The following is a 62,823-nucleotide window of genomic DNA, read 5'->3' on the forward strand; positions in this document are numbered from 1 at the left end:
GCGCGGTGCGGGAGCCGGGCCGCGGCGGGGACGCGGTGAGATCGGCGAAGGGAGCAGCCGAAGGATGCGCGGGCAGCCGCTGGGTCCTCGATGTCCTTTTGCTGTTACGAGCACGAACTCGCAGACGGCCGCGTGTCGGGAGCAAAAGCTCAATCGCACATCTTTGCCGAATTTTCTGTCATACAGCTCTTGTGCCGGTAGGAGGGGCTCGAGTCAGGGCAAGCGCTCCCGTCGAGCTGCAGAGCCGCGGGCGGTGCGAGCGGAGCGCCGCCGACCCCATCGAACCGCCTGCAGGCTCTCCGCTCTGCTCCGGCTCCTGCCTGGGCAGCGCCTCCCAGAGCCGTGCCTGCCCGCGTCCTCCGGCCACGTCCTGCGGGATGCTGAGCCTGGGCGGCCCTCCCGCAACCCCTGGCACCCGTCAGAGCCCTCCGGCGCAGGCCGAGATGGGCTTCGATTGACTTCAGCCCTGCAGTCGGGGTTTGGAAAGAGTGCACGTGTGCCCATTCCCTTGGGGTTACTGTTACTGCCGCTCTTTTCTGCTTTGCCTCGTCCTTTTGATACTCCGGGGGATTTGATGGAGGTGGCTTAAAGAATACTGCTGGGAACCCTTAAAACAGCCCTCGAAAGTCAAGTGTAAGGGCACTCTGTTCTTAACAGCTTCACGAATGTGAGTTTTTTATTTGTTTTGCTCTCACACAATATATTTATGACAATTAGGATTCCAGCACCCTTGTAGATTTGTTATGAGAAATACTTACATGTCTTGCTGCTATAAAACATTTTATTCAGTTATGTACCTATACTATGTGCTTTCACTACTATGCAAAGCCAACTTGTATGAACCAAAATCAAATTTCTGAGTTTCCTAAAAAACACTGGAATTAGAATACTTGTTTCACTTAAGTTCCTTGCTTGCGATTGGATGGGAGCTTTCTGAAACCAGAATGTCTCAGATTGCTGTGACCAACAGGATGGAGATATGCCCAGTGCAGATCTGATGACTCGAAACTTTGTCCCTTGGAACCCACAGCACAGGTTTTGGCTGTATCTGGACATTTGGGAAGCAGTTACTTCTGTAGATTTTTCTTCAGTCTTTCCTGCTGCCGATAAGCACCAACTCAACCAAAAAGTTAAGTTTTATGTCTTACAAAGTGTCCTGTTTCAGAATTAATGTTTGCCTCTACTGGAAGTGTGGTTTAATTTACCAGTCCCAGTGCTGCAGACAGCAGCGCAACTACATTTTATTGTCACAGAAGAAGCTGTATGGCGGTCAGAGAAGAAGTGAGAAGTTCAGCTTGATCCAAGCACCCGCTTCGTACAGGGCCATTTATTTAAAATCCAAATAAATGTGTGTAGAGTCCATTGGTTATTTGGAATGTTTCACAAGAAAGCCCTATCTGTGCATGCAGATACTGGGATCGTGTGTAAGCACTGAGGAAGGGTTGAGGTGTCCCTTGTTTTTTAAGAGCTGGGAAAATGAGCACTTGGCGAACAACACTTTGTGTACATGGGAGAGAGTCTAAAACATTTAATGCCAGCAAACACGTCTTTAATCCTTACTGCCTGATCTCTGCTAAAATCCACTACGACTTTGACCAGAAAGCTTACTGTATTCGATACTGCTGAAGTATGTTAGAGATCTGTTCCTATATATGTATTTATTTCTATGAAATCTCTGTATAAATGAAAAGAAAGCACATGTTGGTATGGACAACTAGGGAGTTGAATTATTTTTCCCCCCTGAGGATTTGCAGTAATCCTTATGTTTGTATTGCGGACAGTGAACGTGGTGTGGTTGTTCTCAATATCTTTAGTTACGTAACGTAAGCACCCAGCTGTGTAATAAGTCAGGCAGAGGACAGAGCCCTGTGACTGCCATCCCTGCTGCAGTCTGCAACGACAGGTGATGATTGGGGAGCTGGTCTCGGTGCGAGGACTCTCGCTGTTTTTAATGAGCTCTGGATGTGGCCCAGTCTTGAGCTGCAGTGGCTTGACTTTATTGGAATGCCACCAGAATCATGTTGAGTCATGCGTACGCAGATACATACACATCCGATGAAAGTCGAACATAGTTTTCAAAAGCCATGCCAACGCCACAAGCATAGATGCCATTTGAATTTCATTAGTTTCTTCTAAATTAATTCAATAAGATCATGAGACTTTATTACTTTGTCGTTGGTTTTAGTGGAAATACAGTCCTCTCCCCCATCGTTCCCTCAGATAAGCTTCAAGAAGGCTGCCTATTCTTCAGCCCGTTAAAGCTCAGTCTATTGCTTAAGCATAAAGCTATGTGCATTTCTCTCCATCAGGAGGGGCTTATCTCCATATCTTTGGTTGACAGCTTGTATGTGCAATGGAAGGAGTGCTGCAGGTCAGAACTTGAAACCACCTCTTTGGCAAGCAGCAGATGCTAAGATTTGCAGCTGATGGTGTTAACAAGGATCATTTCAACTTATATTCCTCCCTCATTGTTGCCAACTACTGCAGTTTCCCCATAATCTCATGCGATCTCTTCAGGTCATAGCTCACACAGAGAAACGGTCATGCAAGGCGCTAAATCTTCTGACCAACTAACAAAGCAAAGCCAGGCAAAAAAGCCCAAATGCACAGCCCCAAAGCTTGAAACAGGACCTGCAGAAACTGAACATGAAGGGAGTGCCAAATGTTATTTCCAAAATATCCACTTGTTGCATAGTTTTGCTGACTCAGACGTGTTGAATTTGGGGTGACCGCACTTCTCAAAGCACTTAAGACTGTAGGAAGTAATGAGGATCTGATTTCACAGCTTCTCTGTAAATTGTTCCTTAAAAGTCTGTAGGGTAAAACAGAGGTTAGTGCTCGTGACTTTACTTGTGCTTTGCTTAGAAGTTGAGCTAACCTCAGCCAAATGGTACGCCAAGGAGTTACACAGCTTCTCATGCTTTCACTGCTGTGCTCTGGATCATCACCTGCTGTTCCAGCCCTTTCCTCTTCCTGCCGAACAAGCAGCTCTTTAATTCCACTGACATTTGCTGACACAAAGAGACTATTACCATTAAATACAAAAATCTGTTAAATAGAACTGCTATAATTGGTCAGAAAACGTTGCAGTAGTTTGCAGTTGACCTTGTCTTAGGCTGTCTCCCAGTTTACACTTGGTAAGGCCATTTTTGTATTCCATGGGGTTGTGTGGGAGGGGTACCACACAATGGGGCAGGCTGCTACGCATTGGCTGAATCTTTGCTCTTTTGAGAGCCAATGCTCTTTTTAAAAATAATCATTCATAATCATTTCTAGCTTAAGATCTGGGGACACTTCCTCACCCTAGCCCACAGTACAAGGCAAAGCAGCATTGTTCCCAGGCTCGTTGCTGACTCGCTGCACATGACTGCAGCCAGGTAACAGGGACTTAAGGCTCTTCTTCACATCTCAGGATAAATCTTGTCTCTGTGACTCAGAAAACCATTCCTATTTTCCGGTGTACTGGTAGTGATGGGCAGGGGAAGGCTTAGAAAAGACGCATTCTCTCAACCTGTTTTCTGTCAAAGTGGTGCCAGGATTTCTGAGCTCTGAATTTACCTTCTGTTTTCTGTGATAGATTTCACTGCTCAGTTGGGAGAAGCGAAAGGGTGAGGGAGAGAAAGCAGGGCAGCCTGGCTGTGTGGTTTATGTGGTATTTGAGAAATGGGCCAAGAGCTTCTCTATAAATTTAAACTGCAGTCCCATATATACAGTATATTTATCCAGGAATATGCTACAAGCTGGGAATATGTATTAGCATGCTTCCTTGACTTTGTTGCTGTTTCAAGCTATGCGTTTCATTTAAGTCTGCCAGGAAATGGTTTAGCACCTCACAGTCAGCTCATGAGTTTATATAGCTGACTCTTTAAATCTTGGTTAAAAAAAAGGAGATAGGAAGATGATGTTATTGAGAATGGGGCATAGAAAACCTCCCGTGCACTGGGAAAGTAAAGTCACCTGGAGATGCTATTTCAGAACTGCTGTGTGGAAGTTCTTTTCAGAATTCTTTGTTCTTTCTTTGCAGATATATGAGGAAAGATCATATTTACAGGTGTGCAAAGCTGTACAGTTTTAAAGTTGTCAGTCCTTTGGGAGAGACATAGATTGCAGCCGTTCCCCTTCAGACTGTGTTTCAAAACCACAGTGTGGTGGATTTGCTTACTCTTAAGAGTTCAGGAGCAGTAATGATAGAGTGAGCAGAAGCACAGTAAACAGCCTACACGTATAATGTTAACTACCAACACTACCAACATGGAGTTCTTTAAGCACTGATTTTTTAAAGTCCTTTTCTTTTGGGGGGATGTAGCCTTTGTGCAATGCATTATTGCTCTGTTGCCACAGTGATGTCTGAAGAGAAGATTTGATGAGTGTTAAACTCCTAATGCTGTGATATTTTATTGTGGAAGAAAATATATTAAAATGTTAAGGTTCTTAAAATAAATCAGCTTAAAGCAAGAAATCAGAGTCAAGGAAAGGCTATCATTTATCACTGAAGTTCTTAAGTTAGTTGATTTGTTGAGCTCATAGACTATGCTAAGGGTTTTATGTTGTGGTTTTAATGAGAAGCAGTGTAAAATTGTGTTAAATGGAAAAAGGGGAGCAAAGCAGCACCCAATGAGTGGTGAAAGTCTCTTTCCCTGGCGAAGGGGATTTTGCATGCATAGCGTATGTGGGACTCTCCAGAGATGATGTATTTGCTGGTTTTGTAGCAGCCTCTGAGCAGAGGGAAAGCTTCATCATGTCAACGGTTTTACTGATGACTAGTAGTCACTCTGCAGTGCTCAGTGATACTCCCTTGGGATTTATTATTATTATTATTTTACTAATATCTCATTATAGTTAGCAATTACATATGAATTTATGATGAAAAAACTTTATGCAACCTAGGAGAAATATCCAGAGTCTCAGCAGTGTTCGTACTTGGTTACAGTTGCCTTAGTGAAAGAGTAAAACTTATCCACTTTGAGAAAATAATGTGGTATTGGTGTTTTGCAATCAAGAAAGCAACTCAAATCCATCCTGTAACTTCTCTTAGCAACCTTTCATTGCTTTTAAAGACAATCTAGTCAGTAATTCACACCATATATAAATATTCCTTAATAAATGGAGATCTTGCTTAGCATTTGTGTCCAAAGGTAGCTGAGCGCAGAGCAGGCACGACTTGTCCTTAGGCTGCACACTGGCTTATCTCCAGGCAGTGCCTCAGTTTGTCCCACTGCAGGCAGTGTTGTGCATTAGCCTCTGTGCTGTACTCAGAGGGGCTGTTTCATGGCCTGATCTGTGTTTGCCTTCTCACGTGGGTGCTGCCAAAACTAATAGAAGAGATGGGTGACTTTTCAGCTCACGGCACAGGTTGACAAGTGCTCCTTGTCCCATTGGGATTTGCAGTGTTGGCTGGTATTTCACTGGATGGAAGCTACCAAGATGGAAGCAAGAAGTCAGTACCCAAAGCCAACGCCGTCGGATCTCAAGTGTGTTGTGTCTGGGCCAGCAAGATGGACCAGAGTGGTGGGGCTGGGTTGTGGCATTTGTCCTGGGAGAGCTGTACAAATCTCCTAAACCACTTCGTAGAGCAGGAGGACAATGGACTTCAATTTGTCATGACTCTCAAGTAGCTTTTTCAGATACTGCTGGTCCTGTGGCAGTAGGTGGACCCATCAGCTCAGCACTTGTTTAAGCTCTGTAGTTGTACCCTTTGAAATGGGATGGACCAAGCTGAGATCCAGTTTGAGCATGTGTTTAAGTGACTTGGTGACTCAGAACTGTAATTTATTCAACAGTTTTAGGTAAAATTCTTCTGCAATTAGCGTATTTCCTGCTTGTAGATATGTAATCATTAGATATTCTTCCCTTCCCATTATGATGGGAGCAGTGCCAGCATATGTAAGAGACAGTTGGGAACAAACTGGATATTTAAAGATTCCCAGAACTTGAATCTGATATATATGTGAGGCTGCTGGGTCAGGACTCTGCTGGGGTATGGAACTGTGCTGGCACAATTGGCTCAGTATGGGGTATGTTTTATTATGTGATGATTTTAAAACTCTGGGTAGGCTGGGCCAAGTTGTGAGGTGGAGTCACTGATTTCTAGTTTAACTCAGCCTTTTGATGCCAGTGATTCTGTAGGAGTTCCCACAGCTGAAGCCTAGCTAGTGAACTTAGTTATCTTAGATATTTATAGGGTGCCTATTCTTGTAGGGTCTTTCGTTATGGAGAGAGGGAGGATGGGAAAAGACTCTAAAACACAGTTCCAAGCACCAGGAGCTTTGGGTTCAGTCTCGGTTTGTGGTTTCTGGAAGAGTCACTGGATTACTCTGCCTCAGTTCCCCATCTGTATCCGCAGCATAGAGTAAGACTGCATTCTGTGCAGAGGGATGCAGGTCTGGCTTGTGATTAATCTTGCAGATACCAGGTGGTGGGAGTAAATTTATTATTACTCAGTGCATTCTACTTATTTTGCAGTTTGTGAAATGAAACAGATACTGTATGCCTGCCTTAAAGCAGAGGAAAGCTAACAAAGGAAAAGAGACGTTACCATTGCCTACTAATTTGAGTTAAATGTCAGCAGTATGCAGTTCTAACTCGTATTTTTTTGTTCATTTCCCTTTGGAGCAATAAAGCCCGCAGGCAGGACGTTCTGGAACTTCACTGCCCTTCTCTGAAAGTTAATGGTCACTTTATCTTTAGCCTTGTGTTTGCAGGCACTGGAGTCAGCCAGTCTTTTCCTCAGAGCTGTGCTTCTGTGATTTCCTGTATTACTTCAGCCCGTGAGATGGTATCTGAGATGACCTTCGCTTTTGAATTTTTATTTCAGTGGCAGCAGAAATTCAGGATGCTGACAGCCTTCAGAACATTTTTCCAGATGTGCAAGTCCCTAATTATACCTGTGCAAACAAATCAGGAGTAATTCTTTCAAAGAGGTGGGCCTTCATTAGCGCGAAGCCAATATACATGGGAAGTCATTAAACTTGATTGCTTATTCACAGCACAGGCGTTACTGGCAGTGTAGGTCTGATCCAAGAGTGCACGGTGTGTTGCAAGAGCATTGACTGGATCTATCCCTAGAGGGGAATTTGGGAAGAATGGGGTGCAGAGAACTCCAATCATTATTCAAGGCGTCTTGGGATATTTGTTTAGACTCAGTAGCTGTTACCTCTGATGTTTGACATGTAGACTAGGCAGTGATCCATGTGCCTGGAGCCACGTACCGTGTTCTCACATTTCTTTCCAGATGGTCTTGCATATTGGTGCCTGCCTGGACTCCAAGGAGGAAAAGTCGTGTTGTTGGAACGTAATGTTTTTTAACACAGTATTTTCCTAAGTCAGAACGTGTAGAAATAGAGCTCCTTTGTTCAGCTTCCATACTACCCAAACTTAGACAAAAGAACCACAGTTTTCCAGTATAGAAAATGTTGACCATGCTGGTATTTTCACAGGAAATACCAAGCTCTTCCTCTGTGTCAAAAAATAAAAATAACAAAAATCTGCTTTTCATTCGAACTCATTATAATGTTAAATTTTAGATTTATGGTCTTGGATGGAAAAAAAGCAGAGACGAGAGGCAGCACTTCCTGCTACATTGTCTATGTACACAGGGGCCTCCTTAATTTCTCTATAAATAATGCATTTTTACATGCAAATCAATTGCAAATTAGTAAAATGCAGTAAAACACTCCTCCCTCCATCTGTATTGTTTGTTTGGCAATTGATAATTTCTGACACTGAAGTCTGAGGATATGTCTGTGATCCTGCTGCAAATCTAGGGGAAATTACCTTTTAAATGACACATGGTCCAACCTTCATCTCTAGATAATCCAGGAAGAGATTGTGTTTGACTGTGCGGACACAAAAGAGGCACAGCCTAGGGAAGACAGATGTAGTGTACTGGTATCTTTTTTGCCGTATTTTAAATTCAGTAACACACTGGATATACCATACTGAGGTTAATCTTTGCTCCTTGCTCAGAATTGAAGATAGGATGTTAGTGAGAAACTGTGAAGCAATTCATAATTGGAACTGCCAAACACTAGAATCAGAGACTCTATGTATTGCTGCAGTCTTTGCAATACTCTTTTCATTGAAGGATCTTGCAGCCAGTCCTCCAGCAGGAAATAACAACCACTGAAATCCCCCAAATCCCAGACACTGCACACGAAGTGTAAAAACAGACATAATGAGATCAACATACAGTAATCAGACTCCAAAGCAAGTATCGTGGCAAATTCTTCAGGCTCAGATGCGTTAATAAGAAGCTGATATAATGCACAGTTAGAGGCTCCTGGCTGTACTCTACTTTCAGAGATAGGCTTTGACCCTCATTTTCCTCCTAATATTAATCACAGATGGATGTATAAACTCTGAAAGGCAGAAATCCTCTTATCTTCACTTCTTTGTTTTCTGCAGAATACTGTGGGTGATTCCAACCCAGTTGCTTAAAGCTCTGATAGTGCAGCTTTTAACAGTGATGTTTGGACAGTTGTTTCTTGAGTATTGCAGCATTTTCGCTGAAAATTCCCAAGCCGGGCCCATTTGCCAGCCCAAGAATCTCACTTGTAAGAAAAATGAACATGTTTCTGCATTGGAAAAGTGTTCCTCAGGGTCACATTTATGCTAGCACGTGGTTAAATGATCCATGTGCCAAATGCAAAGAGCACCGTGGTGTGGGGAGAGCAACTTGCAGTATTGCAGTTAGATTTCGGTGCAGGATTTGTTGCAGTTATTATGGAAAGAGGGCTCAACGTGTGCTTCACACGTTGGAATGGCACAGTTTTCTAAGTACTGAGGCAAGATCAAGTGCAGCATAAAAACTAGTCTGAAACCTCTCAATCTCCAGTTGGATTCTGGGAAAAAATTCTTCTCTGAAAGAGTGGTCATGCACTGGAATGGGCTTCCTGGGGAGGTGGTGGGGTCATCATCTCTGGAGGTGTTCAAGAAATGTGTAAATGTGGTACTAAGGAACGTGGTTTAGCAGGGAAATATTGGTGGTAGGTGGATGGTTGGACTGGATGATCTTGGAGGTCTTTTCCAACCTTTATTGTTTTCTGGCTCTATGGTTCTTTTCTATGAACCTATGTTTCAGGGCTTGATGATAGCAGCTGGAGAGCTGGGAGCTAGACGCTGGCCCGTGGATTTGCCCCACCCTCCTTGTTTCATGTCCAGACATTGACTGTGTTACTTTTTCACTGAATTCTCACTAGACAGGTACTGTGCTTTTCACAGCAGCAAAGCCTACTGGAGCAACACAGCCAAAGCATGACCTCGTTAGGGACTGGGAGAGAGGGAAGTAGGCTGCGTTTTGGGAGGGGCTGAGAGCTAGAAGTGAGAGACCAACGTGTGCCTTGTGAATAGGAAGTCAAGGCAGAGACACCATACACGGGGAATTTGCTATGGTCTACCAGTTTACCGTAGGATTTCTCTTCCTACCCTTACACTTGCACGCTGAAAAATTAACCAAAAACTTTTGTCTCCTGAAAATTGGTTGAGAAGTGGTCTAACAGCCATGTTTAAACACAGTTGGTGAATAGTGAGGTGTCAGAACTCCGTCACATCTGGTCTTTCCTGCTGTGTTGCACCATGCACGTGTCCTGATGCTGCTCAAGCCAGCTTTGAGTGGGCTTTTTGAGAAGCATGAAGTGTTTGCTGTCTCAGAGCCCAGAAGGTAAGGACATGGTTAGCCCTTGGAGATTTAGCCGCAAGAGGCTGCGAGAAAAGCAGTAGATCTGTTGGACATGAAACATATTTTGCATTGCTTGTTGTGCGTGTAGCTCCTAACACCTCTGCTGTTGGGCTGCTGGTGTGTACCCTGTGTACGTGTGTGTGTGTAGGAAGTGGCTGTGGAAACGGGCCAGTGTTTTCAGCTTATTTTAAGTTTCCCGTATTGGATTACCAGTTGCTGTTGATTACTTACTTTGAAGAGGTCTTTCTTGTTGAAATTGCCCATGAAACAGCTAAGTCTCTGATTTTGTGAATTGTATCTTAGTGCAGCCTTTCTCGATGATTGAGTTGCTGGCCTTGCCCAGACTTGCCTTCCTCCTTCCCTTTGGAGAAATTAAGAAACTTGGGAATCTTCACAGGCACTGCCGCTACCTCTGCATCACCCCGAGGAAGGGCACCTTGCCATCTGGAGCGCTCGTTCCACCTGCAGACAGACAGAGAGGATGAAGGCAGATTAGGATGTGCAGTGATCGCAGGGAGTAGTAAGGTTATTGGGCTGTGGTGGGGAGCAATGGCAGTGAGTTGGGAGAAGTCAAGGGGAATGCTTGTTTCAAACAGAAATGGGCTAGAATGTTTTTTTTTTTTTCAGTCAGGCCAAGCCACAGACTTTAGAGGAAATTCAGATCTGATTCAGCTTCCAGGTGTCTAAACTTGCTCTCTTCCCTATCTTTAAAGAACAATCTTTAGTTTGCCAAAGTCTGTACTCTGTGGTTATTTGGTGTTCATCTACTTACCAAGCTGAAAACAGCTTTTATTAATTAACTGGCAGCAGAGCAGCCCACTCATTTAGCACTTGACAAGGAACGAGCTAATGTCAGCTTGGCTCCTGTTTGACTGCATGACCTGTATAAGCATACATGACTGCTTACTTGCACTGTGGACTTGGAGCCATGATATTTATCAACATCACAGGTTTTGGATCTTTACCCAGAAAGCTCAATGTGTAGCTATTTGGAGCTGTGCTAGAGTTGAAGAATCAGAGCCATGAATAAGAAATGCTGCCATGAAGTGGCTTGGAGACTGATATGGAGATAGAGAATAAAAAGGAGTAAATCCTGAGGTGGGGTAATTATTTTTAATGACTGTTTACCAGTCTGTGCTTCTTGGAAAGTAAAAGGTCTTTCTAAGTGGTGCAATGTGTGTGGGTAAATTTGCCAGTTCCTGGGAGCAAGACTACATTTGACTTAAGTAAGCACCAACAGATGAAGATTTGCACATTCAGGTAACTTCAAGACAAAAACCAAGCGCATGAAAGACAAAAGAACAATGACAGGAAACATTCTGAAGGCAAACCATCTCAGGTGGTTAGGAGACAGGGAATCTGCTTTGTGTTGATAAAAAAATATGATTTTTTGAATCTTGAGGGCCTCTGTGCTAGTTAAAACTACAAAATTCTTCCAAAGCCATCAGGATTACGCCCTTCCACTGCCTTTAGGATTGAGCCTTCCCACTAGAAAGCCGTTTGATCTTTCTTGCTTTAAAATACAAATGTGAACTTCTGATGAGGTTGCCTTCATTTCTTGCTAGAAATGTTTCTTTTGGCAGCGTTTTCTGAACCAAATGCTGGGCAGATTTCAAATGCAGCCCCGTGTCCGAGGTTTTGTACGCTCACCCAGTGAGAATGTTTCCCCAGTAATCTCCCTGAATTCCTTCTCAGTGGTTGATAAACTACAACCAAAGTCTCGGATTGACTTTTTTCTGTGGGCTTCTCAATGGGTGGAGGCTAAGGCTCGTAGCTGGCTCGTAATTAGGATGAAGAGTTTGGACTGGAATCATTGTGTCAAACACAGTAATTCAGGACAGCAGTAGAACTAATATCAACTTGTGCTAGTGCGTTTTTGCATCTTTTGCAAATAGAAAGCACATCTTTTTCAGGTCAGGTTGGATTTGCAGTTTTTCTGTGGATGGCATTGTGAAAGTTTTTTCTCTTTTGCTGGAAAGCTAGATGAGAATATGATTTGGTTTGTTAGTGATAGCTCTTGCACTTGACATCATTTATCATTTGTGTCACAGCTTTCCTTTATGTATGGGATTGTATAGAAAATAAATGGTGTTCAAAGGTTCATAATTCATAGGTTACACAGTTCTGCACTGTTATGAAGCTGCTGCAACGGTCAGTTCTGGGACCGTGCACCAGGGGGACATTTCTCAAACTTCGTGTCTCTCTTGCAGGAAAGGTGTTAAAATATTTCTCTTAATATTCTAGAAGAAATGGTTCACATTAGACACTGGTATCCATCGATGGTGCGTTTCAGCAGTGGTGACAGTGACAGTGAGGCATCTCTACTGGTGCAGGTTTTGACAAGCACAGCATCTAGGCTCTTGTTCATCACTGGCAAAAACGCAGAACCAGTAGTGGTGACTTTATGAAAAACAGTGTTTTGTAGCTGAGAATTTGCTCTATGAAATGGTGTGATTGTGCTCTTTGTAACAGTTGTAGTTTCCATGGAAATAAATAGGGGGGCATTACTTTCGGAGCGACCTTTGTGTATGTGGCCAAGGCAGTTTGTGTTCACTCAGTGCCGCCCAGGCGAACCAAAATGTTGGGCACCTGTGCTGCATGCATTTAATGCAGTGTAATGCTGATGTGTGGGCACCCTGCTGACCCTGGACTTGGGTCACTGTCTGAACAGAGCTGCTGTGGGCTGTGGGCATGTTCCCAGCATTAAACCATAGCTGTTCTCCTTCTTCTGCACCCACGAGGGTCTCCTAGTGGCAGTGAGGCACAGCTGCTGTGTGTGTCATCAGTGGGCATTGCCAGGCAGGGTTTTTCTACAGACATGGTGGCTGTTTGAAATTCCAGAGCTTCTCGCCTGGCCCTGCGGTACTGCAGGGACGTAGTTTTTGCTGTTAATGTGTGGAGCAGCACATTAGAATTGCTTGTGATTTACAGTGAGTTGGGCTGACGCCTGTGCTGGAAGGTCCTGTGCACCCTTTGTGTGCTGGAGAGTGGCTGCAGGTTTGTGTGCTGATAGTGTGAGTATTTTCCGTAGCCCGTTTAAAAAATAACAAAAATGATGTAATCTCTTCGGGGCTTCTTTATATCCTAATTACAGTCAATCTCCTCATTAGTCCCGCAGGGAGACAGAACCAAATGCCATATGGTATTTGACACTTAGGATGCCGTGCTCACCAAGAGCTGGAAGGAGGCAGGGAAAGGGGGAGTTAACAATTCATAACCATGTATGGAGCAGGCACAGCCCTCCTTGGACCCGGTTCAGCAGAGTCTGAGGGCCTCAGATCAGGAACTTTATCTGGCAAGTAATTGCATCGGCACGCTGCCTTTCTTGTGTGTGCGTGTGGGCACTCGGTGAGCAGGGCACAGAGCTGCTGAGTCTTTGTGCTAGCATCCGTGCATAAGGATGAATTAAATGCCTGCGAAGGACCATGGCTGGATTCTACAGTTGCCTGAGAAGTGAGAAGTAAGTGCCGTGCGGAGCCCTCCCCTGCACCACGGTGGGTACGCTCACGCTCTGCTTCTCTGGTACTGAGCAGCACTGCACGGTGTGCTCCTGCCCTGGGACCAAAGTGCCCTTCTGAGCACCAACGTGCAAAAAGTCAATATGGAAAAAGTCATGACTGAAATGCCAATTTGATGAGAATTAGTTGTTTCTTTTTCCTTCACAGATATACGTGTCCAGCAGCAAACACTGAAAGGGGAATGAATCTTTTGCAGTCCAGTTGTAGTGATGGGAAAGTGTCCTCTTCTTTATTAATTAGCTGCACTGTTCATGTATTAACAAATAACAAGAAATGCAGAAATGCACGTTGGCTTTAAAAAATACTCAACTAGAAATCTGATATTAAATGTTTTTGTATATCTAACCTGAAGTTTGTTCTGTAATTCCACCCTGCTGAGAGATTTGATTTGCAAGAAATTCTTTCGATTGCAGAGCGGGCTGCAGAGGGAGAAGTGGATGGGACAATGCACATTAGTGTTGGTGCTTTAAATCACCATGAAGACAGCTTTTCTCTTTCCTCTGACATTCTCCCTGCTAAGGAGTGGAAGAAAATTTTCTGCTGCAAAAACTGAGGGTGGGTTTTGATGATTATTTGCATCAGCAGACTGTAGAGGGCTCTACTTTTGCATACAACGTAGGATTACAGGAAGTGAATATTAACAGTGAAAAGCAAGCAAAATTGTATCTTGAGGCTTAAGATATGAATGATGATAGTTAAAGGCAAGGATGAAGGCTTGGATAGCAGGTCAAAAGTAAAGCTTGCAGCTTCCTCCTCCTCTTCGTACGTCTCCTAAAGGCTGCATCCCTTATGCCAGGTGTCTCACTTTACTCTGCTGAGCTACGGGTTTTCAAAGTCTCCCAGTTCTTTCTGAATTTCAGTTAGCATTCCTATCCTATGCTGACTCTTTTCCTCCTTTGAAACTTGTGACAATGCCTACAAGAAGGGATGTAAGTATTTGGAAAGCAAGTTTAGGTTAGGAATGAGGGGGAATGCAGTTGTGGAAGGCAGGGAGAAGCTATAAAGGATGGGCAGCAGATGAAGCTTCTTCCATATGACATACGATCACTTCCCTCCTGTGGAAATCCACCTGGTTCATAAAGGGCAGCATTTTTTTTCTAAACAAACTCTTCTTTCTTGTTATTCTTCAGTTTGGTTTTGACACTGGATATGTGTGTAGATTATATTCCTCATCCTGTTGTCTCAGCCCTGTTATGTGTTCCCAAGTGGGTTAGTGACTATTAATACTTTGTACTCATTACAAATTTACATGCAGCTTTGGCAGTGGTTATTGGCTGTTAATATGAGTATCAGACATTAATTTCAGCAACAATTATGCTTGGAGCCTGAGATTAATTTTGGATTAAGTTCCTTTTGAGTTTCGCCCAAAGCATTTGTCCTTCTGGACAGCATTGGATGTGCCACAGGAGAAGTTTCCCCAAATCCTCACGCGGTTGTTGGACCTGTGGGAGTTAGTTTGCTTTGTGAATGAAATGCATTTTATGTTTTAAACAATTGGCTTACGCACAAGTAACGATTTAGCCAAAGCAGCCCAGAGCTCCAGCACTGAAACCCAGCACTGACACTGGGAAAGGGTTCCCTCTGAGCTGCTGCACCCAGCAGGGGCTCGTGGGCTGTTCTAAGAGCTGCTCTGGGTCACTGTCTCCTGCGCTGCTGTCACATCAGCCTTCAGTGCCCTACGTTTTGCCTTTGTGCACAGCAGTGATGTGCGGCTGAGCCAATCATTCTGTGCTGAGTCTCACCGCTGTGCTTTGTTAGTGCTCTTGGATGAGATGCCATCCTGAGAAAAAAATAAAAAAAAGTCCTAATGTAATGTAACAGCACCAATCTTAATGAGCTGAATAAAAAAACTGCAGATTGTTTTCTTATTTCTCTTTAGCCAGCATTGGCAACTCCAGTAATCTCAAACTGTTCCTGCAGTAAATCTGTAGCTATTGTAGCTCATCCTTGTTGCAGGGCTATGTTGTGCTTGGTCCCGGTCTGCTGTTGGAAAAGTCCATCAGCTTTAAGCAGATAAGATGCAGTTTTCTAAGGCCTGCAGAAGAATCCGTTAATATCTGCCTTTCTGCTATTGGTACTAGCCAGATACATAATTATGAGCTGAAAAAATGTGTTTGCTTGAACAGTAAGATTCACTGATGGTCAGTGCAAACTGCCAATTTCCAAAGATAAATATAGCATGTTAGAAGCTATATAAAGTGTTTGGCTGAAGGCTTTGCCTGCCAGCTCAGAGCCAGTTTCTGTAACAGACTCCAAGGAAACATATTTAATTGGTCTGTAGTTAAGGTGGTCACTGAAGATTTCATGGTGCCTTTCACAAGCAACCCAGAATTATGGACATACTTCAATTTGAGTGTGTTCTGCACAGCAAGCTCTGCACTTCCAGTGGGATAGTTCATTTCTTTATTTGGTCCAAAACTGTCAAAAAATGCTGAAAAATGCATTCTGAAAAATGTGCGCTCTTGTCCTGAAGACATGTTCAGCATTTGGGAAGAGCGATCACGGGATGCATTGGAAAATTGTCAATATATTTGTAGTTTGAGGTGAGAGTCATTGTCAGTGTAGATATGACCATTCCATCAAGTGAAGTTTATTTTCAGCGTAGGTGCTGCTGCATTGTTGCAAGTGAAGTGGGTGTGCTTTAGAGCTCCACCAAGTGCTACTGAAGTAGCAGCTTGGCACTGTGGAGAGCGGGGCAGTTCCAAACTGCAGCTCATTTGCTTCCTGCAGCATCTCACTTCTGGGAGCCACACCACTGCAGAGGGGTTATGGCAGGAGACTGCCCATCACACTCTGCTCTTTAGCACATGCTGAGATGTGGAGCGTTTCTCAGGCTGTTCATTTCCAGACAGAAGTGACAGTGCCTGGTTTCAGGAAATGGTCTGTGGAGGGTAGAGGAGGGAAAGAACTGGAGAAGGGATGTACTTTTTGGAAGGTGGGGAGCTCTCTTCACTGGGGCCAAGTCAGACAGAGTGGACTGAACAGAAGACTCCCCAGGCATTGTAATCCCTTGGAAATCTTTCAGTGTGCAACCTATGAGCTTGCTCCTGTCCTGGCAATTTACCAGCATTTGGACTGGTGAGCATTTTGTCTTCAGCTCACAAGGGTTGCTCAGCTCAGTGCTTAATACTAAAAGCATTCAGACTTAAGCCCTGTTTTCTTACACAAGAATAATGGATAGTGTGAACAAAAGCAGCCAGGAGGTGGCAGAGCCATGGCACCACAGGCGGGCGGTTCAGCACAGTTAGTGCAATTGTGCTATATTATTAACAGAAAGAACTACTATTTCTAATTGTTGATTCTTTCCTTTTGACTCATCCCTGTGCAAGAAGTTCAGTTGTGCCTTACTATAGCCAGTGAGTCACTGCACCCTGCCAATCCTCCTCCTGCTGCTCACACTTCTCTCTGCGTGGTGTCTGGTGGCTAAGCATGCCATGGTGGCTAAGCAGCCACCACAATGCGGTGCATTTGCTGGCTGCAGGCTGAGGAATTCCAGGCAGCTGTGCCCCTATGGTTGGTTTCAGCACAGAAGCCCCCTCTCTATCACTACAATACCAAGTGTCTGCTGGACGTGCACCCCTAATGCTGCCTGTCCTGCTCCTATTCCACTGGAGCAGAAGCTTCTTGGCTTGGGACAATCTGCTGAATGGGATTTTCGTTCTTCTGCGCCATTTGGCTGGAGTTTTTGTCTACTTTATTTTTTGCCAGATTGAGTCCTAAAAACATCTTGTCATACTTCTACCTCATATTCTCTCCTTATGCCACTCAGAGTGTTTGGCTTTGTACCCTTTCAGCGAAAGAGAGAGAGAAATTTGTTGTTTCCTTCCTGTACAGAGGTCTGAAAAACTTTATAGCTGTGATGCAAAGGCCTAGAGTTGGCCTTAGAAGCTGAAATCTGGCTACAGATACTTCAGACAAAAAGGTACTAGCTTCAAGCTGTGCTTCCAGTAGATAACTGAACCTAAGCTATGTATGACAGCGAGAGCTGATTGCCAACCAGAGCGGGGCAATGCTGAGATGGGGAGATGGGTGAAAATCCAAGGGAATTCCAAGGTTGGGTTGTTATTGCTTTTCTTCTCTTACAGGTTGCTGCTGTAAGTTGAGCACAAAATGCCTTGATTCTTTCCAAAAGCCCCACTCTAAAGTCATCAAAGCATGTATTTCTGAGTTAAGTTGTTGTTGTTTCAACTGTTGCACATCAAGGAGTTTTAAGAAGTGTTTTGAATACAGGAAACATTAACTGCAGGCTTTCTGATTCGTTCGTATGCTGTAGTAGCAGTAATAACAATTATCTGTAGTGAGGTAGCAGGTGGCCCTCCAAGGTTTCACTGTGGGCATCTCTGTTTATACAAACTAAAGCCAGTCAGTTCATATCCTGTCTGATTTTGCGTGCAGATGCTGTGCTGTCGCTGCTCATCATGCTGTGAGCAGTCAGCGCTGTGCTAGCAGTGCAGTGCTTCCAGTGCAAGGTAGACGAAGAAGCAGAGACCTGGGCCACACATGTCCTCACTCATCCTTTAACTGTGTTGCACTGCTGCATGCTGCTGCACTCACATGGGTGCACAAGTACCAGGGTACTGCTGGTCTCACATGGCCTGTCACCATGTCATAGCACCTTGGTGGCCACGTCATGGCTGGAGGGACAGCAGCACACTCAGCTGGAGCAGGGGAACGTTGCTGTGCAGACAAAGGTTCTACTTTCTGACCATTCAGCCAGAGCTAAGGCGGTATTCCAGCTCCAAATTTTTGTTGTGGTTGTTTCTTTTGGCCTCAGAGTTTCAAGGATCTGGTGCTAATTAGAGAACTGAATGTTTGACTTTTATTCGTGATGAATTCATTTATGCTTATTCATTCTAAGAAATATGTAACTCTGTGCTTTTGCCAGGCTTTGTAAGTATTCTCACCTAACAGCACAGCTCTGATCCCTGCAGAGGTTGAGGCATGAGGGGGATGTATGTGAGCGCTCTGGCTCAGCACCACTCTGCGGACATCGTGTTAATCCTCAAGCTGTCCCTGCACCTGGGAAAAATACAGCCTGACTGAGGTGAAGAGGAGTAGTTTGCTGATTCACTCTAGCAAATTACTTCTCCTCCTCTCAGCTGAGTGAAAAGAATATTGCAGTAGTTTAAATTTCATTGTTTTCCTCCATAAAATGCAAATTGTCTCATGGCTTCCTCTCTTGCAGTGCTTGGCCAGTTAAGATCTTACAGAATGCCTGTCCCCATCTGCTCTTTTGCCAAAATATCCTCTTGTCAGTACCCTCTCACGGTCCTTGCCCTCTTTGGTGTCACCCTCCTGGATTTCAGCCATTTTGGATACCCTCTCTGCTCCCTGACGTCTCTGTCTTCCTCAAGCTAAATGCAACTTGCTGCTCTATCGGTGCAAACCAGCATTGGCTCAGATAGTCTGATTTTAGAGGAGTGTGTGTGAATGGACTCTCAGAGTAGGTCCCCTTTGTATTGGCTGCTCTAAAGAGAACAGGCACTCAGTAGCCTGGAGACAGAAGTGACTTGGGGACTGCTCAAAGTTACGCCAGCATAGGTTCAGGCTGGATATTAGGAAAAACTTCTTTTCAGAGTGGTGGGTTATTGGAACAAGCTGCCCAGAAAGGTGGTAGAGTCACTGTCCCTGGGGGTGTTCAGGAAAGGAGTGGATGTTGCACGGATGACGTGGCCTAGAGCAGTCACACGTATGGATTGATGACTGGACTAGATGATCTTAGTGGTCTTTCCAACCTGAATGATTCTGTGGTGCTATGAATCTATGAAGCACATGGGTGACCTCCCTCGGCTTTGGTAGCTCTCCTGTGCTGCACGGGATACCCCGCTGGGGCTGGAAGGAGCAGTGGGAACTTCCCTGGAAACCCTCGGAGTCACACAGAGCTCCAGAATTTCTCCTCTCCCAGAAGTAGATGCTGTCCCAGGCCTTCCTTTGGCTCTGACTAAGGTCAGCAGCCAAAATGGGATCTGAATTCCAGAAGCAGTGGAAGGCCATGGGGTTTAGCCAGACAGTGTGTTTCAACACAAGACGGAACTGGCCTTCTTTATTTTCACATGTGCACAGCCAATAGATGTTGCCCTGCTGGGTCTGGGACTTCACATGGAGCAATTTCCTGAGCTTCCTGCCAAAGGCAGTCCGAGTCTGCAGAGCTTGGTTTGATTTTCTCTCTTGTAGCCTAAAGCTGGCTGCCTGGTTTGGGGAGTTGGATCCACAGAGTGAGTGTTAGGACACAATGACTCCGGGACATTTCTGTTAGTCGCTCCTTTTTTTGTTGTTGTTCTTTAGTGCACTTTAAATTCCTGGGCATGAAATGTCTTCATTGACTCATCCTGAAAGCAATGTGTCCTGCGCAGTGTGAGCTATCTGATGCTTTTTTCCCTATCTTTAAGTTGTTCTTCAACCCACAGAGTGAGAGATAAGGGACTGTTTTGGAAAAAAAGTAGAGCTTCAGACATAGCCTGAAATCCTGCGTTTCAGTTCTGGCCTTCCGTTGGCTATTGTTTCAGCCCCTTTTTTCCTGCAACACTCAGACAACTTAATTTGTTAAAAAACGTCCCCAGCCTCTTCCAGGCCTAGGATGTAATGATGCCTCACATTTTGTGAGAATAAGCAGGAATCCAAGAGAGGAGCATAGCACTCTTACAAAATGCTAAGGGTTTTGATAAACTAGAAAGCAGTGGCCAAAGATGCCCACCCCCATGTTGATTTGGTTTGAATGCAGCAGTGCAGAGGTGCTTAGTGTGGCCTGTCCGTGGAGCTGACTCCTGCACTGAGAGGCTGCAGGCATGGAATGGTAGTGACATGGCTTCCTGCTGCTCTGCTTGGGGGACGCTTCCAGAGGCAGTGGTTCTTACTGGAGCAGCTCCATAGCTACCTCTTGTTGCACTCTTGTTGGTGCAGGGCCACAAAAATGATCTGATGGATGGAACACCTCCTTGTGAGGACAGGCTGAGATCATGGGGCAGCATGGAGAAGGGAAGGCTCCAGGGAGATCTGAAAGTGGCCTGTCGGTATCTAGAGGGGCTGTGAGAAGGAAGGGGATAGACTCTGGAGCAGGATCTGTGTTGACAGGACAAGGGGAAGTGGTTTCAAACTAGAAGAGTGGAGATTTAGATTGAATTTTTTCACAGAAAGGGTAATGAGGCACTGCAGAGGTTGCCTGGAGAGGTAGTGGTACCCCATCCCAGGAGACACTGCAGGTCAGGCTGGACAGGCTCTGAGCACCCAATGGAGCTGTCAGTGTCCATGTTCAGTGCAGGGAGTTGGACTGGTTGGCCTTTAAAGGTCCCTTCCAACTCGATTGTATGATTCTATGTTCAATGCATATCCCCCCCTTCCCAAGCTCATCGGCTGTACCCATGGCAGCAGATCTGAGGGAGCTCCTGCTGCCTGCGGCATGTGCATTCCTTTGGCCGTCGCTGGCTGCCTGCTGCCTCTGTTTGCTTCTTGTTAGGAAGAGTGGAAGATCCTTGTTCCAGCTGTTCTGTAGTGTAAAGAAGAATTACTACATGGGAAAGGCACTGACTTACTGCTATGCTGATGCCAAATGGTGCAGTTCAGCTGGGGCAATTGATGCATGTTCCTCTTCTGGAGAGTCCATCTAGGCCCAAAGTGCTGGCTGAGCCCTGCGTGTGCTTAGTGAGTGGTTGGGTGAGTGCCAGCCTTGACTGGAGCGAATTTCTCTTGTGTATCTCCTGATTTGACCAGAAAGTGCACTGGAAAAATGGTGCTATAAATCACTGTAAGAAAAGCAGCTCTTGGCTTAGCTCCTGGTAAGCAGGTGGACATTAGTGCTGCTGTCTGTGCTGATGCAAGCATGCAGTAGGGATCCCCGCACTGACAGCAGCGGCACAGTGTCCTGCTAATGAGCATTGTAGAGTAATTAGGGTCACGAGGGCAGCAGCTTGACGTGGCTGGTACAGATGCCACCTGTCACAAAGCTGCAGTAGCTTGACATCAGTGGGACCTCTGAGCTAAGAGCAAATTGGTAACTGCTCAGCTGCTGGTACCTGCTCAGGTTTAAGCTAACACAGGTCCACATCCGTACACTGCAGCCTTGTCCCTGTGTGCACGGAGGCCACGCTGCAGTGCTTTAGTGCTGAGAGTGAGGGCATCTTGGGGAGCAGGGCAGGGGCAGAGCACTGAGCCCCTCGGTTCGAGGCTGCTGACAGCGCATTGCCACTGTGTTTTCTCTCATAGCTTATAAATAGTTTTGTCATTTGCCCTTCCCCCTTCTTATCCTTTTGGCTTCTCACACAATTACAGACTGAGCCCGTGTGACTGTATGAAAGGCATTTCCTCCTGCTACTTTTTTTTTTGTAAGTCGGCTTCAGCCCATCAGCTGCTTTCCATTAGTGTTACACACACACTCGCTGGGAGGGCAGCACATATTGCTTCAGGCGCTGCTGAATAGCAGAAATCCTTCAGAATCAGTCAGACAGAGGCTTCTCAGAGCAGACTGTAGGTACAGAGTCCAGCCTACTGGGAGCTGTCTTCTGGCAAGCCTTCGCTGGAAAGCTGAGGTGTGAGGATGGGGCATGGGGAGCGGGTGTTGGCTGAGCACAGGGTGAAAGCTATGAATGCATCTCTTTATGTGAATGTTGTTTGTTCTGGGTATCTCTTTGAGGAGAACAGCTGACTGTTTTCTGATGCTGTGAAGAATTATGACCCCTGGGAGAGCGTTTTTATTGATGCTCTATTGATAAGCTACTTATCTAGACTTCCTAAAGACTACTATTATCATATTACTTGTGATCCTTTGAAAAGGGCCTTAAACTTTGTTAAGCTCTTCTTCTCTCCTTAGAATTATGCGAGCAGTATTCATTAACTTTATAAACTCCTAGCTCTCACTATCATCAGTGGAGGCAGCAGCAAGAGTACTTGGGTAAGCTTGTATTTGTGCCATTCTCTTGTGCCTAAATAAGTAGCCACAGTCAGGCTGCGGTGATGCCAGCTGCGGCCTGGCAAAACCATCTTGTGGATCAGAGATGGGCAATTTGTTCTAGAAGCATTGCGCTCTGGAAGAGTGCATCCAGTGGGATGAGCTGCATGAGGTCAGTGCCCGCTTTTAACAGAGCTGTCTGCGGGGTCCCACACTGCTCAGTGTGTACCTGATGGGCCAGGTTCTGGCTCTGGGTACAGAGACCAACAAAACCTTGTTTTTGATAGACTCAAGGGATGTGCAAATGGAACAGAAATCTCATGGGCTCTGGTTCTGCTTTGTGATTGACCCTGAAATCCCCTTTAGTGGGGCTACAGAGGTGAAACTTGAAGACAGAGTTTTGCTGCTTACTATCAGTGGGTTAAGTGAGTCCATTGATAGTTGGCTTGTAGGGTTCCCAGGGAAGAAGCTATCAACCCCATTTTGTCAGAACAAAGTCCTCTAACGTGCTTTAATTAGAAGAGTAAAAATTTAACCGCTCACCTTTCACTGAAGAACGTAACTGGAACGCATACCTGTCTTACATCCCACTCTTTTGTGAGGCCTAGTGCCCAGGGGAGAGCCGTGCGCTGGGGGACGCTGGCCATGGCTGCTGCCTGGAGACCTGTGTGGGGGCATGTGTTCCCCTGTGCTGAGCCATCTCGCTGCACAAAGTGTCCCTCTGTGGGGCTGAGCAGAGATCTTCTCTTTGTCTTGGGTCTTTGCTAAGTGCAGGAAACCTGAGTGCTATACAGGGCTGATTTCCCAGGAGCCAATTACTTAAGTACACAACCCAAGGAATGGAAGGGAGTTGTCTTTTCTTTTTGCATTTTCCCCCCGTGTGATACACGTATTCAGGTGATGTACTTAGCTGCAAAAAGGGAAAGCTCAGAGAACTCTCCTGGGGTTGCATTTCTTGTGCCCAGTCACTGTAGAGCATTCCAAGTATCTGCCAGTTGCCCCAGTTGGTGAAAGAGAGGCAAGGCTGCTTCTCCTGTTTGTGGGCACTGCTTTCTCTCCAGACTGATTAGTTCTTCTCACGAGTTGAAGAGCTCCAGGTGAATGCACTGCAGTAGGGCGATAAATAGAAGCTGGGTATGGGACAACAGGGAGCCCGGATCCAAACTGCCTGCTTTGAAATAAAGAAAGTCCTGCAACCTTGTGGGGGTTGTATTGCTTCCTTTGCTTTGCCTTCTGGTGGACTTCTTCTCCCAGCTGTCCCCTTGCATCTCCTCGCCAGACAAGCACCAAAAATGCTGCTCCAAAGGGCCATTCATTTCACCCAATACTTCTCTCACTAAAAGTCAGTGAGCGTATGGTATTTGTTTAAAACTTTGTCTCATGGTGTGGTGCTCTGGGGGAGCGTGCAGGGTGCATGTGGTTAGTGCAGCTGATTGAAATGGACATGCAGTATCAATACGTCCTGGCCACATGCAGCACTGCGTCTGGCAGCTGTCATTAAGGGCTGGCAGTGGTCAATGTCTGAGGGTTCAACCAGTTAATGCCTGTGCACTCACATGGATCGGTATTGATGAGTTTTTGTCCTCTTTCTCTCCATTACATTAATCCCTAGGCTAGGATTTGTCTCCCAGAAATGTTACTGGCTTTTCTCTTGTAAGATAAACACACTGCCACCAGAATTTGACATCTAAATACCATCTAAATGCTAACTTTCCTTCAACTGCATCATCAAGCTTTTAATGATGGAACTTACACTTCCTCTGTAAATATTGTATTTTTTCTTTTCATCTAATTCTAATTTAAGCTAAAAAACCTGTGATATTTCCCTCACCTCAAGTCACTGTTTGGTTCACTGGAATGATGATGCAGTGATCAGGTCTACAAAGGCTACATTGGATCCTAAGTGAGGGCACTTCTGCAGACAGGCAATGTGCCCTTGCAATTGACACTTGACCTCCATATGCCCCAGAGAACTCAGCTATAAAATTGAGTTAATGCTGGAGCTGATTTGCCTGTGAAGAGATTGCCTCGGAGCTGAACTGCCCTGCAATTATAGTTCTACTGTATAAAAGATGCACCAAATGGAAATAAATGCTTGTATTTGTAATAATTGTGGCAGTCAAAGTGTCTTCAGGGACTGATGGAAGCAGCTGAGATGATGGAGTGATTTAAATAAATGTAGAGCCAGCAAAAACAAACCTGGATCTCAAACGTTTTTGTTGTATTAAAGGTGGGCAAATCAGAAGTTAGGGTGCAAATGAGCCAAATGTCAGTGCCACTCATGTTCTGTGAAAATAAGCTCAACTGTGAGGACTTGCCAGTTTGTCCTTGTACATTCATTGAGTGCTTCCTTGATGCTTTATTTCAAATGCATTTTCCTTTCCCTAAAGAAAAATCAGAACATCAATCTGCATGGTGTGTAAATCAATGGGAAAAAATGAATCAGAATTTCTTCTTAAGACAGAGTCTGCATGAGAAGATCTGCAGATGACTATTTGAGTTGAAATGCCCAGGAGATGCAGACATTTCCAAGGATAGTTGATGAGACCTGAGGGTAAAACGGAGAAATGCTGGGTGATTATTATTATCCAAAAGAAAAAAATCTTAGAAGTGTTACTTACGGTTGCTTCTGAATACTGTTTAGCAGTTGTTTCAAAACTGTCCTCAGTGCATCTTATTTAGAAAAGGTATAACCAATCCTGGTCCCTGCAGTGACTTTCATTGTATTTTTGCAAGGTGAGATGAGATTGTTTGGATTAATGCACTCCTGTTCCACTGCTAAAGATGAACTGAAGCAGAAGAAAGCCGCAGCCCATCACCACCCATCACCTCTGCACTCCTCGTTTTATCTGAGGTTCTCTTAGGTGCAGGGCTGTCCATGGGCTGGGAGAAGCGCTGGTGCTTTCCGGCATGACAGATTGGAGGTGTGGCTGATAGAGAAAAAATCCAATAGTTTCCTAACTGGCCAAGCAGATACCTAAGCAATTTAAGTTGGCAGCAATGTACCGCTTTGAAGTGGAAAATTGTCCGACCACGCAGAAAAGTGGGCAGGATTTGTTTGTGGGTATTTTCATTTGTTTGTAAAGATTTCTTCCTTTTAAAGTCCTGCCACAGCAGGTTGGAATTGCTTGCTGTGTAAGGGTATCACTTAGGGATCTTCCCCAACAAAGGGCAGTATTTATGAGCTGCCGTGCGGGACTGTCACGTTGCTATTGTTGCCTGACATTTGTACTGCAACTCCTGCGGTCTGCTGCTTCATTCCTTTGTTTCTGACAGACGCCCTTTTAGGAGCCTTGGAAAATACAAAGTGGAGCCAGTTAACATTGAATGATCTTAAAACTAGGCTGAACTTTTGTTTTCATCAGAGAGGAAGATGATGCCATCAGCTAATGTGGTTGATCAATAGCCCAGCTTGCGATAAGGTTTCAAAGCTTGTGGCTAAAAGCTGATTGCACTGGATCCAAAATAAATTTGATCTATTGGTTTCCACAAATGTAGCATAGCCCAGGATGATGGTTCAGTGCTGATGCTTAACTAATTTTAATAATGCTGACAGACTGCCTGCTGTGAGGGCACTGTAATACGCCAACCCTGGCGGCAGAGCTCTTACTTGAGATGCTTTGTACGTGGAACTGTGCATGGAGCTGTCAGTCTGTAGCAAACAGCATGCATAAAGATTCTCAATTCAGGCACTGGGGAGCGTGACGGACCTTGCTGGTCACATTTTCTTTAGATGCAAACTTTGATCCCGGATTCTTAAAAAGAGAGAGGTGCTGGCACGAAGTGAGGCTGCTCTATCAGTTCTGACTGGAGAAATAAGTGCTGATGAAAAAGAGTTCCGTGGCTGAGAAACAAAATAAGTGTGTGAGCCCTGTTTGTGATGAGCATTTGCAGCTTTAGACAGGATCCAGCCACACTCTTTCTTCAAGTGAGGTGGGATCATAGTCTGCAGGGAAGGAGGACTAAAATTTAACTAGTACTTTAATCTCCATTTCAGTGACTATATCATGGCTACGGGGCCAACAGACGTCATACAGTCACCTGAACCAGGGGAGGCAGCCGAAGAGTACACAGGTAAGCAGGAGTTTTCTGGTTGTATAGCTGATTTGGAAGCCAGGGTTTGTTTTCTTCAGGTTAAAGGGCCATCTATAGGGACCTGGTTTGCAGTTCTGTTTTGACTTTTTTTCTGTTTGGCTTTGTCAGCTGGCAATATTATAGGAAGGGCACTTGATGTGCCCTATTAGAGGTCTGTTTTCTGGTAATTTTCTGGTTCTGCCCTGGATTTTCAGAAAACAGGACACTGGAGCTTGAAAAGCTGGCTGTTTGTGTCTGCTGTGATGAAGGATGCTGTAAGCCAGCTCTGTTGTATTGGAGTGTCTGTGTGAGCTGTGAGTGCCCTGCTGCATCCTTATGCATTGGTCTTGGCACAGACAGCCATTTGTTACTTATCTTGTCAACTAGTGGCATGGGCTGATGCAAACAGCCATGAGGGAATGGAATAATCTGAAGGAAGAGGAAATACCTTGCACCAGAGTTGTCTTAATAAAAGCAAATCCTCTGTGCTAATGTTTGGTCTGGTACTGGGAAGCTAAGCAAATACAAAGAATACCACGAAAGCTGAGGCATTTCAGCAGTGACTATCATACCACTTCATAGGTTTTTTCCCCTTGACTGACATTTCATGATCGTCTTCAATGTTTCAGTGTTTTTCAAAAGTCATCTTGCTTCTTTCCTTAGAAATACATCTGCTGCCTACAGAATATTGGTAGAAGAGAGAAGCAGATGGCAAAGGGACTCGTAGTTGAACCTTACATGGCAGATGGATAAGGGTGAAGGTAGTGTGATGTTGGATGCTCAGTAGCAGCTGGTTTCCTAAATTTGTAATCTAGTTTACCACATTGGCCGCTGTTGTTCATGATACACTGGTGACCTTGCGAGAAAACCCACATATGCAGATTTTGTGCTAGTTTGCTAGTGTTCAGGAAACAGATCAAATTCTAACCCTGGTGACAAGGCAGGAAATGCCTTGCTGTCCTCAGTGTTGGCTCTTGGAAAAGCAGTGACATTTCTGTCTCCAACTGAATCAAACCTCAAGAAAGTTAAAAGTTGCTGCACTATTACAGAATTGTTCAAGGGACACTTGACTGGACCTGAAAAATCCTACCTTGCTTTTTAAACATATCCTGTTTACATCCTATGTAGAGTTGTCTCACCTCTTCCTCTTCGTAGCTTTCAGTGACCCAAAGGCTTTGGGGGCTGAAATTCCCAGCCTTCACAGTCAAGTCAATTGGATTAATTTCTTGGGCTTTCCCAGATTGTCTGACTGGTTTTACAGGGCTTTTAGTGCGTGCTGCTCCTTTCAAGTAGAGACAGCACAACTGTCCACAAACTACCAGCATCCAATGCTAGCCTTGCTGAATTCCTTGATTTTATTGCCTGTCTAGCAATGCTGAGTGTTTGTAATGAAGCTAGAATAATGGCATCTTATGAGGATCTTGTCTGTTTTGTTGGTTGGTTTCTTTGTTTTTAATCCTGTACTTTTGTGAAATGCGTGAAAATATCTACTGGATTTGGAGGAAAAAAAAAGGAAAGTGTGCCCTGACCACACCTTAGGAAGTAGAGAGAACTGAGTATCTCTGAATAAACTGTTCCATTTAAATATGATCATTGAGCTCCCAAATCAGATACTCCCTCTGCTTTTTACATTCTCAATTTTGCACTGGAAAGAGCATCTTCTTATCTTCTTTGTTGTTATGGAAAAGAACTATGCAGTGAGCAGAGAGAGTGTTGATTCTTTCAGTGCGCAGGAGAAGCAATGAGAGAGGCAATGGACAAACAGAAGAAAAAAGAAGCAACACAGATTATAGAGAAAGCAGATGCTTATCCCTGCTCCTTTTCTCTTATCATAAGCTAATGAGCTAAATCAGTTAGAATAAGCAGTTCATTTTCAGGAAGGCTTTTGCTTGTTAGGACAGTAGCCTTTAAATATAGTATTTTATTTTTAATGCCTTAAAATGGAATTTTGGCAACTGCAAACGTTTGGAAATGATGAGTCAATATCTATCAGTGGGTGAGTGGGGAATAGGCAGTTGTCTGAGCTTGGGTTTTTCTCACCCTGTTTTGACTAGATGTTTGTTATGCAACAACTTTCTTCCATTTTAAGCAGTAAGATCTTTGTGCATATCATTAGTTGAGTTGTCATAGAACACTCTACCAACGTAATGATATATTGGCCTTATCACAGGGCACTTAAATGTAGATACCTATAAAGGAAATGTACCACTGCCATCAACAGTGTGCAGAACAAATACACAAGTGTTTGCAGCAGGAATTGATATGAACACCGTCCTTCTGAATGGTGTCTTCTTCATCAAATGCTCCAGTGCAGAGCATTGCCATGGTTTTCATCTCTGCGCAGCATAAAGTATTTAGCAGTCATCTTTCTCATGCCATAATATGGCAATTGCCCATCCTCTGGAGCTGAGAGAGACGTGGCGTTTCTCACTCTGAAGCAGCTGAAGATATGCAGCTGGGCAGAATGCAGCTGAAGAGGAATTATTGCTGGAGGAGTGTGCCCTGACATCAGTAATACATTGGAGTCTAGAGGAGGCAATGAAGTATGTGTCTGCACTGGAGGACTCCGTGTTGTGCACCAGTACCCAGGTATCGTCCCAAGGCAGCTGAGGTTTACTAATTGGCGGTGGTCTCAAAACCTTTCCATAGTCTCTCTTCTAAAGCTAGCACCATTTCTGATCTGAACAAGTGTTTGGAGTAGTATTCTGACAATGTTCTCCTTTGTGGTAGGTCTTAATATCTGTTTCTCTTGTATCTTTCCCTTAGATGTTTTTAGGATCACTTCTTTTGTTGTTGGTAGTGGGGTTTTTTGTTTGTATTCCAAACATTCACTTGCTGCTTCTGGAAATACTAGCCTCTAATTGCACTCATCAGTAGTACTCACACTGTCCATACTGTCCATACCACTGATGGCTGCCTGGTGTAGGACAGCTCTCCATATGCAGCCAAGTTTGCTCTCCTGCTCTTTGAGGCTTCGGAATGCACTTGCAGGCATTCCTGGACTGGTAATTTTTTTTTTCCTGGCATGGCATTTTCCTTGCAGGCATTCCTGGACTGGCACTGCTTCATGAAAATGTTTAATCTTTTGTTTTGCTCGTCTAGTGTAAACCAATTCCCCTTTGTCAGATTTGCTGGGAGAATACCATGTAAGTTGTGTAACCACTGATGTGAAAGACAGTAATGATGGAGAGGTGTTTCTAAAGTCTCGATCAACACAGTTGTGTTCTCTGTGGGCACGATGCTCTTCTCATTGCTGTGTGATCTGTCTTCTCTTACCTCTCACTCTGGGCCCAGCATGAAACTCACTGAGCTCCATGAGAGTCTTAAATCCAAAAGCTTTGTGCTCAGTTCTGGAGTCTGAGGGAGTCAATTTATCCTGTTTGTTTTCCATGACCACCTCATTCACTTACTGTCTGAGAAGCAGCTCTTGAGATCTTCTGCTGATAAACCCTCCATGGGAGCTCCACATCTCATCATTAGGTGAGCAGGAATCTACAGTTTTACACTGGAATTGGCAGTTTTACACTGTACTGCTTGAAAGATGGCTCAGAGCCAGAGACAGCCCAAAGCAGTGGAAAAGTGAAGAGCAGGTCTTCCTTGGCAGCTGCATTCTTGTATGTCACGATGCATGTTGCTGGCGCTGGGCCTGAGAGCCACGAGGAGATGGGGGAGCAGATCTCAGCATCATTGTTTACTTCTCTGAGTGGCTACTGTGTGGTGTGTGATGCAGCTGTGTGGTGGCACAGTTTCAGCCCTGATAAGGCTTGCTGGCAGAAATCCCTACACGTACAGGGCACACGCTGAGACGGAGCATTGCCGACTAAATCTTCACTGGGAAAAGACAATAACTGTGGAAAGAATGCCTTGCTTATTCAGGAATCTTCCAGCTGTGAACATTCATTATGACAACTGCTGTAAAGTATTAATTGAACAATGAATTTGGCTCTGATACGCAGTGATGTTATTGCTCTGCATATGCATTTGTGTCCACCACAAGGGTCTTAGTACAATAGCTTGGCCCAGACCACTCCAAACCAACCCTTCACTGTAAGAGTCAGTGATAAATAAAATGCAGCTCTTGTGCATTGAAAGAAAATATAAATAATAATGATATCTTAGTTTATTCAAAATGAAATACATCAATTACGTCTCTTACAGTCTGTGCTGTTCTTTTTGTATTTCTTTTCACTTCAACAACAATAGAAAATCTGAAATCAACAGTTTTGTAACTGTGTTCTTAGAGCTGCTGTGTTTGGGGGTTTCAGATCCTGCAGGTGAGCATCTTAATTTCAGCTTGCTCCACTGATCTTGGAGGAGCTGATTTTAATTTCGAGCAATACAGATATTTTTGTTTTAGGGTTTTTAAATTCGCTTGCCAGTTTTAATCTCTTTGTGTCCTTATAGCACTGAATAAAGAAAAAGCAGAAATAAACAAAGCAAATTAAAGATTTTAAAATACTGTTTTATTGAAACTATACTGAGTATGATTTGTGTTATCACTGTTCAGTTGTAGATAGAAGTGTTCTCTACATAAGGTGCATTTTTCATAAACTGGAACCTAAGTAGGCAGCACCATTGTCAGCTGAAGGCCAGCATTTCTTTTATAGGCAACCTGTCTAAGAACTGCAGCTTCACCTTTCACAGGACTCTGGCACTGAATTATTTACAAAGCAGCTGATTAGAACTGAATGGGCTGCTCCTGCTCGTGGCTCTCCACAGGCTTCCTCCAGAATTTAAGGAAAAAACGTTCTCCAAGCTAAGCAACACCTCCAACTTCCATAAATTTTCATTTTTCTCATATTGCAGGAAAGAAAAAATCCAGATTTCAGACTTTCAAGAACTTCTTTGCCAAGAAGAAAAGGAAAGAACCTCCGCCTCGCAGAGGGGAGAGTAACTTAAAACCTAGCCAGTCCATCAGGGATGTCAGCATCTATGTGCTCAATGCTAACACACTTCATTCACCGAAGGAGGCTGGGTAAGCTGGCGGGGAAGGAAAATAAATAAATAAAAGCAGACCTCTTGCTGCAATAGGATGAAAGCACAAGTTGGCCCCTTAGGAGCAGCCTCCGTCCAAGTCTGTGCAAAACAAGCCCTAATGCTGATGAAGGAATTCCAGGAATTTCCTCTTTCTTTGCTACTTGCTTCAAAAGCCAACATGGAGGAGAGGGGGAGGGCAGCCAGGGGCAGGGGTGGTTCAACCTTGTAGACTGTAAAACTGAATAGAGCCTAGATTGTTTTGGTCTGTTTTAGTCTTTGAAATCTGTCCTGGAAGGTCTGATAATCATCAGCTTTACAAGAGGAGAATGATTGAATACTGCAATGCAGGGAATACATGCCAAGTAGAGTTGCTATTTTTTAGCATAAATTGTGCCCTCTGGTTGCGATAAGGGAAAAGAAAGAGTTATGTGTTCTCAGTATGAAAATGCTGCTTAGTTTAAATTTCTTGCACAACCATTTAGGTACAGGGAGCAACAGAAGACCTCTAGTTTTGTGTCAGCCACCGTGAAGAGCTGTGCATATGAGTGAAGTTTGTGCCCAGAACAATTTTCTGGTCCCAGAGTGGAGTCAATTCAGAAAATTGTCCTTTTTTCGCTTAAATGGAAACTATTAACTTGCACTGGTAATAGTGCTTCCCCTATAACCATAGACCATCTATGCTACAACAGCACTTACATTGCTTGGCTCTATTTCTGGAATAGGACAACTCTCTGAACACGGTTATGTCTCTCACCAGGGGTGTCACAGGTCAGTATCTTGCAGCCTGTAACTTGGTTGCATTCCAGCCTTCCCCTCCTTCCATGTGAACTACTCAGGTCTCTCTTTGTGTATCTTAGGCCTTGGATTGTAGACCTACGGACTGGACGGACCAAGTGTGACAGTACACTGATCACCTCCCAGGGTTTGCAGTATGTTGTTGGAGGGGACACTGGATGCATAAGACTGGCAGAAGCCATGAGTGTGAGACTCATGAAGTCGGCATTGCTGCCAAATGCACTATATCGTTGAAAAAGATACTAGGTGCAGCTGGATGCTGCTGGTTTCTCCTGGTGGAGTAACTTATGGATATTACTTTCTTATGGGTTCTCGTGCCTCCTTGTGCTACCATTCTCCACTCTGTCTGTTGTAATTATACAATTGCATCATAAAAACAATTTGGGTTTAAGGAAACAATCATTTATTTCTTTCATTTGTTACTGTGATATTATCAGAGTAAGTAACTGGCTACACAACCCCTCCTTAGGGTAAAGGGAATTTTAGTGACTCAGCTAATATGGTCCCAAAGGTTTAGGAATGACTGAGCTTACCCCATAGCCCTTACGAGGGATCTGGTTTAAAGTCAACTATCTGCTCCAGAGACTGTGTGAGAACACTTTTCTCTTGCCTTCCTCCAAGTACAGTTGCTTTTTTCCTCAGCCCTTTTCTTCCTGCTGTCCAGTGATTTAAAACTGTTTCGTAAGACCAGAGAGTAAAACCTCTCCATTTTTTTTCCTTTAGGCACAGGGTTGGTTGGATTATGGGGGGGGAAAAAAAAAAAAAAGTATGTTTGTGCTACATGAAAACCCTGTCCTGTCCAGACTCTGCATGGCATGAGCACACCTCACACCTTATAGATACCAAGAGAGGCTGACTGGACAAATCATTTGGAAGACCTGATCTTGAAAGCCAATGGAAGTACAGCTTTGAAGAGTCTGTAGTCAGGTCCTGAGCCTTGCAGTTCCTGGCACGCTGAATACCAAAGCCAATCCTAAAACAGTTTTGCTATTGTTCTTAGGACAGAAGTATTGGTTTTGCTTCTTTTTTCTCCTTCTACTCTTTCCATTCCTCCTCCTTTTTGTTTTCATTTAACATGCAGTCTTTTTTGAATAATATCCAGAGACTGAACCCCAGATGTACCAAATGCCACGGTGCTGCAGGGAATCCATGAGGTTGGTCATCTGTGAAGGAGAAGTGGGCATAATTTGCCACTACCTCTTTGTTTTCTGAGAGGTGTGGGTTTTGAATAGAAATAGAAAAGCTTCCCTGATGGCAGTGTTAAGGTGCTGGGTTGAAAGCCCCATCATGTCCTTAGGCATAGCAGCTTCAGGGGTGCTGCACATGAATGAGTTGAGCTTTTGCACAGGAAAAGCAGTGCTGGAAATAAAGTAGCTAAAACATCTAGGTGTTTAACTAACAGTGTGTCTTTTACTTCAGTGCAAATAAAAATACACTGCCTGGAGTCGCACACAAATGTTTGCGCATAAAAGACTCATCTGTGTGAAATCTACAGTTGATTCTACGTGTATTTCATCTGATGCTCTTTTTGTTGCTGCCAGGCAGAAATGCAGTAATTCTTTTGCAAATGCAAGTAGAATCAATGAATCATCTAGGTTGGAAAAGACCTTCAAGATCATCTAGTCCAATTGTTATGATATATATACAGAGAGAAAGAACTAAATGTCATCATCACCTGACATATCACCCTGGACTCTGGACTCCCTCTCTAGCCCACAAAGGTTGTGTGTTCAAGGCTGATGCTGCTCCCATCCTAAAATAGACACTTCCATTCAATTAACATCATAAAAAGTTCTTCCTCTTTCCCCCTGGGTGTAGAAGGATCTAGCAACGACTACCTCAGTCAGTTAGCTTGCTGTTGAGTGAGATGCATCTCACTCCCTTTTCTTTAAGATCACCATGTAAGGAAAAGTATTGGAGAGCTGTACCTTATGGCATTGACTCTTCCTTCCTTCTAGGCCCAAGGGAAACATGGGAAACAAAGCCTTGTCCCATGACAGTGTCTTCATTTTTGAGTCTGTATCAGGAAGTGCAGCGGGTGACACATCATCTCAGGAATGCATACCTGGAAGAGTGAAAACTTTGCAGGTGAGAACATCCTTTTCTCATTCATCATGCTGCCTTCTATTAGTTGTTTCCCAGGAAACTCTCATGCTTGTTGCCTCTGCTGCGTATCTTTGTTGACTGAAGCATCCAAAGCAGAATTGCTTTGGATCAGTTCTGCTTGTTGGAAGCTGTGTCTTTGAATAGTTGTGGTGTTTCCAGCCTTGTCCAGGTCCCATACTGTGCAATTTACGTGTGTCCAAGAGTCTGTGAACTGAATCTTTCCTTAATGAGTAAGTCTGCTTCCAATGGAATTCCCATTCTTTACTTCATAGCTGCTGCTTTTGGGTTAAGGCCACTTATCTGTACTGTGTTTTTTGGAGTTGTTGGGTTTTTGATTTTTTGTTGTTTTTTTTTTTTCAATTCTGGCTGCGTTTTTTTTCCACAGTACACGTTAGCACCAGGGTCTGTGCAAGTGTGTGGGATGATGGATATGTCAGGTCATTATTAACGACAGCTTTATTTATCTCATTATTCTTCCGTTCTCTGCCAGCAGAGGATACTGTTTTCTGCTAGGTCACTTCCTTCTTCCAAAGCACATACCGATCCCTCCTTGACAGCTCTCTTATCAACTGTTGGCTACATTAATTGCGTTCAAATAGTTACCCTGCTCAGAGCACTGAGATAAGAGTTTAAGGTTTTTCCAGAGACCAAAGCAAACTGTTGATAAGGCAGCCAAAGGCCATTGAAATTCTTCCTTGGCCCAGTGTGAACTTCATGTTGCAAAGCACAATTGCATCACATGTTAAGAAACAGAAGATGCACAGAGAGACTTGTTCCTCCATGAGAATGCAAAGTAAGCCAACCTTCAATTCAGGGTATTTTTTGCACAACAATAGGAGCAGCAGGGGAGGTCATGTTTGTGTCTGATAGAACTTCACTGAGGAAAAAAAGCTCTTTTCATGCTATCTCCAGCTCCTCTCCTCATCCGTGTGTCATCCTGCATGGTAGCTTAATACTGCCAGCACTACTTCATAGCCATGAAAGACAGCTTAGTTTTGTGTCTGACTGTTGTCGGATTAAAAGCCAAGCACTAACAAAAGCAGATATTTTCTTAGCAGCATAGATTAACTTCTTCTAGTAGAAGAAAAACTGCAACTTCAAATTTTCTCACCTACCACTTTACTGTCTGTGTGCAATAAATTTAGTAAGTCAGAGATGGGAAATTGTGAAGAAAGAGGAGAATAAAATTGACTGTGTGTTCTTCCCATTAAATGCACATATATGTTGTATGTCATATTTTTTTGCCCTTATAATGCAATCTTTGTGCAGTTTGTCATCAGTCTTGATTGTGCAGACTGTATTGGTGGTACTTACTTGACTGATCAGGCTAAGAGGGAAGGAAAGCCAATTAAATTGGGGGCCTGGAGGTTGAGGATGGCATTGTGCTACCCTGTGTAACTGCTTTAGCTATTGGATGAATGACAAATGAATCCCACTGAATAACAAGCTGCTTAAACCTGTTTTAAAGGGATAGAAGTGAATGCATAGCTTTGAGAAAAGCATAAAATTAGGTGTAGAATTTCCAAAGTCAGTTCAATAAGCAAAGATCCAGAAAAAAAGAGGACTGCATGTTTATCCTGGGGATATGAGGTCTTTTTAGTTGAAGCACAAAAATGCTGTTCAGACCTTGTCTATATTCCAGATTTGACACAGTCGAAATACTTAAGCCAGGAGTTCAGGTAATGGTGTTTCCTGAGTTTGGAGCTTTTTTAGTTGGAGGGAACATCTGGCTCCTTGTGAGGTTACAGACTTTGTTTTGTTTTTGAGGGTCAGGGCCTGCCAGAGCGTTTTTTTGTGCAGGCTTGAAAAAGAATTTCCATACTCCTTTACAAAGTTGTTCCTGACCGTTGTTATCATTCTTGCTGTAGACAGAACTGGGATGTGATGCTGGGGCAAACAAACAAGCAGCTCCTTAGGGTGGGCCAGAAATTGAATGAAGTTCTCTTTTTGTAAGAAGTGGGTCTTACTGATTTGTGCAGCAGAGGATGGTGACAAGCTGGTGGGATAAGGAAGGGCTTTGGGAAGAAGAGTTGTCCTCATAAGCCTGGGGTTGGGGACTGCTGGCTCACAGTACTTTTGGGACTATTTGGGTGTCCTGGCATGTGTAATCATTTAGAGAATTTTTAAACCTAAGATAAAAGCTTAAATCTAAACTTAGTTGTACTGCTATGAATTTTCTTGCCTGGTGAAATTTGTCTTGGATAACTTACTGAATAAAAGTGATTTTTAAGCTAGCTTTGCATGGAAGTCTGTTCTAAGTATGAGTCCTTGATGGATATAATTAAATAAAATTTAATTAATGCTTCTTTTTTTTCTTTTTTCTGTGAATAGCTTGTTCCTTCAAATATTTTTGTTAAGTAAAAGACTTCTCAAGTCTAATAGAACCAACTGGGGTAAAAGTTTCTGAAATGTAGATAATGCCATTGAAAGTCTAAATTGCTCTTTAACCACAGCTTCAGCTGCAGCAGAACATCAGGCTTGGATCTCCTCCACTTGTTATCACTGGAAAGAAAACGGAAGATGCCGGCACAGTTTCGGAGGATGATGGATTACCTAGAAGCCCTCCTGACATTTCAACCCTTCATGAAGTTCTGACCGATTCGCCAAGCAAGGTACAGTTGTTACATCACTTTAGGGACCTTCTGCACTGAAAAAATAAAATCCGTTTGAGGAAGGGAAAGGCCTTTTTGCTCACTTTGATAAAGCCTCCGTACACACAAACTTGTGTTTTGATGTCATTTTTTATTCTGTTTATGCAATCCTATGGTGTTAAGACATGATGTTTGTGTAAAGCACCTCTGGAGTCATCCATTTCAGGCACACATTTGTGAATGAGGAACAAGCATAATTCCTTGGTTTGTTGAAGTCTGATTGCATTAATGAACTGTCTGGTGGTTTAAAGCTCTTTCTACTGCCAGGCATCTTGTGATGGTACCCATCAGTCAGAACTAGAATGAGTTATCTATGAATTTGGTGGACTCATCACTGTGAGGGATACATGTACAGTTTTTTGGGCTTTATGTAGACTGGTGGGGCATTTGCAATCTATATCATAAAGGAAGGAGGAGAGTAAGACAGTTGATAGGACATCTCTGAATGCCTTCGGGAAAGGTAGTGTCTCCTGGCAGGTCCACAGGGCAGAAAGCATAAGGAGTGAAGTATTCATGGGTGAGTGTTGTGTTAGTGTGATTGTACCACTCCCAGCCTGAGAACAAGCTGAGATACACACACTGCGCAGACTTCCCATGTCTCTGAGCACCAAAGAGCTGGACAGATTGGCAGCTTCCTGCACACATGAAAGAGAAAGATATTTATGGTGCTTTAAAGCTAATAGGGAAAACAAAAGTAATGGGACTGCAGAAGAATTTTAAACAATTACTGGTTTTAGAATGAAATAGTTCAGAATCAGGGCAATATTAATTGAATTGTCAGGCAAGTTAGGATCTCATGAGTATGATGAGAATAGGTGTTGATGGGCTCTAAAGAGACTTGGAGTTATCTTTCTTATGAATAGCCTTTCTATAGCAGATGCGTGATTTTGGATCTGAGTGAGTATGCAAGCATTTGTCAACTCAAAGTTCTTAAAACAATAAGCCGAAAACTAAAATAACTTTTAAAAATGTGTTGGTTCAATTCCACATTAAAGTGCATGTTGCCCTGTTGCATATACATCCAGCAGAGCATTTTGGTTCTTTGAGGTCAACCTTTAAGGCATATCTTGTAGCAGGATAAAGTTTCCCTACCTCATGTCTGGTCCCCAGTAAACAAATGAGAGGTATTCTGTGAGGCAGGGACATTGCAGTCACCCTTCCTATAACTTTCCTCTTGTATTTTTTCATAATTTTAATGCTGCACATCCAGTCCCAGGTGATTCGTTGTGATCCTTCCCTTGACTTACCCTCTTCCTTATTTTATCCCACAGTCCTCCAACCCTGTTCAACGTCATAGCTCTTTGAGTTTAGGCGGGACAGACAGTGAAGATGAACAGGTAAATAGCTACTCTTCCTGCTAATAAACTAGCATGTGTGATGTCTGTATGGAGCCATTACAGTACTCACTTTATCTATCCTGGGTTAGAGTATGTTGTAGCAAACTGCTCATGAACAGTCCAGAGTGGTGTCAACGGTATTGAAATCATATCTCTCACAGAGTTTTCAATAAGAACCAAATAAAGGCAGAAATCTACTGGAAAGGAGTTTGTGTGAACAGTGTAGTCATCTCTGTAACACAGTATAAGTCTTTAAAGTTACACAGCAGAAAACCGGATAAGATAGGAGGACTAGAAGCACTTCATCTCCTCTTCCATGACGCCATGCCCAAATACCCAGCAGCACTTACAGCTTAATAACACCTGTCTACCAGTGGCTTGCAAGCAATGGCCTGCTTCTCATCACTGGTGGTAAATGCAGGATCCGTCCTTTCTACACCACGTATTGCTCAGGAAAAGCTCTGCATTGATTTGCCATTTACTCCGGATGACAAGTGACTATCACAGGCAGCAAGTTCTGCTGTCAGGACAAGACATTCTATTCCTTGACCAGCCTGGCAAAATGTACAGAGATCATGTTTTTGCAAGGTGCTTTGTTGGTTTTCTCCTTGACTGTCCCTGCTGGTTGAGCTGAGTGGAGTTCCTGCCCACCCCACACTCCCAAATGCTTCATGCCAGCCCATTGCTGAGGAAACTCACTTCCATTCTCTCCTTCTCCAGCCTTTGAAAAAGGAGAGAGAGAGAAAGCAGCTCAGCTTCCCTGTCTACGGTTGAGATCAGATGCTTTCCTGCATAGTCATCCCTTGATCCTTTCCTTTAGGAATAGAAAGATAAAGTACTGATTCCCACTTCTAAATGACTTCTGCTCAGACACCTCTAGAACCCAAACTGATCTAAGTAACTTAGATTGCCATTACTTTCTAATAAATTACCTATTTTATTGTTACTTTCATGTATCTTTTTGTTAATGCAGCTCCTGTTTTACACTTTTACTAAAATACTTCATTTTGTAAGCTTCCATACTGTTTATTCCTTACAATGTAAAAAAACCCTTCTCTTTCTGACACTGCAGTTTCACAGATTTTTCGGTTTTTCATTCTCATTCCCTATGAGAAAGAAAGGTGGGAACAGAGCAAAACTTTTTTCCCCTCTTCCATATTTTACAGAATTCCCCTGCTGAAAGGTTCTTTCTTTTTCTCACCAGTTCCCTAGGAATCTGGCTAATTTCTGCAGTGCAGCATCTGTTTCTTTACCCCAGTATTTTTTTTGGTGAGCAGTTTGGCTAAGCAGAAATCTTCCTAATATGTTTATTAAAACTAAAAGTCGTCATTCCAAAGCAATCATCAGGTGTTTTTTTCACTAGCATTTGTAGGTCTTTGTCTAATGCCAGGATTTGAACTAGTAGAACAAGTTGCTACAGGGAATGACCTCATCCCGGAGATGAAAGAAATGTTGAAGAGCACCAAGAACTCAACAACATTTGTTCCATTTAATAACGTTTGTATTTATTAAAGAGAATTCGATCCTAAGCAGTGTGAATCTACACACTGGTGGTGGTTTACGTTTTACTTGGTTTTGATGTAGAAGATAGTTACTGAACATCTTCGCCCTCTGTTATGTCCCTGGGCTTTCCAAGGCCTTCATGCTGTGTGAAAAACTCTGCTACATCGCTGGTGTCAGTTCTTGGAGACTTCTGCATTTACAGATGCCAACTTTCTGGTTAACTGGGGATAAATCTGAGACTGTCAAAGCCAGCATCAGGTGACTTTGCAGAGATTGACCAGCACTGACACTGCTTTGCTAGAGAGCCTTTATGGAAATCTAACTTCAGCCCAGGGTGAATAAAATCAAAGTAGGGCCTCCACTTCTGTGGCTGGAACAATTTTTTGACACAGACACTCTGTAGGAAATGTGCCTCACAGCACTCTCTGTGCAGGGTTCCATCACTGCATGAGAACCAGTACCAAACCTACCTTACACTCCAACGTTGGTGCACAAAGCCTGTCTCTGCTCCACTGTTGGTGAGAGAAGAGAAGATACCAATCATCAGTCAGTGCTCACAGGAAAAAAATATCCTGAATATCCTCAGTGGAATAGGCTATATACATTTGCCATTTATAACAGCAGTGGCTCAGATGCTAGTTTCAGGTGGTTTGTATATTAAATAAGCAGAATTGTGATTCCACAGTTGAAAGCAGAAAAACTTGAATGTGATCCTTTTGAGCTTAGCATAACATTAATCTTATAGAATTATAGTAATAGCTATTTACTAGATGTATTCTTCTTTGTCTTTTCACAATGTTTAAAACTTATGTGAGCAGAATCTCAGACGTTCTGTTGTAACTTGTTTCAGACCTACGATGGCATAGAGAATAAGGAAAATGAGCTTGAGTTGCTTTCAACACAAAACAGCATACTTAGTTTATGTAGCTCAGTTGGTAAGAGGCTCTTGTTACCTTTAGAACTTTATCAGCATACATATGCTTTACATTCCATGCAGTATGTCAGGCGTAAACCAAACCAAATGCCAAGCGCATGGCTGTTTCACCTGCTTTTGTGGCCAAAGCCAAAGTAGTGAGTGTGTTAGGCTGAATCAAACTTATTGGGCATGTGTGACATTTTGCAGGGCTGCATTTCAAATCAGTAACAGTAGCAGTCCCACTGCATGTTTAGGGGTTTCTCTACAAGCACTTCTGTAAACGCTGTATTTTCATCATTTAATCTAAGGTTGCTGCTGTTTAGTTCCCCAGAGCAGCACTGGTATGAGGACGAGATTCACATCACTGTCTGGGAGATGGTTCTGGGAGACGTGTTGGAGAGAAGCATTGGGTTTTGTTCTGGGAGGCTGATATTAAGAGCAGAGTGGTTGTGGTAACTTTCTTAGAAGTAGAAGGAATGAGGAGAAAATACCCATACTGTTGTGGCTTTTTAATAATACATTCCCGCATTGTGTCTCATTATCAGGAAGAAGAGGCAGCTATAAAAACTGCACCAGTGTCTCCTGCTGGTGCATATATATATTGCAAATGGCTTCTCAGACAGTCAATGGGAAGGGGCAGCTGAGGCACTTGCAGTGGGCATTTCTCACTTCTGTGTAATACACAGCTGTGAACATGCAGAGCTGAGGAATCTCTGTGGAGAAACAACATTAGACGTGCATTAGACATTAAAGTAAAGATTTATGTCCATTTCAGGCTTCTGAAACAGAGTAAGCTAGCAAAGGAATGATGTTTCAGAGCTATGGGGAGGGTGGGCAAAACGTACAGTGACATGTCTGTGTTTTACAGATACCTTCTGGAGCTTCCTCCAGGCCCATCAGCCCTTCAGCCTCTGCTGCTCTAGGGGCTGCATGCTCACGGGGCAGCAGCTCCCTTCCCATTGACTTCACCATCCCTGCCAGCCCCCTGGGCTGCCTGGACACCTCTGCTGCCCGGCACCGCATTGCCATCAACCCCCGGAGACAGAAGGGCTTTACCAGCAAGAGCCAGCAAAGCCAGGTGAGTCTCCTCTGGGAAAGAATTCCTGTGCAAAAAGAACATGCTCACCTTCCTTTACTTTTTCCCTTCTGGAAATAGGTGACAAACCTCATCATTTTTTACCAACCCATTACTTCAATGAAATAGGTGCTGAATGAAAATGCAACTTAATTTTTTTCATTATTCAGTCAAAAAAATTTCACGTTATACTTCATTTGTAAAAACATCCATATTGTTTGAAAAGCTTGTTTTCAGTTTTAAAGGAGCCCAGGCCTACTTCTACAAACAATTTCAGATTATCTTTGTTGTAATTCTTTGTATGCCAAAGGAAGGGTCTTAGGAAGGGTTGTGCCTTTGCTTGTGAGAATCTGTTGTTGAGATGGATGAAAACAAAAAAATACAGAAAGTCTTGAGCTGTCCCTGGGGCCTGAGAAAGTAGACTTGAGTGATAATGGGATGTGAGACCTTCTGGAAAAGAGAAATTAGGATGAGAGGCTTGTCCTCCTGCCCTCTAAGAAATGTGAAGGTGACGTTTGCCACAAGGAAAGGCAACAGTCGAGCTGGAGGATGAAGGAAAAAGGAATAACCCTTCTATACTGCAGGTTGCCCTCTCCATCATAGACCCATGCATGGCAATCTGTCCTGGAGTTAGAAGTGCCCCACTCTGAGGAAGGGAGGGAGCGCTGGAAATTCAGGAAGACTGGAATATAGAATTAGGTTTGCTTGGAAACTTGGGCCCTGTAGCATCTTTGCTGGATGTTCTTTGTGCTGCAGCTGGTGTAGCCGTAGCACTGAAGGAGAAAAGCTAATTGGAATGGTGCTCAGAGGTACCAGAAGTGGTGGTGATGTCTCTGCCTTGCTCTGTTCTGTCATCAGGTGGCTTGGGCGATCTCTTCAAAACATGGTCATTTCTCTCAGAGTACATGAATCTCTGTGTGTTCTAGAGATCTTTGATAGTTCAAAACATGAATGATTTTGAGCTTCTTAACTGGGATAGCTCATTACCCACGGTGTTGGTAAATAACAGAAGACAGGTTTTGTTTCTAAATGTTTTGTGTATTCAAAAGCATCCATGTGTATGTATAAAATACAATTTTTGTGCATTATTCTTTAATTAAAACATCTTTCTGCACTTCATTAGGTGGAACACATAGAAAAAGAAGCATGCCTTTGTGGAACTCCAGAAAAGAAGGGAAATCCAGAGGAATTACTTGAAAGTGACCAGCATAAAAGCGATTGGGAAGGTAATGCAAACTTGTGACTTTTCAAAACAATGGATTGAACTCTTCTATAATAGGCCTACATGACCTATTTGGGCTGAGAGTTCTTTCAAACCAGGCACCTTCTAGGTTTTATACTTTAAAACCAGTCCTGGCTGATGAAGTGTGATGGTGACATCATATTCTCCAGTCAAACTGTGCTGCTGAAATGGTGAAGTTTGAGGACAGCATGAAAAAATAAGTGAGGTGAATGTAGCAGGTTCAGAAGTACCAGTACTACACAGCTGGCTAGTTCACATTGGCTGGGGTTGAGTTCCCTGAAATTCAGAAGAAAACAACCTCAGCATTGCTCCAACCCAAGCCATTCTGTGATCCTCTGATTCTGTGATTCTGTAATTGTATGTTACATGTGTAAGGTGATGTTAATTGGCTTGTTTACTAGTCCTTCCTCTCCTGCCTGTCCTCTTATCATTTGAATAACAGCTAATTACGTGTGGTAAAACAGCTGTAATCTATCTTGTAAAAACAACTGAAATTTCTGCAGAATGATGCATACATTTTTACTTAGCCCTATATTAAAAGTGCACCGACTGATTGTAATGCTACAGTGTAGTGGGAATGTTGGCATCTTATTTTCAGGGCAGACTCAGGGCCTGACCATGTGGGATGTTAAGTGTTGCCAGCTCAAGAAATTAGTGTCTGTCATTTGCATGAAAAGCACTGAGAATTCCTGCTGTTTCACAGGAGCGAGCATCAAATGGAGCACACAGACATCACCTGCTTGCTAGCTGGGCATCTCTATTGCATTAATTTGTGTCTGCTGTACACAAATTGTGTTTTAGTCTTGCACATGGGGAGGAGTAAATGCACACATCAGTACAGGTTAGGGGCTGACCTGCTGGAGAAGAGTCTGAGTCTGCACTTGAAGGTGTCAGCTGTGATGAGTCTTGCTGGTGTATTTCTATCCCAGATTTCCCAGATATCTGTGCAGGTTGGTGGGTCTCAGGTGCTCAGGGAGGACTGGATTTATTGTACACTCTATAGTTGATAAAGGGTAACATCAGCCCCAGGTGAGCTGCTTATCTCACTTTGGGGTACATGTGTTACCTGTCCCTGCAGCCGTCCCTTGAGCTGCTTCACAGAGAGACACATCAGAGTTACTCCATGTGCAGACATCTCTCTGCTGTGCAGGCGCTCAGCAGCCCTGCTGCATCTCCAGGAGGCTGTGCTACCTGATGCTGAGATCCTCTGTTCAAACACAAAAAAATCCTCCAGATCAATCTAGACAACTGTTTTAGGTACACACATGAAGAAATATCTAGGGAAATCCAGATATCCAGAAATCTATACGTTAGCTTTACAAATAAGGATGCACACGGAAAAGAACTAAACTGCCAATGATAAAGTACACCTTAAGCAGACAACACTCATTTAACTTTATTTTAAAGTATGCTTTTAACAGCCATTTTTCTGGTATGAATTACTAATATAGATGGTGCTTGAACCTTGAAGTGCACACTCTTCTCTTTTGTTTAATATAGGCTTGTCAGCCCATGTGGAACATGGTGCAAAGGGAGGTGGTTCTAAGGAGACACCAAGTGTGAAATGTCCTGCTGATGCTGACCCTGACTCCTACAGTTCCACACTTGTGGCAGAAGACTCTTGTACTCTGCTGCAAGAAGATGCATGCCTTCCAGATGTGGACCATCATTGTAATGCAGCCACATCCCTTCTGAGACCTGAGTCTCCTCCAGTGAGCCTGGGGGAACAGCACAGTGCTGCAGTGCTGCAGCGTTCAGGTGGTACTTCTGGGGAACTGAATTTACATCAGCAAAATACCAGTATGGAAGTATCTGCACTTCCAAAATCTCAACAAAGTGAAGCAGGAGCTGTTGTGCTTCCAGGTGTACTAGCAGCTAACTCGTGTAGCAGCGGCACTGAAATGGAGAGTATAACTGTATTGGCATATGTTGCACAAAACTCCCCAGCAAAATCTGTGGACCAAAATGTCCAAGAACAGGAAAAGGTGGGTACACTATTGATTGGCAAAGTAGAAGCTTCTCTGGGTACTAATGAGAGCTGTTCCAACCAGTCTGTCTTAAATACCGTTGTGAGCACTTCACAGGTTGCTGTAGCTGATTCAGAGTTTTCTGACGTCAAGACAGTGGATGTTTTGAAGCCTGACAACAGCTCAGTAACAAGAAACGACAACGAAACTTGTGAAAAAATGGAATTTCAGCCATCCAAAAGCAATGCAGGAAAAAAAATAGACACTGCTGCATCTGTGTTAGAAGCAGGTTGCTTGCTACCTCCCAGCAAATTGGAAGTATGCTTTAAAGCAGAAATACCTAGTCCTGTTTCAGAGGATAACCATGTCAGTCAGCAGACCTGCACATTGCAAGCTTCTGAAAAGCTTTCCATTGAAAGTCTGGCCTCTTCAAGTTTGGCTGGGCTGACATGTAATGTCTCTTCTAACGATGACTGTAAGGAGTACCAAGTAAGCAGTACAGCTTCTCACAGGAAACCAGAGAGAGACAGTCAGTCCTCAGAAGAAAATATACAAAGTCTGCTAAAGACTGCTGCTGCAAAGCCAGTTAGGTTTACCATTGCACCTGCATGGCAAAGATCTCTCTCGGGGGCGTCAAATTCCAAGGAAGATTCCTATATCAGAAGTTCCCCAACCTCCCCTATAAGATCAGAGTTATTTGAAGGAATAACAAAACAACATGCAGACATCCAGGATTCTATGAAAAACAACCCCAACAGATTTGATCGAGATTGTAGGGAAGGTGATTTGCATTTGAATTCTTCTCTGGAATGGGCTGACCATGAAGCAAAAAATGCTGAAAATCCTTTTGGGGTCAAATTAAGGAGGACATCTTCTTTACTGAAGTACCAGAGTGAAAGTTGTGCTGAGTCTCCAAAGCTGCTCCCCTCAGCTGCTCCCACTGTTTCTGCTGCAGTCAAGGAGGATCAGAAGCCAGGGAGCATTGGGAAGCCACCTCCAAGCTTTCCTGGTAGCACAACATCATTTTTAAAACAAGCCGATCTAGAAGACAAAAATCCTCCCAAGACAAGATCAGAAGAAGGGACAAAGAAGCAAAATGGTACTAAAACTTCAGGTATTTATGCTGTGCTTTTACTCAAACATTGTAGAAAATGCTGACCTTTGAAAAAATGGCAAACAATAGATAAAATTCTCTTGAAGAGGACCAAACTCAGCCTTGAGCTTGTTATTACCATCATTTCATAGCTTGATGATTTAGCCAGTCAAGAGAATTCTTGGCTTATCTTAATGAGGGGTGTGTTCCAGCAAGAATAATGTCAGAATAAGAGCTTAAGAGCATCTGGAACATTTCTGGTGCAACCTATTTCTGCATGTAGTTGGAGTTTTAACACAGCTTTGTAAAAGTTGCTGCTGTTCTGCAGTTAATTTTCCAGACTGCAGTAGTTCAAACCTTAACTAGGAGTTGCACTGGGCATGGTTTTTTTCCTATAGTCACTTAATTTAAAAAACTCAAAAGGCAAAATGGTAGCCTGTGTTTTACAGCCAACATGAAAAAATAATGGTTATCTTACTGTAATCTGCAATGTAAGGATGTTGTTTCAAAGGCAAAATCCGGTTCACAATGGTCTCAGTGGGACTTCTGCCATGGACTTAAATGGAAGCATAGTTGGGTAAAAAACTCTAGAATAAACAGAAAAATGGTTATTGCCAAGGACAGGATCATCAGGGAAGGTAATTTTATCTCCCTAGTGTTCAAAGGGTATTACAGAAGCAGGATTTAAAACGGAAAACACTCTAGCTTTTGGCTGATTTGACCTAAATCCCTTCTTTATTTCAAAAATATTTCTTTCATAGAAAAAGTATTCTCTCTACATTTGGAAACTGCTTCCTCTGAGCCGGCTTGGATCTCCATGGCAAAACTAAAACAAAAGGGTTTCCAGGACCACCCTCTTGCCAAAGAACAGAAGGCTGAAGAGCAAATCTTGAGCAGAGTTGATCAAGAGGAGGTAGAGTACCAAGTAAAGTTAACTGGGGGTAAATCCTTCACCAAGAGCTGCTGTGCAGTGCAGCAGCTTTCTCACTATTGGTGCCCTACAGACAGCATTCACAGATCTGCTCCAGTGCTTCTGTTTCACTGCAGAAACTGTACAGAAGGTCTGGCTTCTCCACTGACTCTTGCATATATTTCCTGTGCAAGCCTTAAATTCCTGCTCAGTGAGAAAGAGAGGATAACTTGCTTGCATGTGCAGTGACCCTGTATTTTTAACAACTATCTTACTTCTTGCCCTCTTGCTCCCTAACTATCCTGTCTGGCTTTTCCTGCATTTCCATAGTTAGATTTGGAGATGCTACCAGAGCTCTAATGGCAAGCTTAAGGAACACAGCTATCTGGCAGGTTTCTTATTTGCATTCTCGTTTTCTCTTCCTCCTTTTCTAGCAAGTCATCTGTGGTAATGAGAACATACAGAGGAACATGCCTTCTAGCTTGAGGACTCAGGAGAAGAAACCACAAATGAAGACCAGTGTGTGTGCTGCAGCAGGTATTCTCTTTCAGCCACATCTTTACATAATGGATATAATTTACACCAGTGAGTGGTAAAAGTGGTAGGGAATGGAGAGTGGTGATGCACTGGAACAGGCTGTACAAGGCGGTGGTTGAGTCACCATCCCTGGAGGTGTTCAAAAACTGTGTAGATGTGGTTCTGAGGAACATGGTTTAGTGGGCAGTATGGGTGGTAGGTGGATGATTGGGCTACGTGATCTTAGAGGTCTTTTCCAACCTTAATGATTCCGTGATTCTATTCTTTTGAATAATCAGCATACTTTTTATGAGTCCTGTTCAGACTGTAGTTTGCATAGAAGTCATATATGTGCTAGGTCATGTGTTTAAGTTTTATACACACTGGCTTTTCAGCAGAGAAAGCAAGTGATGCGCTTTCGTCTCCACTGTCAGTTCATGGAATGGCATTTAAACAGAACGGTGATTTATTACTGGCAAAGATCAATACTAAAAAATGTTTTCCAGGGAACAGTTGAAGTTGGATAGTGTCCAGAACAGCGCAGCAAAAAGGTCGGGTCTTCAAGACCGCCAGTCAGCCAGGAAATACTGATGGGAGTGGAGTTGTTTAGTCTACAGAAGGACTTAATTTGCTGCAGAGAGGAAGCTCATGCCCTGCATGAGCTTAGAATGCACTGGGGAGGCAGAAAAACTTCCTACCAATAGAGAGTACTGATATACCGAATAGGATAAGGTCTTCTTGATAGTCTGCAGTTTCCATTGTTGGATATGTTTAAGAAGAGGTTAGATAAACACCCATCAGGAATAATATAAGTAAGAGTCAGTTCCACGCCTGGGAGAGCAGAGGTTGAAAGGCCCTTCTCCTGCCCTATTAACTCTGATTCTCTGTATGAGAAATGCAGGGGAAGAGTGTGACTCAGACATTGTGACTCATATGCCTTTTCCAGGGCTACTGCTGGGCTGCAGCTTATACCTCCCTGCTCACTCAGTGTGGTGCCAAGCACGCTCCAGCTAGGTACAGATAAGCCAGCTCTTCTGCTGTACGAGCATCTTATGTGAGCTGAAAACTACTGATTTCAGATGCTGCCTAAGAAGATAAGAAATGCCTCAGTTGTCAGAGGAGTGGCTCTGATCCAGATTCCTATTGCTGACACTTTCACTACAAGGCCACTTTCCCCTTACAATCCACAGCACCCAGAATTCTTGTTATTAGAGACACTAAGGGGTTACATCCCTGCCTCTTCCCTACGGTAGCTGTTTATAGACCATTTATCCCTTTTTGAGTTTACAAGTGCTACAAAATGAGCTTTCTCTCTTACTCCAGGCAGCTGACCAGTTGAGAATGTGCACCTGCAGGGAGTCTCTATGTCAGTTGCTAGTCGAACTATAGGTAGGGGATGAAAATACAATCTTTTTTAGAAAGTATTCTGTTACAGGCCAACTTCATCTCACGGTTTTAGTTGCAAAGTGAGAATTTTGCTCAGATTAAATGGCAGTCTTCCTTTGAAAGGCTGTCCCAAACAGGCTGGATTTCTGCATTGAATTATCCATGTCTTGGAAGCCATGCACTCTTCAGCAGAAGCCCAGAATTACACAAAGCATGCTGCTGCTCATCCCGTAGAACTCATCCCGCCTGTCGGCCTTGCAGCAGAATTTTTCTGCATCACCTCTTCCCAAGGACTGACCTAGTTTCCTGATAACCATGGACTATTTCTCCCCTCCAGGAATAACATTTTTGGGATAGTCTTCCACTCTTGGAATGTCACAGAGAACTCTAACCAGTGCCGATGTTTAAGGAAAACATCACCCCTTAACTACTCAGAAAACCACACTTTGGAAACACTCAGCACAATCAGCACGTGAGCAGGAAGTTAGGAATCCCAAATGTAAACTCTCCTCTTCCTATTCAGTTCCCATTAGCACAGCCAGCAGTTTACCCAGTTGAAGGTGCTATTGGTGGAGGAGATATAGATTCAGTATCCAGAGGAGATGCTTACTTGGATTTTGCTTTTTGGCTTATGTTAACTTGAGCAGTTTTCTTCTCCCATAGTAGATGGCTGAGGACTTGTGTACAATTCTGCACATTCTGTACGCAGCAGCAAAAGCCAGGACAGCTCAGTGTCAGCTAAGTTTGGAAACAAATTCCAAGAAATCAGATACTTATGCAACTGAGTGCGTTTGGTTTGTTTTGCTGTGACAGCCCATGCCCACATGTTCCCATAACCATGAGAAGACTACCTAGCTTGCCTCTTCTCTCTTTCACTTTACTCTAAGCATGGTGAGGTTTGTCTCCTGAAAAGTGAAAACCCATTTTCAAGATTTCAGTACACTTAAATTCCTATATCCTCCTAGATGCTTTCAAAAAAATGTGCTGTGTATGTAGAGCTGCAGCCTGTTTTTAGTGGATAGTACACTTGCTCCATTATTCCTAAGTATAGCTTACCTCCTGCAAGGATAGCAGTGAGTCAGGGCTGTGAAAGGAGACCTCCTGCATGGAGATATGGAACTTCCTTAGCTTTGATTTGGAGTGTGGCTGATGAAGCTGATTGACAGTTTTCATCGATTTAAGTGTGTGCAAGATCAACCTTCCTGTACTTAGTGTTGCACAAGTCCCTATGTGGCCTCTGTTCTTGTGCTGGAGCACAGCAGCCTCATCTTGCCAGCCACATGCCACACACAGGCTAATGGGGTACTGAGGAAATGTTTTCCCAGCTTGACTTGGACATGAAAACAGTGTCCTGTATGGGCTGAAAGGGATGGAGAGAGCACAATGTTGAAAGACTTGTGAATCATATCTTGAGAAATGTGATGCCCCATGCCAGGCTGTCTGAAGTCATCAATCTTGAAAATTTTCTAAGATGGAGGGAGGATGCCTTTTCTAAACAGTAACTCAAAGCCATACAAGGAGTCCTATCTACAGTCTTTTGCCCTTTGTGAGGATGACAGGCTTGTGTTAGGCTGCAATTAAAGGAGCATCTAGCTCCTCCAGAATCCCACCTTCTTGCATTTGACCTCTACGTAGTGTTTAACAATATTGCTGGAGCAGAATTGAAAACCATATACCAGTTTTCTTTTAAGCCTTCAGTGAGCTCTTGGAAAGAGTCCAGCGGAGGGCCACAAAGGTGGTGAAGGGCCTGGAGCATCTCCCCTATGAAGAAAGGCTAAGTGAACTGGGTCTGTTTAGCCTTGAGAAAAGACGACTGAGAGGGGACCTGATCCAGGTTTACAAATATCTGAGGTGTGGCGGCCATAGTGGTGAGGCCAGTCTCTTTTCAGTGGTACGTGGAGACAGGACGAGGGGAAACGGACATCAGCTGCAGCATAGGAAGTTTCGCACGAATGTGCGTAAGAACTTCTTCACGGTGAGGTGACGGAGCACTGGAACAGGCTGCCCAGGGAGGTTGTGGAGTCTCCTTCTCTGGAGATATTCAAGTCTCGCCTGGACGCCTACCTGTGCGACCTGGTGTAGGGAACCTGCTTTGGCAGGGGGTTGGTCTCGATGATCTCTAGAGGTCCCTTCCAACCCCTACAATTCTGTGATTCTGTGATTCTGTGAGCCTGGGGTGATCCTTGCCCTGCAAGTATTTTGCTTCCATTTTCCTTCATACTCAGTAGTCTTATTCCCAGACATTCTTGCTAGTCACAGAGCAGAAAAAGGCAGTGGAGCTCCTTGCTTTGCACTGTCTGTCATGGCAATTAAGAGTTTGAAAAGATTAAGAAATGAGTTAGCCCTGAAGATGTGTTATAAAAATATCTGGGGCTTCAGGTTTGAAGAATTTTGAAGAACATTTTCATACGTCAGGGGCTAGACACTTGCTGTTAGCACTGAGGAGAAGATTCTTTTGCAGACAGCTTTGTCAACTAAAAGCTTGATACAATTTTTTCCACTGCAGTAGCTAGTCCTAGCCTTCATTGTAGCTGGACCAGATAGTGCCAGCGATATCCAGTTTAGTAATTTCTCTGAATTCTATTCTTGAGTCACAGACATTCTGGGCTGTAAAATGATTTTCTTTCCAGAGAACAAAAATATTACTGGCAGAAACTGAGTTTTTAACTCTTTAGTCTTCTGAGGAGTGATGGATGTCTTCTTGTTGGCAGGTAAAGTTGGACCTGTTGCTCAGGAAGCATCTGTGATTCCTGCTGCTGAAAAGGAAGCAAGACACTCTTCTAATCTGCCAATGACACCATGCAGTCCTGCTGAACCACCCTGGCTATCCCTGGCCAAGAAGAAAGCCAAAGCATGGAGTGAAATGCCCCAGATTGTACAATAGCAAATGACATGGACATCCTTCTTTGTACTGTCAATAGCTGCATTAACTCCATTTAAATCCTTCACTGTGATCATTTTTTTGAGAAATTAGAGCCTTAGAACTTTTGTTCAGACTGCTGTATGTAAATATACAGTGAAGAAATGCCATCTGGGGCTCAATTTTGAAGTATTAGCAAGCAGAGGATTTTCTACTACCAACTACTAGGAAAACTTGATCATTATGTCATACACTTATGTATTTGACTAAAAGACACTGATGTTCCAAGAAGATGTCCTTCAGGCTTTTGAAATGTTTCCCTTACAAATATGTTTCTCATGTTTCCATGAATGATGTAGTGTTTTGTGCAATGTGGCTTTGGCTAAGGAATTAATGTTTGCTATAAAATAGGTATGATGCTGTACAATGATGCATCATTGTGACTCATGGGCATTGATGTCATCACACTTGTGTGTGATGGTCTGCATTTGCTTCTGATTGCTAATGGACCTATTTTGTGATAGCTGCGGGATCCAAACAGCACTGTGAGTTGGAGTAATTTTGCCTTTTGGATAATTGAAATCACAGTGCTGTAGGTCTTGTGCTTTGCTCAGTGATGCCAGGTGGAATGACCCAGAGACACATGCCTCCTTTTCTCTCCCACATCCTAGAAAACCATCATGCTCTAGCATCCACTCTGTTTTTGGTTGTCTGTTTGGAAATCTGGAATAATCTACCAAAAAAACCCACAAACCAAACCCCAAAAACTCTTTAATTATGGCAAAGAGTGCTTTTTTTTTTTGTGAGATTCATCAGCAAACCCTTTCTCTTAAAGAGTGGCAGCGGATGGAAACTCATTGCTACCTGGAAATTCACAGCATGTTTTCAACAAAGGCCACTCCATTTTTCACGTTCTTGTGTGATAAAGGGGCTACTTTCCCCCATGTGTCATCTATCTTTAACCAGTAACCCAACATCAGTCTAAAAATGCCATCATTGAAGGGAGCAGACTATTGAAAGAAAAGCTTTATAAAATGATGTTAGTGGCTTAAAAGACAACAGCACCTACAGGTCCCTTTTGTTGCAGCATTGCACATTTACAATTCTTGTTTACAGTCAGTGCAAACTTTGAAGGCTGACTTGGCTGATGGGCAGTTTTTAGTTGGATAGGTGGTAGGTATTTCTGAGGAAAAAGTTGTAGGATTAATTGCAAAACAAAAAATAGGCGTCACATAGGAAGACTTCAGTCTTCCAGTCTTGGCCCAAATTTATATATATAGATCACAATAATTGAAAACAGTATTAATTAGGAGCTAGATTGTGGACTCTTCTATATAGGTGAAAACTTAACCAAGTGGGCACACTGAAGCTATAGATTGTTTGTTTCGTACTAACACAAAAAAGACTAAGAGTTTCACTGCTGGTTTGTTAATCCAGTCCTATTTTACTACTTGTTTTCTTTATTTTAACAGTAATTTCTTCTTTTGCAAGGATCTGAAGTATCTGTATTCCTCTGAAACTTTTGAGTGTAATGTAAGTGGACATACTCAGCTTTGATTTCTGAAGTTCTGTCCAGCTGCCACCCCATCAGACACTTACTGACCCTGTGTAAAATACATGTATTTCCTTATTCAGCAAACTCTTCTCTTTTGGTTAGTGTGGATTGTGGTCTTTTCCCTAAAGTACTGCAAATGTTACTAGAATCTCTCTGTCCTTGTTTTCACTTTTGATCTTGTTTCCATTATGTTTGGTATGTACATATGCTTTTGTAATCCTTGTCTTGAAGGAACCCCTTTTGTATTCCTTTCTCATTTTTATTTTACTATTAAATGTGGTTGTCAATGGTGACGATGCAATTCCTTGGAAACAGTGAGCAAGAGATGGCCCTCATTTGGAAAGGGAGGAAAGGAAATTGTAAGGAAAAAATTAAAAAGAGGTATTTGCTTAAAATGTGCTCTCTGTGTGGATATAGTGCATAGATCTTGTTTTGGGATGATTTTGTGTGATCTGGCACTGATCAACACCTGTGGTCATACTAATAAGGTTTCCTAAATCTATTTAAAAATGTAAAACATCATCAGACGGCTGATGGCTCCTTTTGTTCTGGGGCTGCTGCAGCTCCTGTAGGTCATGGTCAGCTTGCACTGCTGAGATCGCAAGGAATTTTGTGAATACTCGTTTGAATGGATTTCAGAGTTACTCACCAGCCACTTGAGGCTGCTTTCAGAAAGAAGAAAGGAACATGAGAATCATGTGATGCTGCATTTGGTATTTACTTGCCTTTCTGAAGTTATTTTATTCCAGTTTCTTTCTACAGCCAAGAGGACAAAAAGCATGGAGAGGTAGAAATCAGAACTAAACTCACGTAACCACAAGATGAGGTTTTAAAATCAACATTGAATCACTGGTGATTTATTGATACATTTATAAAAGCTGACTGTTGCATTCGTGAGGCTCTGAGTTCCCGCTGCCCACTTGTAGATTGTAGGTGATGGATGAGTGCAGATAACTACCACAGTAAGCTCATTCTGCATGGTTAAAAAAAACAACACCAAAGAAAGATGATTATTTCCAAACACAATCACTGCTTTTGGAAATAAGCTGCCTCAAAGTCACATTGCCAAGAGTGTAACTGTGAGGTTCTGTGGCTCAGGGCCTTCAGCAAGTGATCTTGAGGGCTGTCCCTGAGATGATGCCCTGCACTCAGGGCTGGCCCTGGGTTTCAGCTGGCTTTGGTGCTCCTGTACAACAGCAGAGGGTGCTAGTGCCATCCCCGAGGAGAACAGGGCTTCTGGGTGTTGCAGAAAGCAGATTTCCACTTGCAACTCACTATGCAGTATCACAGTTGGGAGACTGGAAGCTTTTGTGAAAGTGGAGGAGACAGAGTGAGCTGTACTGCTGTTTGTGATATAATGGAGGTTTTGGAGCTATGGAGTGCGGAAAAAAAATGCTTTATCTCATCACAAGGAGTCACTGAAAACTGGAGCCACTGGTAGGGAGTTCAGTTATGTGAGGAGGCCACGCAGGGGGATACGTGACTGCATCCAACAGGGAATCGCAGTTTAGAATTTTAGTTCTACTGCTCAGAACACCTGCTGCCTGGCCAAAGGCTGATCTTCATCCGGGTACAGAGTCTGATGATTTTATGGGCGAGATCAGAGATACAAACAGCAACTTGGCATGTACCTAGCTGGAGATTGTGGAGGTCCCTCTTACTGTAAAAGTGATCTATAATGAATTGGGCTAAAAGAGACTGATATGTTATCATCCAGCTGTGAATCAACTTACAGTTAACTGGGTTTGCAGGCAAGTAGGAATTAGTCCATTTAAACAAAGAAATAAAATAATCCAAAGCTATGCACTACTGTCAGTACTCCAAAACATTTTCATTACCAGAACAAGGCATAACATCTCCTAAATATACCCAAAGAATCAAAAACTCTAAACTTCAGATATAACCATGGAGCCAGTCCTCATTTCAATGACCGTGGTTTAGAAGGCCTTCAAATAGTGAGGAATGACTGACCATTCTGAAAACTCTACTGTCCTGTTTCCTGTGTCATGTTTGGACAGAGAAAGTCCCCTAAGCAGCAATAGACTCTTTTTAATTGCTTGAATTTAATATATACTTAATATTACAGTAGAACTTCTCAGCTTAGAAAGGTTGAGCTTGTCCCGTTTGCTCAGTTAAGTGCTTTGCAGATCAATACAGAAAAGACATTAGGCTGTGATGATACTTTGTCTTTCAGAACTGTTACTGGAAGGATTCTAGTAACCACAGAGGCAATTAGCTGCCTACAGGGTCAGACACTTGTCCCTCTTTGTCTTTTCCTCTAGTGTGTGCTACCCTACCTACATTTACATTAGGCTTCCCCTGGTTTGACAAACATCTCATCAATTGTCACCGAAATGTCGTCAGTTATGGTGTGGAACCTCTCACATTTAGGGAATCCTGACATCTGTTTAGGATTCTGGCCTTGGTTTCTTGCTTGGTACACTTGCATTCTATGTGCATTTTGGTTTGTACTCAAAGAGTCATTATTCATTATGGGGTATTGCTGTTCTTACAGCCTGAGTTAGTTCTTGCTACAGAGGTTGAGTGCAACCTTTTTTTTTTTTAATAATAAAAATATTTTATAGAAATAAGCAGGTGGGATAAACTGCAAATTCCAAACTTGGAACACAAAACCGTGCATCTTTATAGATGAGAAAAGTTGCTAAGATATTTCCAGCTGGATGAATGAAGGGGCATGGTTGGATGAAGGTGAATCTGTGGAAGAATGATGGCACAACTCAAGAAACAAAAGGCTCACAGTGGGATGCTGCAGTGCAGCACTTGAAATAACAGTGCTGTGCAACATAGCTCCTAAGAAAGGAACAGAGCCAAAGTTCTGCAACTTCTCCCAGCTTTAGGGGCAGATTATTGGAAATAGTGAGATGCTATTATTGTTCCTATTGTGTGAGGAGGGATTTAAAAGTAAATTCTTTTAATAGCTGTTTTCTTTAGAGGCAGTTCAGAAAAACCTACAGGCTGTTGATGTAAACAGGATTATTGTCCACCAATTCCTACTCTGACCTATGAGCCAACCTAGTTTGAAAACTACAAGTAGGTATGAAAGCCACTGAAGTCATGGAGTATTTCATTAATATAATTTTGTCTGAAACAGAAATGAAAAAGCAGAAAGAAGGGACTGGTACAAACATTCCAATACAGAAGGCTGTTCCATACCTGGAACTCTCATCTTTTCTTCTTTCCCCCTCAGAACAGGTACCTTAAAAAAAAAAAAGAAGATACAGAGAGTTTCTTTCTCTAAACTTTTTACCTTTTCATGTATGGGATCAAACCTACTTTTTTCTTAACTTCTTTTCTAGCTAGCCATGTTTTACAGGAATCCAATGAAAAGCTAACGAGTTCAAGATTGCATACCTGTCAGTATTGGCAATGCTGCTCTGCTTAGAAATCTCCTTAACCTATTTTGTTAAGCAATTACAGTTGATACTCCATTATATTTTCCCTACTGTCTTATTCTGGCCTCCAAATTAGTTTTAACTTACAGGTATTTTTCCAACATAGCAGGGTGAGGTTGAGTGTTCCCAAATTAGAAGCTTGCCACACTTTTCTGGAATATGTTTCTGTGGCACTGAGGTAACTTTTTCCCAAATTACACAATAAGGCCATTGTAGCAATGGCAGCAATGTATGGGAAAGGGTGGTCAAAGTCCTGGGGCTGTGTTGTGTTTCCATAGAGCTCCTCACAGCAGCCTTCCTTAACGGTGCCATTGGCACTGGCAGAGCTAACAAGCAGGAGATGTTGCTGGCTGCCTTCTATGAATGCGTCACTCCTGCTGGCCTAAGTACTGGCTGTACATTGCTAGTGACGTGGGCAAGTGAAGAAAAGAAACAGTCGTTGAGAAGCAAACAGAGGGGAGATGTGCCCCCCAGAGGGTCAGCGTGTTATCAGTTGTACATGCAGGAAGAAACAACTTCTGTGGGCTTTGTGAGCTGTGAAAGTGTGTTTTATTCATATGACAGTAAATAAAGTGACTTCTCTGTCACAAGTAGATGCACAAGTTAGGATATATCTACATAAAACCAGAGCTGCGTTTTAAACTAAACAGGCACTTACTCAGCTTGGAGCCTGAATCATGCATATTGCAAAGGAGAGGAAAACATATGATCTGTTTTAGAAGAACATTTGTAACATGATAGAAAGCAGAGCAGCAAGGTCCTAGGCTGGAGCAAGTGAGAATTCATCCAAATAAACAGCTGTGAGGACACCATTAAAGGAAAGAAGCTGCTTACTTTAAGAAGGCCTCAAGTATGCAGGGAGCTCCAGAAGGACCCCCATCACATCTACTGCCAACCCTTAAACGAGGCCTGTGAAGGGATGGCTCCTGGCTCCACACATTCTGGTCACTCAGCTGCGCTGCATGCACCTGAGCTCCCCTGGGTTGGCCCTGCCTTCCCACCAGGTGCTCCATCACTGCTTCAGGGTGTGACTTAGCATTTCATAAGCCAACAGAAATTCTTACAGCATTTCATAAGCCAACAGAGCTCTGCTCAAAGATCAGTGACCTGATCTGTATTCACATGGAAGGAAACCAGAGGTGCTTGAAAACAGCTTCATTTTCTGTGTTTTCCATTTTGTGTTTTCCATCTGTGCTTGACAGAACAATTTATTACATAAGCACTCTTAGTGTTATGATCTCTTATGAAAACAAGTGTCTCCTTGCTTCACTTTGTTTATAAAAAAAGAGCTCTGACTGTGAAGATGTGCTACATACGGAGAGAGAACAATCAACAGGAATATTTGCATTGCATATTAAGTGCCAGACATATTGACATCATTTTTCACTTGCTACTTGCCTAGTAGTTTCAGACAATAACTTATTGCCAGAGCCCAGATTTTGCGAAGCACTCTGGCAAGGATCAGAAAAGTGTGGTTTTTTGATTATCGTATTAAAACCACTGCTGGGAATGATGCATTATAGAGGAATTACTTAATGACAACTTTATATGAGACTGTAGTAGAGCAAGACATTGGTACATTCCTTCATAAAAATGAAGATACGTTTCTAGTGTCTCCTTTCACTTGCATATTCTACCTGGTGGCCTGACTAGAAATGGCCTTTAATTCCTACATATATCAGCTGGAAGCAGTAAGCTTTGTGGCCCTGCTCGTTGACTTTCCTTCAAAATAGCAGATGGCAAACTTCCTGCCATCTCCTCCAAGCCTCTGGGTTAAATGTGATCCTGTAGCATAGAGCTCCCAGAGACCTCAGGAAGGGCACATCCATGTCCTATACATGGCTCTTCCCACATCATGCAGACTCCAGCAATGCAACTCAGGGTGTAAAGTGATAGGGGCTGCTGTGACAAAGGATGGTGTTGCCATCTCGAGCCCAGCATCACCGGATGGTGGGAAGTTGGGTGTTACCACCTGGGAATCCAGGGCTGGAAACCAGGTCAGCATGACTCTGGAGCTGTGATCAGCCTCAGACCTCCTGGACACAGCTTTGGCTCATACAGCAGGGCCTGGAGGGCCTCGCTCCCCAACAGACAATGTAGCACCACCAAACAGAGTGATCTGAAGGGTCTTATGGTATAGACCAGAAGCTCCAAGAAAATGCACTTTCCCTAAACCAGGTTTGATAAGGTGCTTCTGGGCGCCTTTACAATCCAAACAGGGAGTAGCTGCTCCATGCAGCGTGCTTGCCTCTGCTCCAGCAGTCACTCACCTCTGCAGGACCTTTTGCTTTTCTTCCAGACAGAAGCTCCCTGCTGCAGTACTGCAAAAGTATCTGTGCAGCTTCAGCACAAACATCTGAGTGAGCTGCTGCCAGGCATTGTCCAAACGTGATCTCTGGTGTCCTTCATGGTACGTTCAGTTAACATGGTGTGGTGGTTTTCCTACAGCAGAGGTGGCCACATGACTGCATGCACTGATTTGGCCAGTTGCAGCAGTTCACATGTAACAGTAGTCTTGTTTGCAACTCTGCTTTGTCACTGAAGCAGACAGTGGAAATGATATTTGTAATACTGCTTTATATTTTTTTCTGCCCTTTTTCATTTGGATTTCTCCTTTGGAGGCAGAATTGAAAATGAGACGATATAGCCATACTGCCAGGACCAATTCATTTTTAGAGTCTGCCACTCCTTTTGAAAGACAGCTTGTGTCCCTGGAATGCTGGAGGCATGGCAGACAGCAGGGAGTATCACTCTGCAGGGAACTCGGGCTGCCCTAAACCCACAGCTCTCCCACCCGAAGTCAGTGGCTCTGCTCCTGTCCTGTCACTGCCTTGCAGGCACAGAGCCTCAGCTTTTAGTCCCCTTTCCCCCACTGCTTTCCTTGCTGCACTGATGCAACCAACACCATTGCATAATAGCCTGATCCTTAAAGTGAGTTTTTCATGGCTTCTGCCATGTGAAAGATGTTGAGTCAGCGATGCTGGCAGCATGCGGAGCCAGGGCTGATGGAACATCCCATTACTGTGCCTTGTGCAGTGTCACTCAGTCTGATAATGGGAATTTTAGAAGCATGGACTCATAGACTCCTTTGTGTTGACTGAGCAGATGAACCCAACAATTTTCCCAGACAGAACTGGTATTCTTGCTATACTCTTGCATTTGTTTTTATTAACAGTATGGGTCTGTAGCCACAGTTCCACAGCAAAGAGGTTTTCTTTCTGGGAGTGACTTAAGCAAGAACAGACTTGATGCAATTTTCCAAGGAAATGTAATATAACAAGAAGGATTTCAATGCTAAGTGGCACTCCGGGCTTTCTTTCAAATCTCGGGAACAACTCTGCCAGTCAGGAACAAATCTACTAAAGCCAATGGAATTAGTCTGGTCTAAATAAGATTATAACTTGGACTTTTTTGTTTGTTTGTTTTGTTTCTGTATTGTTCAAATATAAATCTCAGCACAGAACTTAGGGTCAAATCTTCTGTGTATGCCAGAATTATTCTGAATTTGAGAGAAATTGTCCCAGATTCACACTGTCTGGCACTCTACAGTGAAATAATGTTTAAAACAAATATACCCGTGCTTCCTAGGTAGCCTCTCCAAAACTCAACAGGTAACCAACAGCTGTTTCTTTCTAAAATAATCTCTTTTGGCTTCTTTGGGTTCCTTGATACCATTTTTTCTACTGACCTTTCATCAGATGAGACAAAATCAATGCTTTGGTTCTGAAGGTTGAGGAGCTGTGAATCAGATGGGATGTTCTGGTCCAGCTCTGGATCTAAGATTCCTCAAAGCTTGGGAATGTTTGGAAGGGTTTTTATTTTTGTTCTTAACCCCCTACCACTCTCTAGCTCTTAGGAACCATGTTAAGCTGTTAAGCTGTAGCCCAGGAGCATTGTGGCTGTTACTATCAACATGCGGTCATCATTACTGCTACCATTAGTTTGAGCCTGACATTCTTGCTTTAATTAATATAATTATGTTTAATAATAATTGTAGTAACTCCTTCACCATATTTTTAACCAGTGAAGCTGCTAATCATTTTTGCAGGTCAGTTCTGCAGGCATTCAATGAGAAAGGGATTTACCCTGGAGGCAGCATTAATCCCCGCCTAAAAAGATGACTGTATTTCTGGGATCATCAAACTAATCTGACTTTTTTATTATGATTCATAGTGTGCTGAAGTAAACTGTTACTGGTTCAAAAGGAATTGATTTCTCGGAAATGGTTGATCTCCCACATGGCCTGTGGGTTTGAGGTAGACCTGCTGTTCTTTTGGTTCTCTTTGAATTGGTCGACTGACAGCTGTACACCTAAAGCACGGAAATGGTAGCTGTAGTGAGGAGTTTGCAATATAAGCTGTAAGAACATGCTTACATAACCCCTATTTCTATTCATAAAGGTTTATGTGGGTCTATATTGAATTATGCATTTAGAATTAATCCGCCAAGGCAGCCCACTGAGATGCCACTTCTCATTTAGTAACTAGCATTAAGGACTTTGTGCTTCATTTAGAGGCTGTGAGAAGCTTGCTCTGTGTGTGGGGAGGAACTGGCCTGCCAGATTCCAATTGGTCTTAGAGGGGTTCCAACAACCACGTCTCAGTCTGTCTCTCTACATTACCAGGAGTTGCTCTTGACTTGTATTAGCCAAATTGGCTGAACCTGACAAACCCAACCACCTTGAGTTAGTTCTTAGAGAAAATGAATGAAGATTTTCTTCAGGGGTTGGGAACGTCTGATCCTGCCCTTACAAGGCTATGGGGATGTGGGATGAACAGACATACACATTGGGTTTTTCTACTAGCAGCCATAACCCACATTGATTAGGTGTCATGTTTGTGCTGTTTTCCACATCTTGCAGAAGGGTCAAGAGCACTTTGAGATGTTGGCATAGATTTTTCTCTAAGAAATCTGAGGCTCTTAGCTCTTCTTATCCGCATTCTCCTAAAAGCAATTCTGTTTCTAAACTGACAGGGGAGGGACTTTTTACAAGGGCACGTAGTGACAGGATGAGGGAAAATGGTTTTAAACTGGCAGAGGGTAGATTTAGACTAGATATTAGGAAGAAATTCTTTACTGTGAGGGTGGTGAGACACTGGAACAGGAACAGGTTGTCCAGAGGTGCTGTGGATACCCCATCCCATCCTGGAAGCATTCAAGGCCAGGCTGGATGGGGCTGTGAGCTGCCTGCTGTAGTGGGAGGAGTCCCTGCCTATAGCAGGGAGTTGGAACTAAGTAATCTTAAAGATCCCTTCCAACCCAGATCATTCTGTGATTCTATGACTGCCAAATGGCATTGTGAGGCCCTGGGCTGTGTCTGAGTTGAACTTCTTTAGCTTCAAAACCAAAGCGTATCAGTTCTGCAGATTCATACCGTGATGTAAAGCACAGATTGAGCTCTCCACATGGCCTGTCTCATTCATCACTAGTCCGGGGAATGGCTGCCTTTGCTGACTCTGGCAAACTGGTTGTCTTCCTATTCTGCAGTTATTATTGTTTTTATTTTAAAGATAATGGGTTTTGACTTTAGTTTAACAAAAAATGCTAAATCCTTAACAAGCCTTTCTGTTTGTATTTCTCATTCAGTGAACTGTGCTACTATTGCCAAAGTGTTCAAGTGTCTCCTGAGGGTGTGAAAAGTCAAATCTGCAAATGCAAGTTTGCTGTCATATAGAGGGGGTGGTAGAAATCTCTGCAAAATTGCTTGAAACCAGCCCCCGGTTCCAAACTTACCAGAGATGGTGGACAGTGCAATTTTGTACATGAAGCCTCCCTACACGTACAAAATAAAGCATCAGTGGTTGTAAGAAGGAATTCTCATTTATGCATTTACATTCAGCAAACGTTCTGCTGGTTTGCTTCTTTATTTTTCCAAGAGAGAATTAATGTGTGATTTACTGGAGGGAAGCTAAGTGTAAGAAAAGGATTTTGATATAAGTACAGAATGTGCTTAGTTCTCCTTTAGTTTTTATCTGCAAAGGGATTCAATCCCATCGTCTTCATCCTGCTGCTGTAAGCATCGCATCTCTGGCACACCTGGTGTGCTGTGTTGGGTGAGAGGTGCATGGAGGCTCTGGCTGTTGGGGTAGATGCTCAGAATGAGATTCATTAGGTAAGGGGAATTGCATTTAAAAGTAATCTTGCCTTGACCAGGTCTGCAACATGATTAGAGCTTACATCCTTGGCATTATGGAGGTACCCTGGAGATTTGATGGAAAGCTGGCTGTCTGAGTACTGGGGGATCTGAAGTTAAATTACAGAACAGTGATGATCTTGAGAAAAAATAATTAGCAATGATTAAAACAGGACCATTTTTCTTTAAATTCTCACCATTTTAAAGACAGTTCACAGGTTGTTGGTTTGGTTTTTTT

At 43.3% G+C, this 62,823-nt stretch overlaps 1 protein-coding gene across 5 annotated transcripts; it reads left to right on the forward strand.

Moving 5' to 3' along the window:
• Positions 1 to 12,948: 12,948 nt before the first annotated feature.
• On the forward strand, positions 12,949 to 53,329 carry KIAA1210 (KIAA1210 ortholog). 5 transcript variants are annotated; one of them, XM_031554708.1, is made up of 12 exons: positions 12,949 to 13,136; positions 26,073 to 26,149; positions 30,956 to 31,124; positions 33,880 to 34,009; positions 36,481 to 36,639; positions 37,950 to 38,015; positions 41,303 to 41,512; positions 42,633 to 42,735; positions 44,253 to 45,818; positions 46,574 to 46,725; positions 47,157 to 47,259; positions 51,336 to 53,329. In XM_031554708.1, the coding sequence occupies exons 1-12, from the start codon at positions 13,102 to 13,104 to the stop codon at positions 51,506 to 51,508; spliced, it is 2,943 nt and encodes a 980-aa protein (XP_031410568.1). In that variant the 5' UTR covers positions 12,949 to 13,101; the 3' UTR covers positions 51,509 to 53,329. The 5 variants fall into 5 exon arrangements, with proteins under 5 accessions (XP_031410568.1, XP_019473858.1, XP_010713783.1 ...); XM_019618313.2 differs by having other exon boundaries at positions 12,950 to 13,170; positions 44,253 to 45,833; XM_010715481.3 differs by having other exon boundaries at positions 12,950 to 13,136; positions 44,253 to 45,833.
• The last annotated feature ends 9,494 nt before the right edge of the window (positions 53,330 to 62,823 follow it).

This window comes from Meleagris gallopavo, chromosome 9, assembly GCF_000146605.3.
Source record: "Meleagris gallopavo isolate NT-WF06-2002-E0010 breed Aviagen turkey brand Nicholas breeding stock chromosome 9, Turkey_5.1, whole genome shotgun sequence".
Taxonomy (NCBI): domain Eukaryota; kingdom Metazoa; phylum Chordata; class Aves; order Galliformes; family Phasianidae; genus Meleagris; species Meleagris gallopavo.

Bases quoted from the DNA above. Each gene is read 5' to 3' on its own strand.
- KIAA1210 (XM_010715481.3), top strand. From the start codon at position 13,102: ATGGCTGGATTCTACAGTTGCCTGAGAAGTGAGAA. The intron at 31,125-33,879 runs GTAAGCTGGCGG...CCTTCCTTCTAG, and splicing joins CATTCACCGAAGGAGGCTGG to GCCCAAGGGAAACATGGGAA. The intron at 47,260-51,335 runs GTATTCTCTTTC...TCTTGTTGGCAG, and splicing joins CAGTGTGTGTGCTGCAGCAG to GTAAAGTTGGACCTGTTGCT.